The sequence below is a fragment of the Tiliqua scincoides genome, chromosome 3 (genome assembly GCF_035046505.1).
Source record: "Tiliqua scincoides isolate rTilSci1 chromosome 3, rTilSci1.hap2, whole genome shotgun sequence".
NCBI lineage: Eukaryota > Metazoa > Chordata > Lepidosauria > Squamata > Scincidae > Tiliqua > Tiliqua scincoides.
Window position 1 is genome coordinate 240,502,755 of NC_089823.1, and position 70,260 is coordinate 240,573,014.

A 70,260-nucleotide genomic window follows, 5' to 3' on the forward strand; every position below is an offset into this window, starting at 1 on the left:
AGCCTCTTGGGGGTACTGGAAGCAGAAAAGTGGATCCTTCAAGAATCTGGGCCCCTGGCCTTGATGGGTAAAGGAACGTTGTCCTGTAAGTAGATGTAAAATGTGAGAGAGCAGCCAGAGATTGCTTGGTTGTTGCAGTCCCCTTGCCATGAAAGGGCCTGAATTGGTCCCTTGGAGCATCACTGTTGAGTGGTGAGTGGGTGAGCCCTCAGCCTGTCTGTCTGCACCCTTCTCTCTCCTGCAGCTCCACTGGGGGCCCCAATCCTGACTTGCTAAGAGGATTGTGGCAGTGGCAGCTCCCCACCTCCAGTGCTGTGGAAGAAGAAAGGGAGAGGGAAGCTAAAGCTGCGCCAGCTCACCTCTCCTGCCTGCTTGGTGCTTGCGGAGCAGCAGTGGGCATGGAGGGTTGGTTTGGCGCCCTGGCCTGGAGCTACGCGGCCTCCCTGCCCCACACCGCTTCTGGTGGTGGCCACCGTGCTCTTGGCATGTGAAGGGTAAGGGATGGGGTGATCCTGCTCACCCACCTGCCCTCCCCCTCATCCATGGGAGGAGGGCATGCACAGGTGGCACTTGGAAGTGATGTTTGGGCAGCATGGTGGCAGTGGCTCCCAGTGGGCCCCAGGTGCCCTCTCCCCTCGGCAGCCATGCCCAGTTCCAGAAGGTTCTATCTGGCCAGCCCTCTGAGGGCTCGTGAATGATGCTGCTTGAGCCCCCATTGATTTGCTGAAAATGGTTTCAGCTGCTGCATTAGTAATCTTGTCTTGATTCAAGTCATTTTAAACACAGGTAGTTCCCCCCCCCCCCCGCCATTGTTAGCTGCCTTTTTGACTGCCTCACAGACAGAGCTTAGCAAGACAGATAAGCAAATGTGATACTGCTCCACAGGCCCTGATCCAGCTAAAGGCAGTTCTGACTGGGTCCCAGCAGAGGGTCAGTTTGTCCCACTCATTTCAGCAGAGCTAAGGCCAAACTGCACGCACAGCGATCTCTCCGTGGAAACCCCTGCACACATGTGGGCCTGCCTGTGGGCAAAAGAGAGCTGAAGGATGCCTGTGCCGCAGAGGGTTCACCCCTCCCCCCACACTGTTCCCCCAATGCAAAGTCCACGCACACACCCAGCTGGTATTTGCTCATCAGTAAAAACATATGGCTGTGTATGTGGGGGTGTGATTTCATCTGGAAAACACTGAGTGGAAGGCTTGTCCCCCATCTGGATCTCTCTCACACCCCACAGCTGCAGCTTAAAAATTGTTCTGAAGAGGAAGAGGTGCGTGAACGCTGCACCCCCACTGCTGTAACATGAAAGTGTCCCTGAGTTTGGACTTACTCTTTCTGGACTGGGGCAGCAGGGCTTCAGCTCAGCCCAGACTCAACTCCAGAGCCTGACATTAATGCACCACTTATGAATCAAAAGAGCAGATTACCTGTACATGTCCATCTGGAGAGGGGCAGTATGGAACTGCGCTCTTGCGTCTTAGCACTTGACAAGCAGCAGGTGTCATGTTCAACAGCCATTCTACACACACACACAGAGCCATGTACAGGTTCATGCGCTACCTGCTGGGCTGGAAACAGAGATCAGGTCCTCCCAAGTCCACACAGGGTAGTGGGAGGGACAATTTTCTCTCACAGTCAATAAGCCACAATTAAGAGGTATCAGGATATGCAGACTTAATCTGCAGTGGCACAAAACTGATCAGCAAACAACCAGCACTCATCAGGAGTATGAAGAAATGTTGTCTGACCTTCAGGGAAAAATATTAATTTGATAGGACAGCCCCCCCCCCCCAGTGATCACGAAGGTTTTACTGCGTAAAAGAGCAGCTAAGAAAGCTGAAGGTCTGCTAGGAACCAAATGCAGGGCTGATTTATCTTCATTTGGGCCTCTGCCCAACTGTCTGTTGCAGTGTCCGCCCACCCTGTGCAGATGTTGGACATGTGGATTTAAAAAAGGGGGGAGGAGCACAGCAAACCAAAAGGCAAACAAAAGAAAACTCTCAGGGGCAGGAAATCATTGGCTTAAAACGTGAGGACCTCAAAGTGTTTGGAGCTGTGTGTTCTCTGCGGGGGGGATTCAAAATACCCATAAAATACAACTGCACTCTCTGTCTTACCACAAACAACATCAAAGCATGTTTGTACAGTAGAAAATAAACAACCAATATAAACAACAAAAAAATACACCAAACCTAATCTAGCAAATGCCACAGAATCAGGCGCTCGTCCTCCTTGCAAACGCTGTCAGGCTAAGGCTGCTGTCTGACCACCCTTCACTAGTCGTCTTTCTTCCAAGCAGATCTGCACAGGACTGTACTGGACACCTTCTTACTGACAGATACACTGAAGCAAACAGCATTTCTCCCAAAATCGGGAAGGACTGCTGAACTTCCTCTCGGACAGCTGCCTGCGTCCAGGAGCACCAACCCTGCCAGGCAGCAGCACTGAGAGAAGATTCTGCTAGTCTTTGGTCTTGTCCAGCTATCCTCAGTGAGCAGAAATGGCTGCAAGGCCTTTGGTGAAAGAGGGGAAAGAGGAGAAGAGGAAAAAGAGAAACGGGAAAGAGGGGGGACCTGGGAAACTATAGTCCAGTCAGCCTAATATCTATACTGGGGAAGATGGTGGAATGCCTTATCAAAGATAGAATCTCAAAACACATAGACGAACAGGACTTGCTGAGGGAGAATCAGCATGGCTTCTGTAAGGGTAAGTCTTGCCTCACGAACCTTTTAGAAGTCTTTGAAAAGGTCAAGAGGCATGTGGATGCCGGAGAACCCATGGACATTATATATCTGGACTTTCAGAAGGCATTCGACATGGTCCCTCACCAAAAGCTACTGAGAAAACTCCACAGTCAGGGAATTAGAGGGCAGGTCCTCTCCTGAATTGAGACCTGGTTGAAGACCAGGAAACAGAGAGTGAGTGTCAATGGGCAATTTTCACAATGGAGAGAGGTGAAAAGCGGTGTGCCCCAAGGATCTGTCCTGGGACCAGTGCTCTTCAACCTCTTCATAAATGACCTGGAGACAGGGTTGAGCAGTCAGGTGGCTAAGTCTGCAGATGACACCAAACTTTTCCGAGTGGTGAAGACCAGAAGTGATTGTGAGGAGCTCCAGAAGGATCTCTCCAGACTGGCAGAATGGGTAGAAATTGCCATTGCAGATGTGTTTCAATGTAAGTAAGTGTAAAGTCATGCACACTGGAGCAAAAGATCAAAACTTCACATATATGCTAATGGATTCTGAGCTGTCTGTGACAGATCAGGAGAGAGATCTTGGGGTAGTGGTGGACAAGTTGATGAAAGTGTCCACCCAATGTGCGGCGGCAGTAAAGAAGGTCAATTCTATGCTTGGGATCATTAGGAAAGGTATTGAGAACAAAACGGCTAATATTATAATGCCGTTGTACAAATCGATGGTAAGGCCACACCTGGAGTATTGTGTCCAGTTCTGGTCGCCACATCTCAAAAAGGACATAGTGGAAATGGAAAAGGTGCAAAAGAGGGCAACTAAGATGATTGCTGGGTTGGGGCACCTTCCTTATGAGGAAAGGCTACGGCGTTTGGGCCTCTTCAGCCTAGAAAAGAGACACCTGAGGGGGGACATGATTGAGACATACAAAATTATGCAGGGGATGGACAGAGTGGATAGAGAGATGCTCTTCACACTCTGACATAACACCAGAACTAGGGGACATTCACTAAAATTGAGTGTTGGGAGAGTTAGAACAGACAAAAGAAAATATTTATTTACTCAGCATGTGGTTGGTCTGTGGATCTCCTTGCCACAGGATTTTAGTGATGGCATCTGGCCTGGATGCCTTTAAAAGGGGATGGGACAAGTTTCTGGAGGAAAAATCAATTACGGGTTATAAACCATGATGTGTATGCGCAACCTCCTGATTTTAGAAATGGGCTATGTCAGATGCAAGGGAGGGCACCAGGATGAGGTCTCTTATTATCTGGTGTGCTCCCTGGGGCATAAGAACATAAGAACATAAGAACATAAGAACAGCCCCACTGGATCAGGCCATAGGCCCATCTAGTCCAGCTTCTTGTATCTCACAGCGGCCCACCAAATGCCCCAGGGAGCACACCAGATAACAAGAGACCTCATCCTGGTGCTCTCCCCTACATCTGGCATTCTGACTTAACCCATTCCTAAAATCAGGAGGTTGCGCATACACATCATGGCTTGTACCCCATAATGGATTTTTCCTCCAGAAACTCGTCCAATCCCCTTTTAAAGGCGTCTAGGCTAGACGCCAGCACCACATCCTGTGGCAAGGAGTTCCACAGACCGACCACGCGCTGAGTAAAGAAATATTTTCTTTTGTCTGTCCTAACCCGCCCAACACTCAATTTTAGTGGATGTCCCCTGGTTCTGGTATTATGTGAGAGTGTAAAGAGCATCTCCCTATCCACTCTGTCCATCCCCTGCATAATTTTGTATGTCTCAATCATGTCCCCCCTCAAGCGTCTCTTTTCTAGGCTGAAGAGGCCCAAACGCCGTAGCCTTTCCTCATAAGGAAGGTGCCCCAGCCCCGTAATCATCTTAGTCGCTCTCTTTTGCACCTTTTCCATTTCCACTATGTCTTTTTTGAGATGCGGCGACCAGAACTGGACACAATACTCCAGGTGTGGCCTTACCATAGATTTGTACAACGGCATTATAATACTAACCGTTTTGTTCTCAATACCCTTCCTAATGATCCCAAGCATAGAATTGGCCTTCTTCACTGCCGCCGCACATTGTGTCGACACTTTCATCGACCTGTCCACCACCACCCCAAGATCTCTCTCCTGATCTGTCACAGACAGCTCAGAACCCATCAGCCTATATCTAAAGTTTTGATTTTTTGCCCCAATGTGCATGACTTTACACTTACTGACATTGAAGCGCATCTGCCATTTTGCTGCCCATTCTGCCAGTCTGGAGAGATCCTTCTGGAGCTCCTCACAATCACTTCTGGTCTTTACCACTCGGAAAAGTTTGGTGTCGTCTGCAAACTTAGCCACTTCACTGCTCAACCCTGTCTCCAGGTCATTTATGAAGAGGTTGAAAAGCACCGGTCCCAGGACAGATCCTTGGGGCACACCGCTTTTCACCTCTCTCCATTGTGAAAATTGCCCATTGACACCCACTCTCTGCTTCCTGGCCTCCAACCAGTTCTCAATCCACGAGAGGACCTGTCCTCTAATTCCCTGACTGTGGAGTTTTTTCAGTAGCCTTTGGTGAGGGACCGTGTCAAACGCCTTCTGAAAGTCCAGATATATAATGTCCACGGGTTCTCCCGCATCCACATGCCTGTTGACCTTTTCAAAGAATTCTATAAGGTTGGTGAGGCAAGACTTACCCTTACAGAAGCCATGCTGACTCTCCCTCAGCAAGGCCTGTTTGTCTATGTGTTTTGAGATCCTATCTTTGATGAGGCATTCCACCATCTTACCCGGTATGGATGTTAGGCTGACCGGCCTATAGTTTCCCGGGTCCCCCCTCTTTCCCTTTTTAAAAATAGGCGTGACATTTGCTATCCTCCAATCTTCTGGCACTGTGGCCGTTTTGAGGGACAAGTTGCATACCTTAGTCAAGAGATCTGCAACTTCATTCTTCAATTCCTTAATAACCCTTGGGTGTATGCCATCAGGGCCCGGTGACTTATTGATCTTTAATTTATCAATGAGGTCTGAAACATCTTCTCTTTTAACCTCTATCTGACTTAACTCCTCGGTCAGGAGGGGCCGTTCGGGCAGCGGTATCTGCCCGAGGTCTTCTGCCGTGAAGACAGATGCAAAGAACTCATTTAATTTCTCTGCCATCTCTAAGTCTCCTTTTATCTCCCCTTTCCCTCCCTCACCATCCAGAGGGCCAACCGCTTCTCTGGCGGGTTTCCTGCTTCTAACATATTTGAAGAAGCTTTTATTATTCCCCTTAATGTTGCTGGCCATGCGTTCCTCATAGTCTCGCTTGGCCTCCCCTATCACCTTCTTACATTTCTTTTGCCACAGTTTATGTTCCTTTTTATTCTCTTCATCAGGGCAAGACTTCCATTTACGGAAGGAAGCTTCCTTGCCCTTCACAGCCTCTCTGACTTGGCTGGTTAGCCATGCGGGCACTCTCCTGGATTTAGTGGAACCCTTCTTTCTTTGCGGTATACACCTCTGCTGGGCCTCTATTACTGTTGTTTTAAGCAGCCTCCATGCATTCTGGAGAGACTGGACTCTTTTTACCCTCCCTTTCAACCTCCTTCTAACCAGCCTCCTCATTTGAGGGAAGTCCGCCCGTCGGAAGTCAAGGGTTTTTGTTAGAGATTTGCCTGGTATTCTTCCCCCAACGTGCACGTCAAAACGGATCGCAGCATGATCACTGTTCCCCAATGGCTCAGTAACGTTTACATCTCTAACCAGGTCCTGCGTACCGCACAAAATTAAATCCAGAGTCACCTGTCCTCTGGTGGGCTCCGTGACTAGCTGATCTAAGCCACAGTCATTCAGCACGTCAAGAAATCCGGTTTCCTTATCGTGACCAGAACACAAATTGACCCAGTCAATATGAGGATAATTGAAGTCCCCCATGATTACAACCCTGTCCTTCCTTGTCACCTCCCTGATCTGTTTCCTCATTTCAAGGTCCCCATCAGATTTCTGGTCTGGAGGACGATAGCACACCCCCAGTATTACATTGCTGCACAAGCCTGGTAATTTAACCCACAGAGATTCTACGGTGGAGTCGGACCCACCTTCAATCTCTACTTTGCTGGATTCTATCCCTTCCTTAACATAAAGGGCCACCCCACCTCCAACACGCCCCTGCCTGTCCCTCCTGTAGAGTTTATAGCCCGGGATTGCGGTATCCCACTGATTCTCCGCATTCCACCAGGTTTCCGTTATGCCCACTATGTCAATATTTTCCCTTGTCACCAGACATTCCAGTTCTCCCACCTTTGCTCGTAGACTTCGGGCATTCGCATAAAAGCATTTATACACGGAATGCCCCAGGATGGGCTGCTTATTCGCTCCTTTGTCCCCGCATCCTCTCATTGTGCCAAACCGTCTATCACATCCCATCTCCCTAACTTTCCCAATTTCTTCTCCTACCCTGCCTTTGTCTTGTTGTTCTCTAACCTCCCCATCCTCGTCCCATAGGGATGAGGAGTCCCGAACCAGATGCCCCTCGGCTCCTGTCGGCCTTCCCCCAGGGATCAGTTTAAAAGCTGCTCTGCCACCTTTTTAATGTTATGCGCCAGCAGTCTGGTTCCATTCTGGTTCAAATGGAGCCCGTCCCTCTTGTACAGGCCCCGCTTGTCCCAAAACGTTCCCCAGTGCCTAACGAATCTAAACCCCTCCTCCCTACACCACCGTCTCATCCACGCATTGAGACCCCTGATCTCCGCCTGCCTAGCTGGCCCTGCGCGTGGAACAGGTAGCACTTCAGAGAACGCTACCTTTGAGGTCCTGGCTTTCAGCTTCCTGCCTAAAAGCCTAAATTTGGCCTCCAGGACCTCCCAGCTACACTTGCCCACATCGTTGGTGCCGACATGCACCACAGCCGCTACCTCTCCCCCAGCACTGTCTACCAGCCTGTCTAGACGAGAAGTGATGTCCGCAACCTTCGCACCAGGCAGGCAAGTCACCATGCGGTCCTCACATCCGTCGCAAACCCCCCTCTCTATGTTTCTAATAATCGAATCCCCCACTACAAGAAGCCCCCGACCCCCCTCCCGCCGAGGAGTATCCCGAGTGCGCTCGGATACGGGCCCATCCCCTGGAGAAGGGATCCCCCCTAGGGGATTGTTTCCCTCCTCTCCAGGATGACGTCCTCCAGTCCCGAGACTTCCCACCCGGGCAGCCGAGGAGCTGCACGCCTGAGGTTGGGACGAAGCCTGATCGTCCCCAGAAGTCTCCCCACGGTCCTCCTCTGGCTGCCTGCGCTTCTCCAGGTCGGCCACCAAGGCTTCAAGGGAGCAGACACGTTCCCTGAGAGCCTGGAGCTCCTTGCAGCGAGGACACACCCATGACTTATGCCCCAGAGGCATATAATCATACATGTGGCACTCGATGCAGAACACTGGATAGCCCCCACCCTGCTGCTGGCTGTCTGACTGCATAGCTTTTTTGTTGTTGTTGTTGTTTTATTTAGGGGTCCTTTAAAAAACCGTACACTGGATAGCAGCCCTCTTCTCAAGGGAAGAGGAAGGGCAGTGTATGGGGCCCTGGCCTCCTCGCCCTGCTGCTGAACTCGCCCAGATGCTAAACTCTTGTGCCTTACCTGGCACTTAGTTCCCAGAGGCACTGGGTTCCCAGAGGCCACACGCGTCTGCAGAGAGCCTCACGCGATGGCCTGCCTAGCTTTATACTCCTGGCTGGCTCCTCCCCCCTCCTTCCTTCCTGATTGAAAGGGGGCTGGCCTTCCCAGGTGAGTTTACAAAAGCTCAGGAAGGCAAATGGCTGCTGATGGGCGTGACCTACTCTGCAGGCTCCTGAATGGACTGCTTGGATTAGCCTACTGGGGCTCTTAATAGGTTGGGAATTGGCCCTTCCTAGGTCCTTTCCCTCCTAGTTCTGTTCTCTTAGGCTGGACTGTTTTTGTAACCTCAAGCTAGTTTTTATTTGGGTTTGTTTAATTATTTATTGCTCTCTAGATCCTGTGTCCCAATTTACTGACCTGTTTAGGTTATGTTCTAACTTAGATTAGGTTTAACCTGGGTTAAGTATAGGTTTAATTTAAACAAGTAGAAAACCTGCTTTTCACTTTATCCTCCTCCCTTCCTTCGATTAAGTGCTACCTTAGGTGCAGCTAACTTTCAATTTTGATTTAAATGCCTGACCCTTGGGCACTTACTCACGAGTAGGATGCTGCTCTTACTCACGAGTAGGACTCTGCTCCTGCTCAGAGTAGCCCTATGTACCTCCCTTAGGTGCTAACTTTCAATTTTGATTTAAGGTTGCTTTAAAGGTAAGGTTAAGGTTAGAAGACAGGGAGTTAGAAAGACAAAGCGTTAGAATGAGTACACTTACCTCCTCCTCCTCCTGCTCCTCCTCCTCTCCTTCATTTGGTGGGGCCGCTGTGAGATACAGGAAGCTGGACTAGATGGGCCTATGGCCTGATCCAGTGGGGCTGTTCTTATGTTCTTATGTTCTTATGGGTGGCTAGGATTTAAGAGAGAGACTCTTCCACGGGCTCCGACTGGCCTCCCATCATACCCGCTTTTGGTGCCAGGACTGTATCTGTAACGATCTTTTGCAATTGCTGGTTTTGTTTCTCCTGCATGTGTTTATTGCTTGCTTGTTTGTTGTTTCTTAATAGTGAGGTAATTACTGTACGCCTAGGTTCCTTTTTAATTAATTGTTGTTTTATAAGTATAATTGAATGATTTCATAGTTGTAATATTCCTGCATTATGGATTTCATGCTCTCTTGATGCTAATACAAATGTGTTTATGGAGTTGATTTTGGTTCTGTCTTTCTAATGGAGCCATTAGTTTTGAAGCACTGTTGTGGGTCCAGTAATTGTGCAACTGGTTTCCTTCACTGATACTATACCTCATTAAATTTGGATGAAAGGTTTGCATTGGATTGTTGTAATTCAGTGGCTTGATCTGTCTGTATTATTGCCATATTTATTTAGAATGTTTATATACCACTTTTCAAGAAGAAAATTCCCCAAGCAGTTCACACAGCAAAAGGAATAAGACTGGAGAGCTGCAGGCTCCACACACCAGAGGAGAGACCAACAACTTCTACTTTTAAACCAGCCGCAGGCCCAGGTGTACTCCAAATGTGTGGAACTGCTGTTTGCTTTCATTATGGCTTGTTCAGAAATCAGGATTTGAAACTCCAGTGCGATCCTGGTTTGACCAATTGCAATGGAAACTCATGTTCGAGAAACAGACTAATCAATTGTGGTTCATTTAAAACCACAGATAGCATATTTCACATTAATCCCCTCCAGTGCTTGGAGGAGGGGAGGGGAGATTGTCAGCCAGTGCCTCTCCTGGGCACATCTACAATCTCCCATGGCAGGTTATATTTATTTTAAAAGATTTGTACCCTGACTCTCTTTGATAATACAGGGTGGCTACCAAATCTCTATGGAGTGTGTACCTGTCAAATTGTTTGGTCTTGAGTGCTCATGCATGCAAATTCACTTACTGTACAATTAATATGGCCCATGGGATGCAGCAGAGGCTGTTTTGGCACTGCTGCACCCCACAGACCAGCCAAGGATAGAATTGGGGCAATAATTGGAGAGTGTAAAGTCCTGGGCCACAACCACCACTGTGTTTCTGGTGCACTGTGAAGCAGGTGAGAAGGGGAGAAAAATCCCTCCTTGCCACCCTGCCCTGGTCCCCACTCCAATCCACCCCCAATGCTGGCAGAATCCCAGCAGTGGTCAGTCTGCATGGAGCCACTGGCAGTTCTTGGCCATCTAGCCCTTGCACCAGAGGGAGCACTGCGCAAACAAACAGCTAGGCAAGGGCTATTCAGCCTATACCCAGTGCGCAGCTTGTAGGCTTCCCAGAAGGATATCCTCCGTTCAGCCAGACCACTCGTGGTAGAGAGTTGCAACCTCCTCAAGATGGTGGAGGTGATAGCTATGGTGTGATGATCCTGCCTAATTGTGAAGTCTGCTGTCTTTTCATCACCAAGGTCCCGAGTCAGTCAGGACCAGGCTCTTTGTGATGCCAGAGATTTTTTCCAAGGACAGTCTGGGTCTGATCCAGAAACTGCCAGAGCAGCTTTTGGTCTTTGGTCACAAGGAAGCATCATGTTTGTGCTGCTCGTGACAGACATGCCCAACTGTGATTTAGTTGGAGCAGCTTTTGTTCCCGTTTCTCTTCACCATCTGGGCTCTCAGGTTGGTTTACCATTTGGGGTAAGGTAGTAGCCTCGGTGTGGGAGGAAAGACGAGTCCTGGTCCCAGGGGCCTCCCTGCAGGGTCTGTCAATGCCTTGCCCAAGGAGGAGGAAACAAATCTGCTCACTAGTGTTCTGGATGTAAGGACTAGCTTTTGGGCCAAGACCTGAGGACTATGATGGAGGTTGCCAGAACTCCTCAGGTCCTGACCCTAGGACTGTTCACACACGTAAATGAACGGAGAAGGATCTGGCGCATGGAACACCTAGCAGTTAATGCCTAACACCTATCTCCCTGCTTCACCTTTTAACTGGGAGTGAAACTCCAAATGAAAAGCAGCCCCAAATTGGGGAATCCCCTAAGAAACAAGCAGCAGCAGAATGCTTGTGGCAGTAACTGAAAAGGAAAATAAAGAGGCAAAGACCAGGCAGCCTTTCTTCCCACACACCCTCAATGTTATATTCTTTACCTCCTTGTCCAACAGGCTTGTGGCCCCACAACCAGGTGCTCAGCAAAGAAGCAGCCGCTCTCAGTCAGAGACCTCATGGGAGGTGGGGGGCCCTCCAGACTCTTCGCTTTCTCACATCAGTTCCCATGGTCCTCTGCCTTGTCTTTACAGCAGGGTCGATCTACTCCATCCTGAACTACAGCAACATGTTCTGCAAGATATGCTGCAGGAAGAAGGCGGCGGCTGCAAGAGGCAAGTCAGTGGCAGTGTGTCCCCTCTCGCCACTACCCCAGTGGTTCCCAAACTGCTTGGACTGGCTGGTCCCTTAACAAGCAGGAGCACTGGCAGTGCCTCCCCATTAGGGCTACAATCCTATACATTGTATAGAGTGGCAGATTTTGCACAAGGATTTGGAGACTCGCCAGGCTGTTTTTCATGCCTCTCTGGGGAGCCCCGGCTCACCGTTTGGGAACCACTGCGCTTCCCCATAGCATCAATCTCAGACCAACAGCTTGTAGGTGTGGAGGATCTGTCATCATAGAAGAATCATGCCTGCTGTGTTTTGGCCCTTCTGAGGCTACATCAGCCCTGACACCCAAGATCTGCAGGAATGAACCCTACTTTGTGCCTTATGCAAGGTTACTTACACACACACATCCCCACGGACATGGAAACCGTGGATATGCGGGACACTCTGCAAATACTGAAGTGGCCCCTCCACATACCCCACTCCACGACCTTGTGTTTCTTCCTCAAAGAAGCGAAATCCTTGCTGAACTAAAGAGCGACAAGCAGCAAGCCTGCACACTACCTGCAGGATACCAGTTCAGAGGCATCACTCGGGTGGAGACTGAGGGGCAGCTGCTGCTAACCCTGACCGCTACACCTGGGCAGGTGGCTTCACACCCATTCCTTTTCCAGCGCAGAAGGAACGCAGGTGCAAAGCCACTGCAGCAAGTGCCTCTCCTCCAGGGAGAATCTGCAAGCGACTTCCTTGAACGGCAAGTGGAGCCCCCTGCCCCTTTTCCTGGGGAAGCTCCTCTCAAAGGGGGCGAGAGGCAGCTGCAGCAGGCAGCCCTGCTCCAGGGAGAACCCGGAAGGGACTGCCTCACACTGCAAGCAACACAAGGCAGTCCCTTCTGGGTTCTCCCCAGAGGAGGAGGTCCCGGCAGCTTCATGCCCCCTGTTCCTTCAGGGGTCAGAAGAAGCCCCAGGGAGCACCTCCTCCAGGGAAAACCTGGAAGTGATGTCACATGACCCTGTCAAGTAACATTGTCACATCATTGCCCTCGGTGCCAGGGCAACGCATGATGCCTCTGAGGGATACTAAGGGCCCCATCCTAAACAGCAGCAGCGCTGGGTGTGGCAAACGTGCCAAGCCAGTTGGTGCTGAGCCTCAGAGCCACTTGGAAGGCCAGCCAGTGCTTCAGCAGCACCGGCCAGCGGTAAGTACTATCAGGGTGGGGGGAGGTGGGGAGTGGGCGGAACAGGTCAAAGGAGGTGGGTGGAGGAGGAACCAGCGTGCGGGACCAGTGGATCTCTGAACTCCATGACGCCCAACACAACGTCCCTCCAGCCTGTGCCAGCAAAACAGCCGGCACAGCCTTGAGAAGCCCCATTGTGGGGCTTGGGGCTTTCCCTGGGGGGAGGGGATGAAATTCCCCTTTCCCCCAGGAGTCCTCCAGCAGCCTCAGTGGCACTGCTGGGGGCAGCGGAAGCCGTTTTGGTGCTGCTGCATTTGACAGAGCCGCCAGCTGTAGGATTGGGCTGTTACTCAATGGTAACAGGAAGCACTTCCTGTTAACATTCAGTTAGGCTCCATCTAGCATGCAGGTGTCAGTAGCTCTTCACTTCAGCAACAACTTCACCCTGTTTAAGAAACACAAGTGTGTTACCAAAAAGGCTGCTTTGTTTAGGGGAATTAGTATATTAGCCTTTTGGAAACTCTTAGGATCACAGGCTGGATAGCAAGACAGCGTAAAGCAAAGAACTCCCTTGTTTAGCTTAAAGAGGAGACTGGGAGAAAGGTAACTTTCAGTCAAAGGATTATATTTTTATTGCAAAACACACAAAGGTACACATAATACACATGGAGAAGTGATAAGTCTAGATTTCTAGTACTTGTGTCTAGTGTACCTAGCTTGTGGTGGCTGCATGTGCTATGTATTTGGGTGCATCCGAAAAGGAATCAGAAACGGATAGGGTGTAGGGAAGTATTTAGGGTTCCTTAATCTGCTAAACCCAGTTTGCTAACTAAAGATGGGGGAGAAGGGAGGAATAGATAGGGAAGAAGGGAGAGGGTTTAGACGCAAGATATATTTACCTGTCCGGGGGGGGGGAGTTGGGGGAAGAGTCCCGTGTAGGACCACTCCTGCAGGAGGGCAGTCAGAGAGAGAGAGACATGTGCTCGGAGCTTCCTCTTAAGGGATTGTGTGTGACCTGGAAGCTGACCTAGAATGACCAGAAGTATCCCAGAGCTGTGCACATGCTCAGTATACTCACAATGGTAGGTGGAGTATGTGATGAACCGGAAGGAAGTCAGCCAGGCTGACCTTCTGGGGGAGGGAGGCAATTTGCATAAGGTGCTTAAGAGTGATAAAGCTACAGCAAAAGAACAATAGACTGCATGCTTGTTTTGCATAATCAGGAGACATTCCTTGACTGGAGGAGGGGATGTAATCACCACTTTGCAAACTTGTGACTTCTACCAGGGCCTTGGACTGGGGAAGGGTGCCCTGTATTCTGAGGTTTGACCTGCATGAGTTTTTAGTCCATAATACATACAAAATCACAACTTGGAAGGGAAAAGGAGATTTTCACGTAACAAGTGCTTCCCACGCTAGAATACAAAAACTAAGGTAAGAAATCCTCACAGGGCCCCGATCCACGATAACTGAATCCGCGGATACCCGACCCACAGATGCAGAGGTCCACCTGTGTGTTTGGTGTGTGTGTTTTATCTATTTGGTTGTGTCCGACTCTTCACGACTATATCGGCAAGGACTCTCCATGCTGCTGTTTCAAGCACGGCTTCTTCCAACTGTTGGATGCTCATCTTTGTATGTTTTGATGGTATCCAGCGAGTGCATCCTTTCTTTTTTTCCACTGACAGTTCCTAACATCATTGAGTTCTCTAGTGCAGTGTTTCTCAAACTGTGGGTCGGGACCCACTAGGTGGGTCACGAGCCAATTTCAGGTGAGTTCCCATTCATTTCAATATTTTATTTTTAATATATTAAACTTGATGCTACCATGGTATGTGACTGCATTTGGGGAAATGTTACAGACCTGTACTTTTAATAGCTACTATGTCTATTCTTTTAACAATGATAGTAAATGGGACTTACTCCTGGGTAAGTGTGGGTAGGACTGCAGCCTAGGATTGTTAAAAATGTTCCTGCTTGATGATGTCACTTCCGATCATGACATCACTTCCGGTGGGTCCTGACAGATTCTCATTCTAAAAAGTGGGTCCCCGGTATGAGAACCACTGCTCTAGTGAATTCACACACATGACATGTTTTATGTATGTTGTGGTTTTGATCTTAAAATTTAAAAAAAATTATTGCATTTTTGCAGTTGTGTTGATTGCAGTTGCATTTTTTACATGGGTCACACACAAGGGACACACACAAAAGACTGCAGGGCACAATTGACTCATGAGAAGGAAGACAGCCTGGGGCAGATAATCACAGGAGCCCATTAATCCCTTCCCTCTTGACTTACTCCAGTTATCAGATTGGAGCTGTTGATGATCTTTGGCATTATTATTCTGGCATTTTTTTATTTTTAGTTATTTATTATTATTAATTATTAATTATTATTATTATTATTATTATTATTATTATTATTATTAACAGTATTTTTTGATGACTAAACTGATTTGAATAAGAGCACAATACTTACCTGCTCTTCAGTTGGCAGCCCAGGAGTGTCACAAATGTACTGTAAAGCATTTTTGCACCTCCTTGGGAGCTTTCTGGGCTGATGCAGAGGCCTGCACCAGCTCAGAAGAGCTGAATCCAGCACTGAATACAGTAGGTTTGTGCCAGCCCAGTCAGTGGCATTCTGAGTGTCTTTGCTGGGTGATGAGAAGCACAGTGAGAGGAGACCTTCCAAACTGCCCACAGCAGGGAGGTCCACATCTGGAGGGCTCTCACAGAGGTCACTCTGTCCTGTGTACAAACCGGTCAAGCACCATTCAATGACAGAGCCTCCTTAGCATATCTTCCCATCCGTGGGACAGAGGGCACCCCCCAAGGGTCAATATCAAGTCCTAAAGGTAACGACCAGCTCCAGGAATTGGACCCTGAAACGGATGGGAAGCCAGCATGGTTCCTGCAGCCTGGGTGTGATACACTCCCCTCCTTGCCCCCACCAGCAATCTGGCTGCAGTTTCCAAGCAGTCTTCAATGGCCTCCTTACACAAAGTGTATTGCTGTGATATGTTCAATTCCCTAACTCCATGTCTCAAGTCCTTACTCAAGTTCTTGAGTCTGAGTATCTCGAGTTTGAAGTCTTGAGACTCTGAGTCAAGGAGCTTGCCTGCTGCGCTTTGATCACTGCCAATCAGCTGGGTGGTGAGAAGCCTGCCCCCAGAAGTGTCTGCTCCTCACCACCCAGCTGATTGGCAGTGACTGAAAAAAAAAGCACACAAGAACACACAGACACACACACAGTGACTTGGACCCAACAATGGCTTAGAGTCCTGAGTAAAGTTATTAATCCAAACCTCTCGGTCCCATGCTGAGTCCAAGTCTTTGATGGATGGGACTGAAGTGTGACTTAGAACTGAGTCATGAGTCTTGAAGTCTCCAACCCTAGTGTGTTGTGATAATCCTACCAAGATGTGACCCAGCCTGACTGACTGCAGCCAGGCCTGTTCTGTCAATGAAGAGCTACAGCAGGTGCTCCGGATGAAGACGGCAAACACTTGCCTGGGCACTGGTGCCAGCTGCCCTCTCTGTAACCCACACCCCAGACAATCTTGCCCAGGGAAATGGTGGTATATCAAGAGTAGAAAGCTGTGCCAGTAGAGCTCCCTTTGGGGGGCTTTGGAGGAGACCTTAGGCCATGTGCAGGACTTGTCCTGGTCTCTGTAGTGGGTGCTGGCCTGTCCTCACCCCCACCCATCACTGAACTTGGATATTCAGAATAAAAGTCTGTGGAACGCCTTGCCACAGGAAGTAGTTATAACATCTTGCCTAGATGCCTTTAAAAGGGGATTGGACAAATTTCTGAAGGAAAAGTTTTGATTTTTCTCTGTAAACCGCTTTGTGAACTTTTAGTTGAAAAGCGGTATATAAATACTGTTAATAATAATAATAATAATTAATAAAAGTTCATCAAGGGTTACAAGTCAGGTAGATACGTGCAAGGGAGAGGTAGGCTGCCTCTGACTGCCAGATGCAGGGAGGGCACCAGGACGCAGGTTGTGTCGTCTTGTGTGCTTCCTGTGGCATTTGGTGGGCCGCTGTGAGATGCAGGAAGCTGGGCTAGATGGGCCTTGGGCCTGATCCAGGGGGGCTCTTCTCAGCCTTGCCACCGAATTTGCTCCCCACATCCCCCCTCACCACCCCCTCCCGGACTGGCTTGTGCAATGGGAGTGCAGGCTGCTGCCAAGCAGAGACCTGGAGGGCAGCGGGGCCGCCAGCCCCTCTTGGTGGTGGGTCCCTGGCGGGAGAAGGGCACCGCCTTGGCACGCACCCCTCTGGCCCGGTCCGGCGCGCAGCTGGCCAAGCCCTGCTGGGCTGCCGCCTGGCCGCCCGGGCTTCCGAGGAGCGGCCTCGGGAAGAGCCTCCTGTCATTTGCAGACCGCGGGTCGCGCCCGGGCAGGGCTGACTGCGGGCTGGCGAAGCGGGCAGAGCCGCAGCGGAGTCCTGGCCGCGCTCGCTTCACACCCGGCTCAGGCAGGGCACGTCGGGCGTCCGCAGCCGCCTGGCTGGAGGGAGGCGGGGGCAGCGACGCGCTCCAGCGCCTCCCACGGCGGCGGCGGCGCTTTGCCAAGGACCCCGGCGGGGAGGCTCTGCCTCCCCTGAGACGGTTAGGGCTGAAGGACTCCGGCGGGGAGGCACTGCCTGCCCTGCCTCTGCTGGCTCAGAGGGACGCCCCACGGACAGAGTTCAGCCTGCCTCGGGGGGGGGGGGACGGGACCTACAGCTGGCACCTTCTGGGGGGTCCCCAAGCCAGGTGCCTCGCCTGATCTCTTCCCACGTGCTCCTGCCCGGCCAGGTCAGCTCAGGCCGGGCGCTCGTGGCAGCAGCAGCCCCCACCCTCGGCCAGGCACGGGAACCCCCCCGCACGCCTAGGGGGAGGCGCCGGGACTACAGTTCCCAGAGTTCCGCGCAGGGGGGCGGGCGGGGGAGGGAGGAGAGCTGCCTTGGGTTCAGCCGTGCCTGTGTGCGGGGAGGGGTCCCAGGGTCGGTCCCTGCAGGCGAGCTTCCCCGGAGTCCCCCCGGATCGGGGCCCCGGAGCACCCCAGGATCGTGCCCCCCGAGCGCCAGCAGCTGCAGGAGGCAGGGAGGCTGGACCGGCGCCGGGAAAGCCCCCTGCCCGCCGTGCTGCGCTCCTCCTCCGGCGGCAGACATGGCTGAGCTGGGCATCGACCAGTCCAAGCTGCCCGGCGTCAAGGAAGGTAAGGCGGCCGCCTCCGCCTCCGCCTCGCGGGGCGCGGCTGCCCAGGCAGGTGTCGGGGTGGTCGGAGCTGCATCGCCCGCCCCCTCCGGCAGCCCAGCCCAGCCCCGCGGTGCCTGCCCGGAGCCCGCAGGGGCGCCGCCTTCCGCGGGACCGGCGGACGGGACGAGCAGCGGGGCTCCCTTTGTCTCCGCGGAAGAGGCTTCCCGCCCGCCCGGGGGAGAGGCAGCTGCCCTTCTTTGCCGGGGGGCGCACAGGCACCGTTGGGCTTTGAGCCCCAGCCTAGCCGTGTCTGCTCGGAAGCAAATCCCATTGTAGTCAGTGGGGCTTACTCCCAGGAAATTGTCAATGGGTTTGCAGTCTTTGGCCGGCAGCAAAGAAGACTCGGCGGGCGGGCAGGTTGGGCGCGGAAGGGAGCGCCCCCTTTTGCATCTTCGTCGCCATTCCGGGCGCTCACCCTGCAGTGTTGGCCTCTCCGGGTCAGACAATCCAGGATGCCTCCCCCCCCCCCCCCAGCGTTGTCTTTCGTGTCATGGTGGAGAGGGGTCTGGAAACGGTGGTATGTGTCTTGCTCCAAAGGAAGCCCATCGTGTTCAGAAAGTCTTGGGCTTAATCCAGGACCTGCGTGGCTGGGGAGGCAGGTGAGGCAGAGCCTCCCCACCGGAGTCCTTCCAAAATCACTGCCGCTGTGGGAGGTGCCCACACACACTCAACCCACGCGGCGCTCTGCACTCCCCCTGTCCTCACTCTGCGCTGGCTTGAATGTGGTGGGCACCTCCCAAGGACTCTGTCGGGGAGGCTCTGCCTCCCCTCCCTCCCCAGCCACTGCACATCCCTGCATATAATCCTGCCTTAAACAGACTGCTCCAGCTATGGATTCCTGCCACATCTCGAAGCCCTACACAGGGTGGTTTCTGGGCTCAGTCTTCCTTTTGATGAGCCAGCATTTATCTTTCTCTTCTGCCCTCTTTGGCTGTACCCGCTTCATAGCCAAAAAAGGCAGCTGAAAATTGAATGCAGAACAATAAGAGTGGGTGAGAAATGACAAGGAAAGCTCCCTCCTGCCCTCCCCCCACAATCCAGGTGGAGCTGGACCACTTCCTTATGTTGCATGCTTGGCTGACCACTGCAATGTCCTCTGCTGCCCCTTGGCAGGGTGTCCTGCTCCTGGAAAGGTGGCAACAGGTGGGAGGAGCAGAGGCAAAGGCCACTCCTTCCTGCTCCTGTGGTGCTGCTTCCAGGGGGGCATGCGCTGGAGCCCCCCCCTCCCATGACACGCGTTTGTTAAGCTGCAGGGCTCCTTCACCTTCCTGGTGGATTTCAGCACCTGAGATCATCAGGGTGGCCAGAGGGTGGGAGGTTCCTCTCCCCATCCTCTCAGGGCCTGCTTCTTGATGCCTGGGAGCAATTTTGGGTGTAGAATTGGCTGAGCACTGATGAGTTTGGGTATGCTGCTGTGGAGTACAGGGGTGAGTGGGATTGCACTTGTTTTGGGACAGGACAAATTCACTCAGCCCTTTTAAGGCCCTAGCATGTGGTCACTGGACCAAAATGGTGAGAACCAAATCTGTAGTGAATTGGTTCAGCTGGTAGAAGGGCAAACTCAGTCTGGCTGCTGCATACATGTGCCACCAAATGAGTCCCTTGATGAAGGACCCACACAGTGCACTTGTTGGCCACATCCTCACTTTCTGATTTTCTGGTGTATGTCAAAACACATAATAGATGCATGAAGCGGAAGGCAGCATGATTGCCCTTGCAAAATGGGGAGCAGGAGATGGAAAAAAGGTATTTTCCTGCTCTGTAGAATTCCCTCCCCCTGTTGTGGTAGTTGCATTTGCTGTGCAATAACCAACATGGTTATGGTGGTTAAAACATTAAGAGGCTGCTTGGATTTGCAACAGGGTACAGCCTTAAACTGTGTGGTTGTCAGAAGGATTGTTGCTCATGTGTCACCTTTCGGCAGCCCTGCAGGGTAACAGTAGGAGTGAGGAGTGACATTTGTATGGCGGTTTTCTGCGCACTTGTCCAAAGGGTTCTGCGCCTTTTCTTCTGCACTCCCGGCATTGATCTTCTAAGCTGTACTTTTTGCCCCTCTGTTGTTGCAAACCCTGATGTGATTTGCACTTGGGCCATGTTCCTCCAGCAGACTGCATTCCAAGGTCTCTCTTGTGCTTTTGCAGCCGGGATGGACAACGAAGCCTGCTCTCACGAGTGACTGTGAAGGCAGCTTTGTGTGTTATCAGAAGAGGCAGCAGGAAGAACATCCTGTTCTGTCCTTCCTCTGCCAGGTCATATCTGAAGTGCAGTTCCCATCTCGCTCTCGCTGTCATGATGCCTTGCTTGGGTTCCCCCCTTGGACGTGATGCAGGAAGCCTCAGCAGAGAGGGTCCCCTTGGGCATCTCTGCTCTCTTCTTCCTGTCGTCTGTGACCCTGCACTAAGAAGGGCTTAGTTTTTAGAGCTGGTCTGAGCTGTGACCTCACTTCAGAAGCAGCTGTAGGCAGAACTCAGTGAGCTGAGCCTCAGCATCATATTGTGATAATCTGATTGACCTACACTGCAGGCTTGTTGTAAAGATTCTGGAGTTTATTGCCAAAAAAAACCTTGAGATAGAAATGCTCTAAAATTCTATTTTTGTTTGTTTTTGGTTGTTTTAATGAGTGAGTTGTTAAGATTTATATTTTGCCCTTCAGCTAGCAAGCTGTGTGCTTTATTAGTGTCATTGTGGATCAAATACAAGCAAGCCATCATTTAATAGTTAAAAATTGGAATACACATTTTTAACAGATGAATGGTATATTGCGGCTCCAACCCATCTTTTCAGGATACTTTAGCAAAGTTTATACAATGTACAATAAAATATGGGGTGGGAATGGGAGTCAGGGAGGGAGACCCAACAAATATTGCTCTGAAAGTCATTCAGAGAGAGAGAGAGAGAGAGAGAGAGAGAGAGAGAGTGCCAGCGAAGTGGAGAGACAAGTGTTTGCTGTATTTTGTACCTTCTGCCATTTGACTTTTTTCCAGCCAGATGCCCGAGAGAGGCTTTCTGGCCAATATTCAGTATCATTTTGTTTTCTTCTTTTCATGCACATCCAGGAGGCTGAGTGGGGAGGGGTCTGGTCTATTGTCTTCTGGGCTGCTCTCTCCATAGCCTGCTGTTGTCTGCTCTGAAAGAGGGGTGGGCAGGGACTCCTGGGACTGCCACAAAGGAGTTGCCCACAAAGCTTTGGCTGCTCCTTGATCTTAACCTCAGGCTCACAATCCAGCCCTGCTACAAAAAGGCCAGGAACCCCCTTTCATGTGGTGATGTCCTGATGTCAGCTGGCTGTTGCTGAGCTGTGGGAAAAGATGGAGAAAGTGTCATTGAGCAGGGAAAGCTGGAAGTCCCTTTTCTGCTGCCAATTAGAAAAGCACAAAGCATATGCAGGGGCCATATGGAGCCCCCCCCCCGGCTGAAACAGACGAGGGGAGGGTGGTGATGGGGCAAGCAGAATGGAGGTGGGGAAGGACAAAATAGGGTAGGGGCTGAAAACAGCTGAAAAAGTCTTTGGAGCCCAAGTCTACCCACCTGCATGGCATCGGCAACTGCATACAGTAATATGGAAAACTAAACACATTCCTAAGTCTCTCTAAAATCTTTTAAATATAGAAAATCCTGCAGAAAATTAGCATCATCGTATTTAGGCTCACACTAGAATGGAAAATGCCCTGTGTGCACCAAAACATATTTCTGTAGCAGCTGTAGTCCCACAGCTGTGTCCCTGAACTCCTATACGCTCATTCATGGTAGCAGATCCACAAGCTACAGAGCTACTCGAGCAGGCCAGTTCCCTGTCTGACATTGTGTCAAGGCCTTGGCCCAGCGCATACGGCTTGTGGCAGTAGCGGCAGCTGCATGCCCGCGGTAGTGCCCCCAGCATCCTGTGCAGGCAAGTTGCCTGAGTGAGATGGGAAAATGTAAGATCCCAGGAAATTTCTGGGCCCCCTCCTTGGGCTTCCGAGCCCCCTTTGACCATGAACCCGGGTACAAATTACTCCCTTTAACTCCCTTTACCTAGGCTCTGAATGTGGGGCCTTCTGCATGCAAGGGACAGGGGCTGACCCACAGAATGACAGCCCCAGTTTGAGAACAGCCCCACTGGATCAAGCCATAGGCCCATCTAGTCCAGCTTCCTGTACATCACAGCAGCCCACCAAATGCCCCAGGGAGCACACCAGATAACAAGAGACCTCATCCTGGTGCCCTCCCTTGCATATGGCATTCTTGTGGAAGTCATTTGCACCTTCAGTCTTGCACGGCACTGTCAGCCCAAGTGGCCTTGTTGCTCGGTCTGTGTATGTATGAGAGAGAGAGAGAGGAGGCCTGCACACATGCAGGCCAAAGCAGAGGAATACCTTGTTACTCTCTGGTTGGTCCTAATAAAGGCATCCAGCAGCAAGCTTTCAAGCCCTGTAGAATTCTTCATCAGACTAGATGGTGAGCAAAAGGAGGTGGGAACCGTGGGTATGTGCAAGGAGTTCCCCAGCCACCTGCAGCTTGTAAAGGCAAAAGTGACAGTCAGGTGCAAAAGAGAGTGACTAAAATGATTACGGGGCTGGGGCACCTTCCTTACGAGGAAAGGCTACGGCATTTGGGCCTCTTCAGCCTAGAAAAGAGACGCCTGAGGGGGGACATGATTGAGACATACAAAATTATGCAGGGGAAGGATAAAGTGGATCTTTACACTCTCACATAACACCAGAACCAGGGACAGCCACTCAAATTGAGTGTTGGGAGAGTTAGAACAGACAAAAGAAAATATTTCTTTACTCAGCATGTGGTTGGTCTGTGGAACTCCTTGCCGCAGGATGTGGTGATGGCGTCTGGCCTGGACACCTTTAAAAGGAGATTGGACAAGTTTCTGGAGGAAAAATCCATTATGGGGTACAAGCCATGAAGTGTATGTGCATCCTCCTGATTTTAGAAATGGGCTATGTCAGAAGGCCAGATGCAAGGAAGGGCACCAGGATGAGGTCTCTTGTTATCTGGTGTGCTCCCCGGGGCATTTGGTGGGCCGCTGTGATGTACAGGAAGCTGGACTAGATGGGCCTATGGCCTGATCCAGTGGGGCTGTTCTTATGTAGGAGGCTTTCTTACCCCTGAAGGCATGCGACTCTTTCAGTGTGCACTTGTGCCTGGGTGCTTAGATAGTGGAAGCAAAAAATAATTGAACCTCCCCATTCCCTGTTTGGAAATGTAAGCTCTCTGATGCTTGGTGGGTTGTCATTCCCTCCCCCCCCCCCACCAGCAATATGCTGCCCCCCAATAACTCAACTCCTGTGTCTCTGTCAGTTTTGGAGAAGGCCCTCATTTTCCGAACTCTGTGCCTGTGTCCCGGACTGGCTACATGAACTCCTGACACATTCTGCCTTCGACCTCATGCACACTCCATGTTTACTCAGCCACTCCCAGCAGCAGTTTGCTCTGTTTGTGGAAAGTCAACCCCACTCCTCTCTGTTTGGAAATGCTCAGGAGAGAGTCCCAGAGAGAGTGTGCTCACTTCAAGAAGAGGAGTTCACTGTTTCCACCAAGATTTGCAGGGCGGCCTACTGCAGCTGTGTCTGAGTGGGGGGCCTGCACCCTCCGCTGTTCCGCTCCCTGTAGGGGCACCTTGTCTTAGGGTAGGTGTAATCTGATATCTACACTTGGTGTGGAGGTGTTGGGTCAGTCACCCTTCACCAGTCAACAGAAGAGCAACCTTTTCTCAAGGACGTTTGCACTCCCTGAATTCTTAAGCCTGAACTGAGCCTTGGTATTTATTGTCCTGAAGATCCAGCCTGCCTTTAAACCCTCCAGGCTTCTGAACCAGTGGAGATGCCCTCGTAGACGCTTCTCCCATCTGGCTTATTTAAGAGCTGTCTCCACCCTCTTAGCCAGTTCTGACTTGGAAAAACGAAAAAGATGTGAGTCTTTGCGGTGGTGTTCTGTGGCTTTAAATCCAGACTTTGCATGAAACCTGCACAACTCTGCAGTGAGTCAGGAGGCATGACCCGGCCTGTGCGGTGACTTGGCACTGACTGTGCAGCTGCATCTGTTGCCAGACAAAGGGCCAACAAGCCAGCGTGTGTGGAACAGTGTCCGTCATCACCAGGGCAACCCCCTTGCGCCTGCCTGCGATAGCCAGTGCTGCTTCAGAGACAAGTGCCTGGCCTGCCTCCTTCCCTCCCTCCTTCTTGTGGGTAAAGGTCACTTTCCTCACTCCTGATGGAGCTGGAAAGCTGCCTGCAAAGGCTGCTTCCTTCCATTTAGGCCCTTGATTCCTTCTTCACCTTCTCCTTGGCCTGTGAGGGTCCTTGGAGCCCTGAAGCTGTGTCTGTGAAAACTTTGGCAGCTCCTGCTGGGCTCTGTCCAGATGGGTGGGGGCAGGCAGGCAGATGTTTGCAGCTTTCCTTAGTAAAGGAAAGCCTCTGATGCCTTCTCCAGTACTGACCTTTTCCTACTTCCTGAGGTCCATCACTAGAACCTTGTTGCAGGCTCTTCTGCCATTGGGAGTACAGTTGTTCTCCCCCATTAATACAGGTGTGCGTCACTTATATGACGGTCTCTCATTGGTTTACTGTACTGTAGCTGAAAACTACTCATGAGTCTCTACCCCTTTAACTCGACTCAAAAACGATTCCTAACGGGCAGACTTTCCAAGTCACCCAGAGCATTTTGGAGACTCTAAAAGACTTGAGTTCTGTAAAAAAAAGTCAACCATGGCTCTGCAGAAAAAACTAGAGCTGCTGCTAGGGTGTGTGTGTGTCGAAGTTCTCATTTAATACTTCCCTGCTGTCCCTGTCCCATCTGTAAACAAGGTGGGAGGGGGTGGGATGAAGTGTGGGGACAGAAGCAGCAAGAGGTAGGAGGGTCATGTGCAGCAGCTGGGAGGCTTACCAGGATGACCCAATCCTTTGCAGCTCTACTCAGAAGTAGTTCCATTGTAGCTGGTCATTCAACGAGCCTGCTGGAGCCATGCCGTTTCTCCTGGATGGCTAGGAACCGCCTCCCCCCACCTTCTCCCCTCACTCTTCCAGGGAAAAAAACCTTCATCCAATGACCATCGGCTCCTTCAGAGATGGACAAGAGAGCCCACTCCCACCTCCCCCCCCCCTGCCTCCTGCTCAATGCAAAACCAAAACATCAACTTTTTCCTGCATTCCAGGTCTCTTGTTATCTGGTGTGCTCCCTGGGGCATTTGGTGGGCCGCAGTGAGATACAGGAAGCTGGACTAGGTGGGCCTATGGCCTGATCCAGTGGGGCTGTTCTTAACTGCAATTCCCAGGAAGCCTTGCAGGTCTCTTGTTATCTGGTGTGCTCCCTGGGGCATTTGGTGGGCCGCTGTGAGATACAGGAAGCTGGACTAGATGGGCCATGGCCTGATCCAGTGGGGCTGTTCTTATGTTCTTAAACTACAATTCCCAGGAGGCCTTGCAGGTCTCTTGTTATCTGGTGTGCTCCCTGGGGCATTTGGTGGGCCGCTGTGAGATACAGGAAGCTGGACTAGGTGGGCCTATGGCCTGATCCAGTGGGGCTGTTCTTATGTTCTTAAGTGCTCCTGGTTGTCTTTCCCAGAGATGAGCACACATCTCTTGTCACAGAGAGTCAGCAGTCCCTGTGAAGGCTTCATGGCAGGGGAGGAGAGCATCATCCCCTCTCTGTCGAATGACAAGGGGCGAGGGTGCGCATGGGTTCTGTTTTTCCAGACACTTCACCCCCCCCCCCCCGTGCCTGTCTGGCTATCAGATGGCTGAGAACAAGGGTGAGGATTGCTGATTTTCCACAGCAGTGAATTTCTTCCATGACTTATCTTATTCTATGTCTGTTTTACTTTTGAGAGCCTCAGCTGGGAATATTGCAGAAACTGGTCGGTCCTGGCAGTGGACGGCACCTGGATGGGGATTCTGAAGTGACGCTTGCAGCCTCCCCGGGGTGCAGGACTTCAGACATATGTCTTCAGACAGCGACTGTGGAAACAGTCCTGATGGTTGCCAGATCCCCAGACGTGTGGGTGGCTTCGCTTGCAAGCTGTCTTTGGATCTGCCTTTTGCTCAAGCTGTTCTTCTTCCGCTTGGTTTTGGGTTTTATAATTGCAGCACCAGGAGGTAGGAGAGGTGGCCTGACCTTTTGAAGGCTCCTTGTGCAGTGAATTCTGGCTACCTGTTTTTTAAATAACCATGGATTAATGGATGGAATAGAGCCAAGGGTCAAATGGCCTCTATTTGGCACCACAAATTGTGCTCCAAAGTAGGATGTCTGTTTCTATTCCTTCCTGAAGCTTGGGGAGTGGGACAGACCGAAAGATGGACAGAATCAGAACGCCTCAGACAAGCCTACAAAGAACAGCCGATCAAAAGAAGTGCTTCAGACAGGAGATGGTCACCAGTTGCATAGCTGGGTCACAGGGATGCTGTGATTCCAGGTAGCACTCCGTGGGTAGTGGCAATGCTGCTCCTGTTATGGTTTCCAGGGTCCTGCTCCCCCACTTGCAACTGAGCTACTTGGAGTGAGGCCACTTGCTTCAGGCAGCCTCTGACAAGCGCAGGGAGGGTGTTCTGAGGCCTAGGGAGGCCACCTCCGGAAGACCTTAGAATGTCACTTTCGGTTTTTTGGGCAAAACCAGAAGCTATGTTTAAGACCTTAAAAAGCTTTAGAAGACTTTCTAAGGCCCAGGGAGGCCATCCCAGTCCTCGGAACACCTTCCAGATGCCCCTGAAGTGCAACTCCAGTTGTGTACAGATCAGGGGGAGGCCCAGGTCAGGGCGTGATCCTGGAAGGTGTGTCCCAGGGCGGCACTTCTTCCAGCTATGCCACTGCTCCTCATGCAGAGCTCAAGCCCACATCAGCCACAGGAGGCTGCCTGGAAGCAAAAAGCTGGGCTCGCTGTCTGGGTGATTTCATTTAGTTAGTCTGCCAATTGCCATTAATGGGGCCAATTAAAAGCGTAATGGTGATGCCTCCAGCTGCTTAAGTGTTGTGAATCACCTCTCTTACTGCTGTGCTGTTCTGGGGGGGAGGGAAGGGCAGCACTCCCACCAACACCCCAGATACTTGGGTTCAGAATAAATCAGGCAAAATTAGAGAGATGCACAAAATATTCCATCTTTGTAATTTGGAGACAGAAGACACCTTGTGCAACGTTCTGCCTTGACTCTCCTTCGTATCCAAACGCCGTACTCACCTTCAGTTCTCAGATTGGAGAGATGCACATTTTATTTATCTTTTTAGCTCTTACAGAAAGAGGGAATTGGCCCTCCTTCATGTAAGTAGTTCGAACCTCCCATTCACTCTACGGGGCAAATGCCTCAGGCGCAGAGCCTCTTGCACCTTGAGGACCCCACGGAAGGCTCTCTGAGGCTCCTGACGGGGTTGGAAGCTGTGCTTCTGGTTTTCTGGAAGCACCGTTTAAAGCAGGGGCAAACCTACAGGAGGCTTCCTTTGGGCATCCTGGAGCTGTGTGAGGCACTGTGTGCTCCAGGTAAGTGGGGGAGCCCCAGGGCTCCTCGGAGTACACGTTGAGGAATTCTGGTATAAGCCTTTTACGTTTCAGAAAGCCACCCAGTTTAAGAACATCAGGTGAGCCCCACTGGATCAGGACAAGGCCCATCTAGTCCAGCTTCCTGTGTCTCACTGTGACCCACCAGGTGCCTCAGGGAACATACAAGACGACAAGAAACTTGAATCCTGTTGCCAATCCCTTGTACCTGACATTCTGAGGTAGCCTCCTTCTAAAATCAGGTTGCACAAAACCATCGCAGTTTGTAACCTGTGATGGACTAGAAATCTGTCCAGTCGCCTTTTAAAGGCATTTAGGGCAGATACCACCACCACATCCTGTGGCAAGGAGTTCCACAGGCTAATTACATGCTGGGTAAAGATATATTTTTTTTTGTCTGTTCTGAGTCTCCCGACACTCTGTTTTAGTGGATGTCCCCTGGTTCTGGTGTTGTGTGAGAGGGAGATGAACATCCCTCTAGCCACTCTATTCACCCTCTGCATAATTCTGTATGTCTCAGTCATGTCTCTCCAGTTGGTGCTTTCCAGGTCTTGAGCCAGGAGTATGCTCTGCTTTAGGGTGTTCTTGCAGCATCTGTGGGGAGGTAGTGTTTGTGCCTATAATGTGCATCACATCCCTTGTTTCCTCCACTTGGTCAGGCAGCAGCCTTGGGACAGTTGGGGGGAAAAGGTTCTGTGCTCTAGAATGACCATCCTGGCTTTTGTCAGCTGGGCTCCTGGCTTACCTTTCTCCTCACCGAGCTCTCCTCCCCCCCCCCCCCCCGTTTTGTCTCCTCAGTGTGCCGAGACTTTGCTGTCCTGGAAGACCACACTTTGGCCCACAGCTTGCAAGAACAGGAAAGTAAGTCTCCTTGGACCACCAAAGCGGGTTTTACCACATGAAATGCCACATGGAAATGCCCCACGCAAATCCAGCCCGTGAACATCATAAAGTCTCTGACTTTGCTGGGCTTTGTCTCTCTCGCTGCTTTGCCTAATGATAGTTTTGCATGGGGGGGGGGGGAGTTGGGAGCTACACAGGGCCTCATGGCCCCCAAGCTCCTGGAAGACTTAGGCAGCTCACCCTCTGGCTTCTGACATCTGGCACTGCCCTCCTTGTACACTCAATCTTAAGGGCTAGAAACCTGCTAGTTCTTAAGACACAGAGGAGTGAAAGCCAAGGCGCGCAGGAAGGTGAATTCTGCACACAGTGCGGTGTTCCGTGATCCTGCAGAATTGCAGTGCAGCTGCAGCCCAGCAGAGCTGTGCCTGTGCGCCATTTTGTGGGATCGCAGAATGTTGTGTTGTGCTCAGAATTCACCTTCCTGAGCATCTTACTTACGATTTTGTTTGTCTCAAGGTTGTGAGGAGAGCCCAGCCCGCCTCTTCTTCAAACTCTTTTCATGAGGTTGGAGGCCTTTGATCAAAGAGTGCTGTGAACTTTTGCTTGCTGTGGGAGCTGTAAAGAGAAGGGCAGTATTGGGGGATAGCCTGGCACAGCTGTCTGAACTGGATGTGCAGGTGGAATTGTGGGGGTGGGGGTACCATCGGTCTGCCTTGGAAAAGGCAGCAAGACCAGGCAGAACAGACAACCCCTACAGCATGTTGGGCCTCAGATGCCCCTTGCCCACATCACACATGCCTCGGGGTGGAGAGTTGAACTTGCCTTAAGGATTGTGGGTCTGGAGCTGGCTGGGTGGTAATGGTTGTTGAGGAGAGGTGTGGTGTGGTCTTCTGTAGTGTTGCGCATTAACTCAGGGGAGCTCTCTGGCACTACTGGTGCTACTGTCCAAAGAGCATGGATTGTGGGACAGGCACATTTTCCTCCTGGTGGCAATTCCCCCCCTCCCCCCTGCAGGTGGATGGCAAATATCTTGGCTGCCCCTCCCTGTCCTCCTTGTACTTCTCAAGCACTATTTGTACAGTATTAGAGTTCATGCAAGCTGTTTTAAAAGAAGATGGCAGTCAGGGAAAAGTGGGCGCCTGGATGTTGTTCTGATTTTGACCCCCTCCCAATCTAGACATCTGTCCAGAGTCTTCTAGTTTACCTGGAAAGGCATAATGGGGAGTTTAACCAAGGACTCACTGGCTCTCTGGGACTCACAGACTAACAGTGTGCATTCATGTCTCCATGCAGTTGAGCACCACTTGGCAACAAATGTCCAGCGCAACCGTTTGGTGCAACATGACTTGCAAATGGCCAAGCTGCTACAGGAGGAAGAGGACCGCAAGGCACACGCCTGTATTCAGGAGCGCCGCAAAGACATGTGAGTGCACCGAGTGCCATGGTTTTTTTAATCCTGTGGCTGCTCCTCTCAGGTGTAGGTGAACAGAATCATGGAGTCAGCTGTCTGTCTTACCCTTTACTGCAGAGCCTATAAACACGTGAAAGTGGCCAGTAGTCCATCTAGCCCAGCCCTGGCAGGAAGTGCCTCACCAAGTGGTTGGGTAAAGAGGTGTCCTTCCCAGCCTGGGACTGGGCTTTAGCCTTCTTTGAGCATAGCAGGTGCTCAGTCCTCAGCATACAGCTCTTGCACACATCCCCAACTGCCTTGTGCTGAGGCTCTTTGCGCATTATGCTGTGCCCACGTGCACATATCTGTGGGATTTGGCTGTACCAGGTTCATTTATACAGAGCAATAATCTATGTACACTATATCCGGATTGTATCTCCACTGAACGGAACACGTGAATATTCGTACCTGGGTGCAGCTTACCTTCGTGTGTGAACAGCCATCTAATCCTGTGCTGCTCTCCAGAGTCCCAGGCAAAAGTGTTTTCCAGCCCTTTCCCCTGAGGGTCTTTGCACTGAAGAAGCAGCCAGGAATTAAGTCGGCGGAGAAGGGGAGCGGCTGCGGGTGGGTGGCCAAAGCACTTTGCCTCTTCTGTGTGCTGATGGGGTTTGCTTTTGAAGATGTGCTGGAGGCAAATAGCTTCAGTGCTGCTATGTGGCCCTCACACAGGAGCACAAAAGCAGGGGAGGTCAGGGCGTGTGAGTGGTGGGTGTGTGGAAGGAAGCCAGCTGGCCGTGGATGAAGCAGCCTGGGCACAGGGGACCTCCTCGGCTTTTCAAGGACAGGATCTGGAATGAGGCCACAATCCGGGGCCTTGTGTTTGGATCCATCTGAAAATCCCTGTGGCATAAGGGGTTGCTTCCCTCTGTCACTGCTGTATCCACCAAAAGCGCAGGAAATCCTGAGCAGGCAGATGTGCTGGGGGGCAGCAGAGAGTTTGCCTGGGAAGGGGACTGCTCTTCCACTGAAGGATAGGGTAGGGCTCCTGGATCTGGCTCTGTTCCTGGAAAGTGGCCTGGGGAGGGGGGCTGTGGCCTTGTGTGGCTTTGTGCAGTTCCAGCTGGTGCTCCAGCTGCAGCCCTGCCTTTAGAAAGTAACTTTGTGCCCCAGCAAGTCCTGGTCGGGTTGTCGCCATGTGCTCTGCATGGGGACTGCCCTTGGAAGTACTTGGAATCTACAGCTGGGACCAAATGCTGCAGCCCGACTCCCTGGGTTCAATTCAGGGTGCCAGTTGCCACCTTTAGAGTCCTCCATGGTTGGATGCTGCTTGGTGCCTTAAGACCATCTACTGCCATATGGCTCTGCCTCCCTGTGTCCCAAGTTAAACGATGGGTCCTGGAAGAGCCTTTGCCCATCAGTGGTGGAGCTTTTCTGTTTTTGGTGACAAGCCAAGTGCAGGAGATTTTGGAATGGTGTCTGTGAATGCAGCAGGTACATCAGAATGCAGCACTCTTTCGTGGGGCTGTTTGTCTCCAACTGCGTGGCCGGCAGCCAAGTCCCAGGGCCTCCTTGCTTTCTCCCTCTGTCTGCCCATGTGTGTCACCTGACGTGTCCCTTCTCTCCCTTCCTGCCTGCCCACCCTTTCTGTGCCATTCAGAGAGCGACAGGACTGTGAGATTGCTCAGGAAATACAAGTCAAGCTGGTCATTGAAGCAGAGCAGCGGCGTCGGCAGGAAGAGGATGATGAGGTAAGGCAGCCTTCAGGCCGTGGGTGTGCCTTGGAGCAGGTTTTTCAAACATTTCCCTAGCAGCAGGCTGGCCGCTTGCCTGGAAGGACAAGAGGGGGGGCTTCCAGGGGGGGGAAGGCGACTGCCTGCTGCAGATCCCATTGCATGGAGAGGCTTTCCAGCCCCTCCGTGGGCACCTGCCTCAACTGGGGAGCCTGCAGTCTCTGAAATGGCCATTACAGGAGGCTTGGGCAACCTGAGAGCTGGCTCCTGTCTCTGCCTGTTATTTCTTTAGGACATTGCCCGAATTCTACAACAGAAGGAGCTCCAGGAAGAGAAGAGACGGAAGAAACCCCCCGCAGAGCCTTTGCAGCCTGGCTCTTACGAAAAGGGCCTCCATCCAGAAAGCAGAGGTAATGGTTGCCCTGGCCCGTGAGTGCTGCGCAATGCAAGGCAGTGTGAGTTGCAGGGTGTGGCTTCCAGCGGGATGGTGTTGTCCACCTCTGATCCGGAAGCTCAGCATTACAGGCCTCTGGCGCTAGGCTGCAATCCAGAAGACTGAATTGTGCTGTGGAAACTGTGTGAATGTGCGCTGTTTGTGAGCCAGAGTTTCTTACCGGTTTTGCTTTCTCTGGCTCTCCTGCTGGACTCCTGAGCTGCTTTTGAACTTGGAGGAGTTTAAGAATCAGACTGATTGGGAGTTGCTGCTCAAAGGGAACTTGTAAGAAACACTCTGGCACTTGTCCTCTTTTTGATCTGACTCCTTCTGATCTGCATGTTGTGGGTAAAGGTGCAGTTGGTATCCAGTTGTCAGTGGAAGCTACTGCTCTGCTTGTGGGATTCAGGTCCTCTTCCTCGGGTCATCATGTGGCAGTTGTGGTGGGAACTAGTTGTTGATTTCAGGCACTGGTGGGGCTTCTTCCTATGTGGTCTACAAGAGCACTTGTGGCCAGTGGGTGGTGGTGTGATGAGAAGTGAAGTGCTGCTCTCAGGATGTTGCTTATGAGGATGGATGCATCCAGCACAGGACCCACAGAGTCGGGGTGGTGTAGTGGTTTGGGAGGTGGACTCAGACCTGGAAGATCCAGGTTCAAATCCCCCCTCATCCGTGAAGCTTCCTGGGTGATCTTGGGCCAGTCACTTTCTCTCAGCCTCACCTACCTCACAGGGTTGTTGTGAGGACAAAAGGAGGGGAGCAGCCGTGTACATAGCCCTGAGCTCTTTGGAGGAAGGGGGATATAAAAATGTGAATAAATAAATAAACAAACTTTCTGTTCACTGTCAGACATCACTTCTTGGCAAGACTTTTGCTCCTGCAAAATATTACAGGAAGCTGAGCTCCTTGCTGAATCTTCCTTTCTACTTTGAATTGCTCTTGCAGTCAAATGAGCCACAAGCCTAAGGATTGTTAATGCCTGGGTAGTTACCTTGCAGTTTCTGATGGGGTGGTTCTGGCATCCCCTGGTATCCCACGTGCATGTGCGCTCTTGCTCTGCTATGGTTTTGGGGGGAAAGGTGCAGGTTTCTGCTGCAGTCTCTTCCTGCTTCTCAACCCACTGCCTTTGGCTTTCTCATGAAAATGGGTTCCAAAGAGAAGCCCGCCTGCTTCCAGTTTTTCCTCAAGAGTTATGCCTCTTCTTAGTATGTGGCTACAATGCGCCCCAAGCCTTATCACAATGGGATGTGCCCTTGCAAAAGTCTCCTTGCATGTGAACCTGTGAAGCTGCCTTTACAGAACCACAGCGGAGCGGGGGCGTCCTGCTGCCACCACCGCCGGACCCACAGAGGGCAGGGAGCGAGCGGGGAGCATCCTGCACTGCCCACTCCCAAGTGCATGGCTGCAGCGGGCAGGGAGGGAGGTGCACGGTCCCTGCACCGGGGAGCACCTGTCAGGGATTGGGCAGCTCAGGACGCTCTCCGTGCACTCCCTGCCCTTCGTTGGTCCGGTGGCGGAGGTGGCTGCAACCAGGAAGACCTCGCTCTGCTCCCTGCCCAATCCTAGGCTTGTCTACTCTGAAGTAAGTCCCATTTAAGTCAATGATGCTTACTCCTAGGAAAGTATGGATGGGATTGTGACCTTACTTTGATAGTGTTTACAAAAAAGTTGTGAAGAATACAATTTTAAAAGCTAATGAATAAAAATATATCTTACGATCTGTGACAGAGGTGTCCAAACTTTTTGGCAGGAGGGCCACATCATCTCTCTGACACTGTGTCAGGGGCTGGGGAAAAAAATAATTAATTTACATTTCAAATTTGAATAAATTTACATAAATGAATATATTAGAGATGGAACTTATATGAATGAATAAAGGTCTTGCAATAGCTCAAAGCCTATAAAAGGCCTTGCACAAAGCAAGGCCATCCTTTCCTTCACAGCCACTGTTGCATCACAGATGTGAAACAGCAAGCGGTGGAGGGAGCTCTTGTACCACAGCTCACACAAGAGGTCAAACAATCGCCCTCATGCTGTGAGCAGTTGTGCCGGCCAGTGTGGGCTCCAGCAAGACTCCGAAGGGCCAGAGTCTCATTGGAGACTTGAGGCTTCCTGCAGGCTGGAGTCCCCGAGGGCCGCAAATGACCCCGGGACTAGGGTTTGGGCACCCCTGATCTATTATTAACAGTATTTATATACCGCTTTTCAACGGAAAGTTCCCAAAACGGTTTACAGAGAAAAATCAAATAACTAATGACACCCTGTCCCAAAAGGGCTGACAATCTAAAAGGATGCAAAAGAACAACAGCAGACAGCCACTAGAAAAGCCAGTGCTGGGGTGAGGAGGGCCAGTTACTCTCCACCCCCCCTCCACACTAAATAAAAGAAGAGCACCCACTTAAAAAGTGCCTCGTCCCAGTTAGCAGGGGTTATGATCTATGACAGGGGTCTCCAAACTTTTTGGCCAGAGGGCCGCATCAAATATCTGGCATGGTTTCGAGGGCCGGGGGAAAAATTTAAATATAAAATTTAAATAAATAAATTAGAGATGGAACTTAGATGAGTGAATAAATGAATGAATGGGCTCATTCATTCAACCTCTCTGGCCCTCAGAACACCCTCCAGACGCAATCAGAGCACAGTTCTGATCATGTTCAGTTGAGTGGGCCAGAGGCTTTCAGGGGACAAGAAGTTGGCTGCGGGCTGGAAAGAGGCCACATCTGGCCCCCGGGCCTGGGTTTGGAGACCCTGATCTATGAGATAGATCAGGGGTGTCCAAAGTTTTCAGCAGGAGGACCACATCATCTCTCTGACACTGTGTCGGGGGCTGGGGGAAAAGAATTAATTTACATTTAAAATTTGAATAAATTTACATAAGTTTACATAAACTAATATACTAGAGGTGGAACTTATATGAATGAATGAAGGTCTTGCGATAGCTCCAGGCCTATAAAAGGCCTTGCACAAAGCAAGGCTGGCCTTTTCTTTGCTGCTGCTACTGCATCACAGACGTGAAACAGCAAGCAGTGGAGGGAGCCCTCATCCCGCAGCTAATGCGAGAGGTCAAACAGTCGCCCTCATGCTGAGAGCGGTTGCGTTGGGCCAGTGCGGGCTCCAGCAATTTTCCGGAAGGCCAGAGGCTCATTGGAGGCTGGGGTCTCCATGAGGGCTGCATTGGGGGCCCTCACTGGCCACAAGTGGCCCCAGGGCCGGGTTTTGGGCACCCCTGAGATAGATCATAGTTTTTAATAAATTATAGACTGTTTTTAATAGTATTTTTGCTATGATTTATATACATACTATATATGTATACATGTACATGTATGTACATATACATGCTTGTATGTATACTATGTATGTATTCAGGTGTGCGCCACTTCATGACCGGGATAAGTTCTCCAATCCCCGTTGTTATGCAATTAAGGTTATTAAGTGAACATTCAGTCCAATCTATTGCCTTTGTTGTGTAAACAGGTACTCCCTGCCAGACACTAGCTGGCTGCACAGGCTACTGGAGATAGATTGCCTCTTCTTTGTATTAAGAGCCTCTCTGTTGTGTAAACAGACTCTCTGCTGCAAGCTGTGGGAGATGCCATTGCCTCATTAAGAATATATTTATTATGCTTTGACCACCGTCACATATGCGATCCATTGTTAAGCAAACAGTTGTTAAGTGGCACACACCTGTACTGTGTTTTTAATACTTATATACTATTTTTAATAAATTAGAGACTGTACAGTTCTTAGGTAACAGTTACTGGTAGGTTATTTTTCAGGATCTGGCCTCGGGTAAAATCAGACAAAATTGGTCAAACTCAGACACCCCCTAAGTTTAAGCCCCAGCTTATCCGGGGGTCATAGAAAATTCCTTGATTGTTGGCTCAAGACCTGCCCTCGACATCTGTGAGATCGACTTATGGGCGGGTGTCTGTGGTGCTTGGGCCTTGCTTCCAGGCAAGTACACTTGTGTCTCTGTGCCCTTGATGGGCAGAAACAGAGCATCTGATGCAAAGCAGCTAAATATGATGCTTATTATCCTAATTTGTCTGATACGTGGAGACTTTAGAGTTTGCTTTTATCCAATACCAGGGAGTAGGTCCGTTTAAGCACAGTGGAGCTTTCAGCTGAGTAGACATGCATGTGACTGTGCTGGCAGTGGCCAGAGGATGGGACTGGTGCAGGTTGTCGCTTGCGGCTGGAGCTGTGAGGTGGTGGTCGGGATGCTGGAATGTCTGTGCGTGACCTGGCCGTGTCTTAGCAGCCCCTGCAGAGTAGCGGAGAACGTGGGCTGCTCTGCGTTCGGAGTTCGGGGGGAGACTCTGCTGGGTCAGAAATGCCACAGAGCCTGGCCTTCCTTGCATGCTGCTTGTGTCTGTGACGGGAGGTTCCTGCCCCCGCTGCTCACTCCGCTCCTTGCTTGGGTTTCTTTCCTGCCACTGCCGCCTGCAGTCCTGGTTCCCCATCTCCTGCTCTTCTTTACGCCTGTGTCCTGCCCACCCCGCACTTCCTCTGTTTTCCTCATTTAATCCCTGTGTTTCATTGCATCCCATGATATGTCAGCCTGTGCCTGCCATTTTCCCTGTGTCACTAACCCACCTTCATTGTTTGTCTCATCCATTCGTTGCTCAGACCACTCATGCGATAGCCTTGGGGAACAGACTTCTGCATGTACGCACTCTCCCCATCCTCGGAGTGGCGATAGGCATCCTCAACGGCCCAGGGAGCACCGCAGAGGGCCCCCCCTGGTCTCTGAGGGCCTCGACTTGGAGGTGTTTGGGAGTTCCTCTGAAGTGGGGAAGGCCAAGGGTGGCCGGAGGCACCACAGAGAGAATCGGGACAGAAAACTGGAAAGCTGGGAGCCTGCTGTGTATCCAGAGGACAACAACTTGGCCCAAGGCAGCCATGGGCACAAGGACTGCTGGGAAAGAGAACCAGTGAGCCAGGAGAGGCTGCGGGGCCCACCTGCCTTTATTCTAGGCGGGGAGCTGGAATGTGCTGGCGGAGGTAGCAGGGAGCGGCAAGAGAGGAAGCCGCGGAGTCGAGAGAGAACTCGGGGGCTGCCCCCTCTCGCCCAGGACAGGGAAGATGAGGGACCAAATCTGTCCTGTGACCGCAAGTACCAGAAGCATCAGGAACGGCAGTTGCTCCGTCTAGAGACATCCCGGAGGCCCCCAAGTCCAAACACCGTTATGGAGGAAAGGTGCCCCAACCGGCATTGCAGCAACAGCCACTCACCAGATGCAACCCACCGTAGGCTGCCCCGTGAGGGTCACCTGGCACCAAAGGCCTCCCATCAGGCCAGACTCCAGGACTCAGAAGTGCTGAGTTGGCAGGGTCCCAGGAAGGATGTAGAAAGAGAACAAGAGAGAGCAGGTCATGGGGCGAGAGCCTTTCCGCATCGACGGGAGGACAGGGAAATGGACCTGGGGTGCCAACGGAGTGCTGGTGAGTAGGGTACCCGCGTGCCTGGTTCTTGGGCAAGTCTCTGCGTTCATTCTAGACCTGCTGTAAGCGTTGCAGGTTTATTTTCTTCCAGCTCTGCTAAGACGGCCCCTGTTAGGCCCAACCTGCATCTGAGTGTGTGTGGGGAGGGGAGAGGCTACAGCTGAGCAGGGCAGGTGGGCTGCATAAAAAATGCCTCTGTGAAGGTTGTTCCAGGGGAGGGGTCTAGACGCAGCCGCATCAGTTTCCAGCTTTGCTGAGCACATTTCATATGTGCTAGAAAACAGTTGAGTTTCAGCCAAGAGACTTTTGCTGTGGGTGAATGCCTTGGTTTGGGGAGCAGTCCGTCTTGGCTTTTCTGTCTCAGTTTCCCTCCAAGTTGGAACGTGGTCAGTCTGAGCAGGAGAACAAAGAAGTGTGTGTCAAGCAAGCCTGGCAGTTCCAGCAGGCCCAACTGTACCAGAAGAGAAGCAAACCGAAGCTCTTGGAGTTCTTCAGTGCTTCCGGTGGGCTTTTGGCCTCCAAACTGCATGAGAACTCTGAAGGATGCGCTCAGGAGAATCGCGTTTGTGCTGTGCACTTTCCTGGGAGTGACTGTGTCATTTACTGGGGAAAAGGCTCCTCAGCACCAGGCAGTTGGGTGCTCAGCTCTATGGCCCCTGCTGCTCTACACTAGCAGGACAGCACACCACCTCCTGTCCGGGCAGCTTGCAGCCTGTTCTTGGCATGCAGTGCTGCTCCAGGAGTGTGTGTGGAGCGCACGGGGCAAACTTGACTGCACCCGCAGTCTCTTGGGGCAGCTTCAGCTACAAAGCGCAGAACTGGGACCAAGATGTGATTCCCCTCCCTCCGGCATGTGTGGCAGGTGATGCACTGCAAGAGGTCAACCCTGGTGCTTGGGCACGGCCCCTTCCCTGGGTCGACAATGCATCACAAAAGTGGGATTTCAGGAGAAGAGGCTGGCCAAGGCAGACTCTGTTGTTTGGGACAGACTTTGCTGAATACGTAGGTTTTGGAGAGGAGAGCAGCTCGACAGGCTGAGGTCTCCGGGCATTGCAGGACCCTGTGGAACCAGCTCCCCATTGTTCCCAGCATGTATTGGGACTGTGTGAGGCACCAGGAGGGGCCAGTGGCCCCATACAGTCCACTTGCCTCCTCCTGATAGGGAATGGCAAGACTTTCACCCACACGGGTCCTGCCTGCTTGCCAGATGGGGGTGCAGTGTGGCTGTGCCTGATTTCTGAGAGATGCCAAAGCAGACCCAGAGCTTTTTGTTTCCCCAGGCCCTGCAGAGCCCAGCCTGAGAGCGGTCCCTCAGGGCTCCTTATAGGGTTGTGAACTGCCCCTCTTGGAGTGTGCAAAGCTGGGGTGGAGAGAGACTGAGCAGTTTGTACTCTGCTTAGCACCCAGACTGTCTCCATCCAGTTTACTGTGCATGCTCCTCTCTCCTGGGGGTGTAAACCGACCCTCCGTGTGCTCCATGACAGGCCGCTGAGGGCAATCATTAGACATGTTTGTTTCTGGTGAGTATGAAAGGATTGCAGCCCAAGTCTTACTGAACACAGTGGGCTTAATTCAGGAAGGTAAAGAACACCATTTTCAAACATCTCATGTGATCATGTATTTGGTGCTTGTGTTGTGCTTTTCTCAGTGCTCAGAAAGTGGTTTCCGTACAGTACCCTACCACAACTCTGTGAGGTCGATCACTGTCATTATTCCCATCTTGCACAGGGTGGAGACTGAGGGAGGGCGACTAACTGAGTCCGTGGCAGAGGCAAGATTTGTGGGACTTCTGGCTGCCCCCTCTGAAGCTGCTGCTGGTGACCTGGAATTCAGGCAGAACATCCCAGCACCTCTGAAGCAAGACAGCAGCTTCACACCCTCACTCTCTTCTCCTAGATAAGCTTTTGGGAGCCTTGAGGGATTAGTCAGATTTCTACAAAATCCCATCTTCTAATATTTTTTCTTCGGTTTAGTTTTGTTTGCCATTTTGAACCAAAAATAGCTCCAGCATCTACGGCAGGGTCCTGCATCCTCCACCGTGGGTGCTAATCATAGGTGGATCGGTGGCTCACCATCGCGACAAACATGCTCTTGCTAAGTGCATGTATGAGTTGCATTGAAGTTCCGTGAAGGCCTGCAAATTTCCCCTCCAAGAGAGCTTACTTCATGGAAGCCAGGCCCTGGTGCTCTCCCGATGGGCACAGATGCTCCTATGTGCCCAGATTCTGTGTGATGTGGAAGCAAACCCATAAGAACATAAGAACATAAGAACAGCCCCACTGGATCAGGCCATAGGCCCATCTAGTCCAGCTTCCTGTATCTCACAGCGGCCCACCAAATGCCCCAGGGAGCACACCAGATAACAAGAGACCTCATCCTGGTGCTCTCCCCTACATCTGGCATTCTGACTTAACCCATTCCTAAAATCAGGAGGTTGCGCATACACATCATGGCTTGTATCCCATAATGGATTTTTCCTCCAGAAACTCGTCCAATCCCCTTTTAAAGGCGTCTAGGCTAGACGCCAGCACCACATCCTGTGGCAAGGAGTTCCACAGACCGACCACGCGCTGAGTAAAGAAATATTTTCTTTTGTCTGTCCTAACCCGCCCAACACTCAATTTTAGTGGATGTCCCCTGGTTCTGGTATTATGTGAGAGTGTAAAGAGCATCTCCCTATCCACTCTGTCCATCCCCTGCATAATTTTGTATGTCTCAATCATGTCCCCCCTCAAGCGTCTCTTTTCTAGGCTGAAGAGGCCCAAACGCCGTAGCCTTTCCTCATAAGGAAGGTGCCCCAGCCCCGTAATCATCTTAGTCGCTCTCTTTTGCACCTTTTCCATTTCCACTATGTCTTTTTTGAGATGCGGCGACCAGAACTGGACACAATACTCCAGGTGTGGCCTTACCATAGATTTGTACAACGGCATTATAATACTAACCGTTTTGTTCTCAATACCCTTCCTAATGATCCCAAGCATAGAATTGGCCTTCTTCACTGCTGCCGCACATTGGGTCGACACTTTCATCGACCTGTCCACCACCACCCCAAGATCTCTCTCCTGATCTGTCACAGACAGCTCAGAACCCATCAGCCTATATCTAAAGTTTTGATTTTTTGCCCCAATGTGCATGACTTTACACTTACTGACATTGAAGCGCATCTGCCATTTTGCTGCCCATTCTGCCAGTCTGGAGAGATCCTTCTGGAGCTCCTCACAATCACTTCTGGTCTTTACCACTCGGAAAAGTTTGGTGTCGTCTGCAAACTTAGCCACTTCACTGCTCAACCCTGTCTCCAGGTCATTTATGAAGAGGTTGAAAAGCACCGGTCCCAGGACAGATCCTTGGGGCACACCGCTTTTCACTGGCCCACCTCACCCCAGCACTGTCTGTTCTAGTGGCTGTCTGCTGGTATTTATTTGCATCTTTTTAGATTGTGAGCCCTTTTGGGACAGGGAGCCATTTAGTTATTTGATTTTTCTCTGTAAACCGCTTTGTGAACTTTTAGTTGAAAAGCGGTATATAAATACTGTTGATTGATTGATTGATTTTCACCTCCCTCCATTGTGAAAATTGCCCATTGACACCCACTCTCTGCTTCCTGGCCTCCAACCAGTTCTCAATCCAGGAGAGGACCTGTCCTCTAATTCCCTGACTGTGGAGTTTTTTCAGTAACCTTTGGTGAGGGACCGTGTCAAACGCCTTCTGAAAGTCCAGATATATAATGTCCACGGGTTCTCCCGCATCCACATGCCTGTTGACCTTTTCAAAGAATTCTATAAGGTTTGTGAGGCAAGACTTACCCTTACAGAAGCCATGCTGACTCTCCCTCAGCAAGGCCTGTTCGTCTATGTGTTTTGAGATCCTATCTTTGATGAGGCATTCCACCATCTTACCCGGTATGGATGTTAGGCTGACCGGCCTATAGTTTCCCGGGTCCCCCCTCTTTCCCTTTTTAAAAATAGGCGTGACATTTGCTATCCTCCAATCTTCTGGCACCGTGGCCGTTTTGAGGGACAAGTTGCATACCTTAGTCAAGAGATCTGCAACTTCATTCTTCAATTCCTTAATAACCCTTGGGTGTATGTCATCAGGGCCCGGTGACTTATTGATCTTTAATTTATCAATGAGGTCTGAAACATCTTCTCTTTTAACCTCTATCTGACTTAACTCCTCGGTTAGGAGGGGCCGTTCGGGCAGCGGTATCTGCCCGAGGTCTTCTGCCGTGAAGACAGATGCAAAGAACTCATTTAATTTCTCTGCCATCTCTAAGTCTCCTTTTATCTCCCCTTTCCCTCCCTCACCATCCAGAGGGCCAACCGCTTCTCTGGCGGGTTTCCTGCTTCTAACATATTTGAAGAAGCTTTTATTATTCCCCTTAATGTTGCTGGCCATGCGTTCCTCATAGTCTCGCTTGGCCTCCCCTATCACCTTCTTACATTTCTTTTGCCACAGTTTATGTTCCTTTTTATTCTCTTCATTAGGGCAAGACTTCCATTTACGGAAGGAAGCTTCCTTGCCCTTCACAGCCTCTCTAACTTGGCTGGTTAGCCATGCGGGCACTCTCCTGGATTTAGTGGAACCCTTCTTTCTTTGCGGTATACACCTCTGCTGGGCCTCTATTACTGTTGTTTTAAGCAGCCTCCATGCACTCTGGAGAGACTGGACTCTTTTTACCCTCCCTTTCAGCCTCCTTCTAACCAGCCTCCTCATTTGAGGGAAGTCCGCCCGTCGGAAGTCAAGGGTTTTTGTTAGAGATTTGCCTGGTATTCCTCCCCCAACGTGCACGTCAAAACGGATCGCAGCATGATCACTGTTCCCCAATGGCTCAGTAACGTTTACATCTCTAACCAGGTCCTGCGTACTGCACAAAATTAAATCCAGAGTCACCTGTCCTCTGGTGGGCTCCGTGACTAGCTGATCTAAGCCACAGTCATTTAGCACGTCAAGAAATCCGGTTTCCTTATCGTGACCAGAACACAAATTGACCCAGTCAATATGAGGATAATTGAAGTCCCCCATGATTACAACCCTGTCCTTCCTTGTCACCTCCCTGATCTGTTTCCTCATTTCAAGGTCCCCATCAGATTTCTGGTCTGGAGGACGATAGCACACCCCCAGTATTACATCGCTGCTCAAGCCTGGTAATTTAACCCACAGAGATTCTACGGTGGAGTCGGACCCACCTTCAATCTCTACTTTGCTGGATTCTATCCCTTCCTTAACATAAAGGGCCACCCCACCTCCAACACGCCCCTGCCTGTCCCTCCTGTAGAGTTTATAGCCCGGGATTGCGGTATCCCACTGATTCTCCGCATTCCACCAGGTTTCCGTTATGCCCACTATGTCAATATTTTCCCTTGTCACCAGACATTCCAGTTCTCCCACCTTTGCTCGTAGACTTCGGGCATTCGCATAAAAGCAATTATACACGGAATGCCCCAGGATGGGCTGCTTATTCGCTCCTTTGTCCCCGCATCCTCTCATTGTGCCAAACTGTCTATCACATCCCATCTCCCTACCTTTCCCAATTTCTTCTCCTACCCTGCCTTTGTCTTGTTGTTCTCTAACCTCCCCATCCTCATCCCATAGGGATGAGGAGTCCCGAACCGGATGCCCCTCGGCTCCTGTCGGCCTTCCCCCAGGGATCAGTTTAAAAGCTGCTCTGCCACCTTTTTAATGTTATGCGCCAGCAGTCTGGTTCCATTCTGGTTCAAATGGAGCCCGTCCCTCTTGTACAGGCCCCGCTTGTCCCAAAACGTTCCCCAGTGCCTAACGAATCTAAACCCCTCCTCCCTACACCACCGTCTCATCCACGCATTGAGACCCCTGATCTCCGCCTGCCTAGCTGGCCCTGCGCGTGGAACAGGTAGCACTTCAGAGAACGCTACCTTTGAGGTCCTGGCTTTCAGCTTCCTGCCTAAAAGCCTAAATTTGGCCTCCAGGACCTCCCAGCTACACTTGCCCACATCGTTGGTGCCGACATGCACCACAGCCGCTACCTCTCCCCCAGCACTGTCTACTAGCCTGTCTAGACGAGAAGTGATGTCCGCAACCTTCGCACCAGGCAGGCAAGTCACCATGCGGTCCTCACATCCGTCGCAAACCCCCCTCTCTATGTTTCTAATAATCGAATCCCCCACTACAAGAAGCCCCCGACCCCCCTCCCGCCGAGGAGTATCCCGAGTGCGCTCGGATACGGGCCCATCCCCTGGAGAAGGGATCCCCCCTAGGGGATTGTTTCCCTCCTCTCCAGGATGACGTCCTCCAGTCCCGAGACTTCCCACCTGGGCAGCCGAGGAGCTGCACGCCTGAGGTTGGGACGAAGCCTGATCGTCCCCAGAAGTCTCCCCACGGTCCTCCTCTGGCTGCCTGCGCTTCTCCAGGTCGGCCACCAAGGCTTCAAGGGAGCGAACGCGTTCCCTGAGAGCCTGGAGCTCCTTGCACCGAGGACACACCCATGACTTATACCCCAGAGGCATATAATCATACATGTGGCACTCAATGCAGAACACTGGATAGCCCCCACCCTGCTGCTGGCTGTCTGACTGCATAGCTTTTTTGTTGTTGTTGTTTTATTTAGGGGTCCTTTTAAAAACCGTACACTGGATAGCAGCCCTCTTCTCAAGGGAAGAGGAAGGGCAGCGTATGGGGCCCTGGCCTCCTCGCCCTGCTGCTGAACTCGCCCAGATGCTAAACTCTTGTGCCTTACCTGGCACTTAGTTCTGTTCTCTTAGGCTGGACTGTTTTTGTGACCTCAAGCTAGTTTTTATTTGGGTTTGTTTAATTATTTATTGCTCTCTAGATCCTGTGTCCCAATTTACTGACCTGTTTAGGTTATGTTCTAACTTAGATTAGGTTTAACCTGGGTTAAGTATAGGTTTAATTTAAACAAGTAGAAAAACCTGCTTTCCACTTTATCCTCCTCCCTTCCTTCGATTAAGTGCTACCTTAGGTGCAGCTAACTTTCAACTTTGATTTAAATGCCTGACCCTTGGGCTCTTACTCACGAGTAGGACTCTGCTCCTGCTCACAAGTAGCCCTATGTACCTCCCTTAGGTGCTAACTTTCAATTTTGATTTAAGGTTGCTTTAAAGGTAAGGTTAAGGTTAGAAGACAGGGAGTTAGAAAGACAAAGCGTTAGAATGAGTACACTTACCTCCTCCTCCTGCTCCTCCTCCTCTCCTTCTCCAAAACTCAGAGGTCTCCTTGCCTTCTCCTCGCCCAGATGCTAAACTCTTGTGCCTTACCCGGCACTTAGTTCCCAGAGGCACTTGGTTCCCAGAGGCCACACGCGTCTGCAGAGTGTGCAGACCCCACACATTTCATTCCTCCAAGCAGCTATTCAGACCAAACACCCCCCCCCCCCCGGTTCCCTTGCTGCAGGCTCTGGGCCACCTCTCAGATTGTGTGGGGCTAGGGCTACATTCAAAGCTAGGTTGGCCAAGAGCACAGGAGGACAGCAGTCTCCCCTTACTCTAGTACCTGGACAGAAGAGGGAGACTTGGCTGGGGCCAAGAAACTCACTCTACCAGACTGGCCTGTGCTGGTGGAGGTGGGCTTGTGGGGGGTGGGGTTCTCTTCCAGCCGTGGAATGCGCTTCCGTGGAGCTGCCACCTGGTAGCTTCTGCCCACTCATCTTTCTAGGGTAGGTTAAAGACCCTTCCCTTTGCTCAGCCTCTGGTAAGTGGAAGGTTTCTGTCCTCCTGCTTAGTTGCATTAAATTGTTCTATGTGATGATCTGGGGGAGGATGTGTCTTCCTCTTTGGGGGTTGTATTTTAATAAAATGGGGTTAAACAGTACTAAATCAAACTAAAAAATGATTGTGCCACTTTAGAGAGAGATCAGATCCTGCTTTTCTTTTGCCAGAGAACTAGCCCAGAGAATTCAACACAGTCAACATAAAGTCAAGGAACAAAGCAAGGGCATTAGAACATAGTACAGCCCTCCCTTGCTTTATGGGGCTTCCTGGAGACTCACCCACTGCTGGCAACTGGGTGTTGGGACAGTTGGCTCCTGCTCTGGCCCACAGGACTCTTTGTACACTGCTCTTCTGAAGGGTAGAGAGCAGGTCACCATGGCTTTTTTTGCCTGTTTTTTTCTACTGTGTGGTTTGAAGACAGAGGATGTGACGGCCACAACTTGTTTATTGTCTGGTGACCCGCCTTTGCTTTCTGCAGCTCTGCAGCCTGAAGCTGGGAGGCACAGGCAAGACAGCCCTGACACAAGGCATGACCGTCATCCTCTTCTTGGCGGGGCGGGGGGGGGAGCCTCCTAGCTCTGAGCTGCTTTGCAGCTGGCACTGTTTGCATGAACTTGCAAACGGCCTTGAGTGAGGCTGCTGTCCAAGCAGGAATACTTTGGATGGCGTGCTTGGGCTCCTCTAGTCTGCTGTCTGCAGGGCTTATAGGCACTTATGCCAGGAGAAGCAAGGCAGTAAGGAGGCAAGCAGGAGTAGGGAAAGGGTGGCTCCCCAGAGTTACAAAGTGCCGGCACACTGTTCTGGGACAGTCGTCACATCAGAGTTTGGTCCCAGCATCCCCTGCAGAATTGCAGGCAGTCCAGAAGGTGCCCCCCTCCAATGCCATTGGAATGCTTCCGTGTACGAATCCTGCCACCCTGAGAAACTGCTTTTCAGCTGAACTCATCATGGATTTAAAACCCATTAAAACAGGAACCGCTTCTGAGAGGATGGAATCAGCCCACTGGGCTGTAGGCAGCTGGTGCTGCCACAAGGTCCACCCCATCTCCGGCCTTGAGCATCCAATTTTAGCTCCCAGCAAGTTTCTAGCCCTTCTTACTGCAGGCGTGACCACGTGTGCAGTGTCTGGGCAGCACACTTGGCTGGCTCTGCAGCCTCCAACGTCCAGCTGCAGTCCTTGGGCACAGTTCTAGGGCAGCAGTACGGCTCGGAAAGACCTCTCCCTGCCTGCAGACACTACTAGTTGGTGTGGCTGGTGCTGTTCTCTCCACAGCTCTTTGTTGCAACCACAGGACAAAGAGAAGAAGTTGTGCAGCCTGTAGGCATGTGTAGGGATGTGTGCAAAATGTCAGTCAGTGTGTGTCACTCTGAAACTTTTCCTTGGAATATGAAAGGAAATTCTGTTTTTTCTGTAGGAACAAAATCCAGGGGGACAAAAGAAGCCATTTACCAGAAGCCCCGCCCGGCTGCCCAGGAACAGGAGTTTTATGATGCCGAGATTGCCCGAAAGTTGCAAGAGGAGGAACTGCTGGTGAGCAGAACAGGCAAAGAAAGGGAAAATAGACGGGGTGGGGCAAAGGGTGTGATTCTGCTTCTGAAGTGCTAAACAGCACCCAGTCATCCTACAGGATGGTTCCAGCTGGCCTCCACTACTGGTGCCAGTGTCATTTCCCCCCCCCCCCCAACTATGCAGCTTAGAGATTGGACCAGAGTGTTGCTTCTAGTCCTGGAACTGGTCTTTTTGATTGAGTGTTTTGGAAACCAGGGCTGGCATGCTGGCACAGGTGAGCTTCTAAACAAGAAGGCCATTGTAGTCTGAAGCATCAGGCAAGCAAAAGCACCCGAGGAGCGGAGAAGCTGGTGTCAGCTGGCTCTGCCGTGTGCTGGACATTCTCTTGGGCCTTTTAGTATCTCCCTTTTAGCTTAGGGAAGTTGCTATTCCCCCCCCCGCCGCCGCATGACTACTCTCAGCCCTTCATGTTGGCAGCCTTCAGTCTCGAAAGACTCTGGTATCGAGCTCTGAATGGTGGTTCTGGCACAGCGTCTAGTGTGGCTGAAAAGGCCGGTCTTGTGGTACTTGGATATTCTGTGGCAGAAAATTAGGACCAAATGTCAAGAACTCACGAGGGTTTGGCGTCTAAACGTGTCTTGTTTTGACCTTTGTTCTGGGCAGAAGTGTCCCTGCCAGCTGCTTCTCCCAGCATCCAGCATTTGTACGTGGTGCGCCAGCAGGAGCAGGGGACTGGAAAGGGGCCCCTCACTGTCTGTTTATAAAAATTCCAACCCAGCTGTGGTGTGTGGAAGTGGAGGGCCATTTTGGTTGCACAAAAAAATATGGGGCACCCCCTGAGATAGCTGGTCACTGTTCCTCTAGCTGGCTTGTTCCAACTTCTCTGTTCCTTTTCAGGCTAGCCAGGTGGACAGGAGGGCAGCACAGGTGGCCCAGGATGAGGTAAGGGGATGTGTGCATGTGCGCATTGGTAAGAAGAGTGCAGTGAAAAGGGAATGGAATATGATAGGGGGAAAAATGTTGGGTTACAGAAGGAATAAAAATGATCAGATGCAATAAAGCTAATGCCAGGGAGTTCTTTCTGAATTCCAAAGTCAGCCCTGCCTTTCAGATGCCAGCCCACTTGGCACGGATGTCTCCAGCAGGTTCAGGCTTGGGCATTTGGAGTGGATGTGCCAAGTGGGGCAAGCTAGAGTGAAGGTTTCATCACTTGAGTCAAGGAAGAAGTTGTGTTACCCTCAGCCCCAAATCTAAAGTGCCGTGACCCAAATGCAGCCATTTCTGGCCCCAGTTTGGTCCTGTTTATTAAGTTTGAGCGTGAACCAGTCGGGCAGCTCACTGACAGCCAGGGACTGCAATCTGGTTGCTTCACGCCAGTCAGGCAGGGGGAGCTCATGGAGGGCAGTGTTCTGAGCATGGTGGTGAACAGGCTCTTCTTCGTGTCCAGTGGCATTTGCTGTGGTCCTCCTGGAAGTGCCAGAATGCCACAAGTCCTGGTTGTGTCTTTTTCCGGCCAGGAAATCGCTCGGCTGCTGATGGCAGAGGAGAAGAAGAAAGCGTACAAAAAGGCAAAGGATCGGGAAAAGGAGTCTTCTGACAAGAAGAGGAAGGACCAAGACTGGAAGGTGGGTGAGGATCCCATTGGGGTGAATGAGTGGCTGGATCGTCCCCCCGGGCCTGATCCATCAGCCAGGCTCCTCTTCTGTTCTGATGGTGTGGAAAGAGTGGATGTGGTGGCAGTGGCAGCAGACCTCTAGTGGCAGCAGGCAACATTCCCCCCCCCCCAAAGTCGGCCCTGTGAATTAGGGCATTAAGGGGGGAAAAAACTGTCCATCCCTCCCCAGGCCAGTTTAAACTCCAGAAGATAAAAGCAGCCACTGTTGGCTGCTGGGACCCCCAGCGACTGTCACCCCATGAGACTGGAACAGCAGGCTGCTTTCCCCTCCACCCTCCAAAATGAAATTAGTGAATATACGTTTGGGCTTGAGAAGTGGTCTTTATAGCCCTTTGTCTATTTTAAACTTGCCGAGTGGCTTTCTGCAGCTGTGTTTCACTGGGTTGAATTTTTCATTTCCTGTTTCAAATGCTTGGGGTTTTAATGCCAAGACTTATAAGCTGCTGGCTGGCCAAAAAGGACCCTCCATGCGGGGGACAGCCCAGCAATAAAACTATAACACAAAGGGAGAACAAACCCCTTTTGAAGGCCAGTTTGAACTAAGAGGGTCTATACTGAAGACAGTCATCTGAACATCTGACATCTAAACATCTTGTCCACTTTTTTCTCTGCAGCATGATACAAATGAACTGATGCGCCCAAAGTCAAGAGAAGGGCATGAACCTCATCGACCCCGGAGTGACAAACCCACACGGTAAGAAGTACAGAGGGTCCCACAGGTCTGGGCGGGGGGTGTCACCTCCTGTGACCCCAGAGAAAAACATTCACTAGCTGAAGAGCAGGATGTGATGTTGCCAAGCAGGGCTGAGCGGGGGGGGGGGGGCACTTCTGTGCTTACATCTTTGTACTGGCACACCTGCTTGTGAGCTGCCAGCCATGCTCAGGGCAGCACACTGTGGAGGATTTGTGGTCAGCAGATGGGAACAGGGAGGCTTCGCTTCCCCGTTTCATTACAAGTAGCTGCAGTGCTCAGAGGTGGTCCCAGTCCAGTTGCGTTGCTGTCACAGAGGCTCTTCTTGGCCGACCGGCTCTCCTCACTTTGGGACTTTTGGTAGAGGAGCTTGATAGCAACCAAGCCTCTTGCTGGCTGGGACACGAGGAGGCTGTGTCTGTAAGTGATACGAACACCCAGCAGGGAGCTTCCTCCAGCCATTCCTGGAAGAGAGGGGGCATTGCCAGCAGGATCCTTCTTTCTGTCCTCCGCTGACATTCTCCCCCCCCCCCCAATTAGGCCACCACCACCTTTCACAGAGGACCCAAATCATCCACCTAGTCCTGCCAGCCGGCATCACTCAGTGCATGAAGCAGCCAAGCCAGACCCTTCTCACAAAGGTGAGGTGCGCTTTCCAGGTGCTGTGTGAGGCCGTCTGAATCTTTCACTTCTTTTCCTTTGGGAGGACCGTTTCCAGTGAGCTGCTGGTACTAGACAGTGCCTGTCCCTATGGGCCCAGCAGTGGGGTTGGCTGCAGACGGGGTGTGAAGTGGCCGTGAATGTCCTACAACTCCTCAGGAGGGGAGCTCCGTCTGGAATGTGGGTATCTGAGCAGCTGGGGGCAAGAGTACTTGGGGGAAGGAAAGGGGGGAAGGAGTGCTGGGAAGGAGGGGTGGAGTCGAGAACTGGCACACTGGAATGAGATTTGGGGAGCAGAAAAGTCTGAGGAGGGGGAGTGGAGGGGGGGGCTGGAGTTCAGGCGTGGTGTCTGCCAGCGCAGGCTTCTCTCCATTCCTCCACCTGAGCCATCTCAGTGGGGAAGACAAGACAGGGGCCCACAAGCTGAGCGAGAGGGAAGGGGACAGGCATTCTCTCTGGAAAGTGTGGCCTCTCGCCTGGAGAGGAGCAGCTCCCCACAGTCCTCACATCCCCTGAAGAGCAGCATCAGGAAAGCCAGTCTGGATGCAGAGCTGAGGCCCTGGCGACGTTGGCAGTCCGTTCCACCCCCACCCCCAACAATCGCAGCCTTTCCAGCAAAAAGACTGCAGAGATGGAGGGGGCAGCGTCTGCTGCATTTCTTCTGATTATGCACAGGAGCCCCCCTTCTCTCTCACCCCCCCCCCACACAAAATCAGTACTGACCCCAGAGGCGGCAAGCAACAAAAGGGAAAGACAAAAGGGTGCCCCAAACCCAGCTGACTGCAGGGGGAGAGGTTTCTGTACTGCTTGGCTGGTGGCCACGAGGTTCATTTCATGCTGGCTTCACACTGACTCCAAGGAAGCCATCACAATGCCTGTGTGTGCACAAGCCCAGGTGCTGTTAGGGTGAAAACATGCATCGTCCAGAAAGCTGCTGCACACAAACAGGGATGTGCCTGACACTGGTCTGTTTCAGCGGGTGGGCAGCGAGCAGGCGGAGAGGCCAACAACTGCTCATGTCTAGGGGGGAGGAAGAGAGGCCCCCCTCCCACCTCTGTACTTGCCAGAGGTCCATGTGCAGCCGCTCTCGCCCTCCTCTGCGCCGCTTCTGTTTGACGCGAACAGGAACAGCAGGTGGTGTTCCTGCTGCAGAGGCCACGAGGGGGCAGGCGAGGCTGCATTCAGAGTTCCTGAACTCCAAGGAGCTGGGAGCTTGCCCTCCCTTCTAGTCCCAGAGCTGTATGTGCAGCCTCCCCTCCATACAGCTTCTGCCTCAAGCGTCCAGGAGCAGCAGGTGCTTCCCAGCGCATGATGGAAGCGTGTAGAGGAGGGAGTCAGGCTGCACACAGCACTGCAGGAAGGGAAGGGGGAGGCTCCCAGCTGCTCTGTCCTGCCTGCCTGGTGCTTCAGAAGCACCTCCTGGGCAGAAGGGTTTGGAGCTGGGGCAGGTTTTTCCTGTTCTCCTCCTTCCAGAAGCACTGCCATGGCCACGATCCTCTTTTGGCTTACTCTCAGCAAGTCAGAAAAGGATCCAAGTCCCCAGCTGAGCAGCAGGCAGAGGGGCTGGGGGCTCACCCTGCAAGAAGGGTGCTGCTGCACGCACGGCTGGCCCTGAGAGTAGCACATGTGCAGTTTTTCTGGAGTCAGTGCTGGGAGTGGGAGGGGATCGCGTCTGAGAAAGGACAAAAGCTTTGGGTGGGGTTTGCACTTGCTCACCCCAACATGGAGCCCTGGAGCTGAGAGGGACCAGCAAGAATGTGGCTGACCCCAGCACCAGCGCAGGCTGTCCACAGCTGCCGCACCCCAAAGAGGGGACTCCCCAGCCTCCGCTTCAGCATCTCCCTTTCCTTTTTGCAGGTTTCCGCTATAAGCAGTAGGAAGACCAGACTTCAGACTGATCCCGACTCTCTTCTGTAGCACACGTTTTGGGAATCCTGGGAGACCTTCCTTCCAGCCGCGGAGAGTTTTGGTCCCAGGACTGCTACCTTCCAGAGCAGTGCTCTGTCCATGAACAGTGCCTCTTCTCCTCCTCCTCCTCCAGTCTGGGGTTTTTCTCGTTGTGTCTGAGCTCTTGGGCAGGGCAGTTAAATCTGGCTTCTGTGGAGCTCCCCAGATCCACCTCCCACCCTCCTCCAAGGGTCTCTTCTGTTACTGCAGTGGTTCCCAAACTGTAAACCGTGGCTCCCTGGGGAGCTGTGGAATCCTTGCAAAAAACCAGCCACCCCCTACAGTGTATAGGATTGTAGCCCTAATGGGGAGCTGCAGCCAATGGCCCAGTAGGTCAAGGGAGCCGCCATTCAAAAAGGTTTGGGAACCACTGCATTACCAAGTTGGTTTTTGGCCTTGTTGCACCTTGTGGTGCTACCTTGTGAATAACCTCCAGATTAGCCAGTGATTCTTTCATTAGTTCTTTTGCACACAGGAGAGAATGTGGGTGGGCGGAGACACCAGGTCAACCAATTGGCCTTTTGCGTTGGATGCTTTGGCTGGATTCAGACAGACAAGCCCCTGGGGAAGTGACCACATGCTGTGACATGTGGCAGCTGAGTGAAGAGGTGGCTGCTGCCATTTCCTGGCACTCTCCACGTTTTGAAAGCATTCCAGAAGTTGCCATCTCCTCACTAGGCCTCCCCCACCTGAGCTGTGCTATCTGAATTGTGTTCTGGGACTGACTGAGACGTAAATGTACCTCACTCAATCACTCATCCAGTGATGAGACCCTTACTCAGGGTTGCCTCGCACATGACATTTTTTAGAGTTACACCGAAGATGCTCTGGAACAAACAGTGCTCCGTTTGTTTCCCAAACGATGGGTCAGGACCCACCAATAGGTCACGAGCCGATTTTGGGCGGGTCACAAAAAGTTTGGAACTTTGCAAGCATTCTTGCCTAGTTTGCAGAAGAAAATCATTAGCTGGAATGCTAACCTATGGTATGAGATAATACCCCCAAATTAAAATGTCACATTTTCTGATTTTCTCTAGTAATTGGACTGCTATAGATCACGTCTGAACCCAGTTGCAGCCTTTTGTCTGGCCTGAATATCCCTCACTGCACATCTTGCTCTCCAGTTCAGCTTTCTGGATACTCTGGAATGACTTAAAGGTTTGGAGAAACAGGGAGTTTTGAGGGACTCCAGCTCTGGGGAGAGTCTAGCAAATGTCTACATACACACACCCAGAAGCACAGGACCCCAATTAATAATTTTTAATTATTAATATTTCTTTCTAGATTTCTCTTTTTTAATCTAGTGTCTTGTGATAGGTTGGCGTTTTAAAAAGTGGGTCCTGGTGCTAAAAAGTTTAGGAAGCACTCGCTAAGTGTACATGTAGCATGAGGTGGAACAACACACATGTCTGTCATTCAGGAACACTCACCAGGATTGACTGTGCTCAGCGGCAGACCCAGGCCTGCTGTTTTGTAATGTGTGAAATGGCCTCCGTGGTCTTGGGAGCGGCATTAACATCCTTCTGAAGTGGTGGGCCTGGACTGGTTTACTTAAAGAAACAAATGGGTGGCCTTGGGAAGATTCATGGATGTTCACTCTTGGTTTTGACTTTCTGCCTTACATACAGTTCTTTGAAGCTTCAGTATTTCAGTTCTGTTTTGGAAACAGTGAGGTCTAGGAAGTTTTTTTTAAAATCAAGGCTAGAGCCTATGAAGATTCTGCAGGCTAGTCAAAAAGTGCCTTGGGTGAGGCGAGGCACCTCCTCCTTGCTCTCAGCTCTGCTGTGGGGGGACACCCCTCTGCTGCCCCCCGGAAGGACACTGCAAACATCCCCCCTCCATTTCTCTCTCGGACTTCAAACTGGGCTCCGGCTGTGCCTGGATGTCACTTCCTTCCCCCCCCCCCGACTCCTGCCCTTTGTTGTTCAGAAGCCTGTGCTCTTTTTCCGGTGTGCATCCTGTGCCCACAGTGTACTTGTCACCTTCTCCTTCTGTTTTGTGTGTTACTCTTTCAGTGCCATGTCAAACGGTTTGGTTTTATATATCTTTTATTTTTATATGACGCAGACTTGTCCAAGGTTGTTAATTATTTTTTACTAATGAAGCTGCCACCTCCACCTCCTCGGTGTTGCTGTATTGTGTCAAGGCTGTGTTTCTTTATCATTAAATGCTGTGCTGTACCTGTGGGTGTGGAAGGCTTGCCTGTGCAGTGGGAGACCCTTCTCTGTACAGTGTGGCCAGGCGGGCTCATGCAGTATTCATGGGAATTTTGCCTGGGGACAGTCTAGGCACTTTCTACACTTTATCTCTGTCTGTGGACGCTTATGAAGGGGGAAACTGCAGAAGAAGGGGAGCAGAAGATAAAAGTATGGACAGTTTCTCTCCCTTGAACATGTGAATCCAGACAGAGAGAGAGAAAGCTCAAAGGGGGTCAGGATCAGGGCTTTGGAACTTTGCTCTTTTCTTTCTTTGCTAAGGTGCTGATGCCCTTAGACTGATCAGGAGACTCTTGTGTTTGGTGGACCAGGTTGAGGACAAAACATCTTCCTTGTTAGAACCATGTCATATGCTTAGCTTGTAAGCATGTGTGGATCTAAGGCATCTCCTGGAGATTATTTGTAGGTGAGTGCAGGGAGGAAGCAGAGTCCCCAAAGACACTTTCCTATGTGAGCCCCACTGAAATGTGAATCTGCACAAAAGGACGCAGTTCCTGGGCCATTCTCATTCCTTTTAATGGGGCACAGTCAGGAGACCTTCACCAGGGGGGTTGTGGCCAAGTAGTTTCACCAACAGACACTGCCTCTTGGCCCAAACCTATGCAGTCCTCATGCTGCCAGGGTGGCTCAGCTGAACTACGTCCTGTGAGTTAAGAACATTGAGGCCAAGGGGTTCTCTCACAGCAGAATCAGCCCATTCGTCATTGCTTGCAAGATGTGTTCTCTGCTTCTCCAGGAGGAAAAACTCGCTCAAATGATGCAAGTTATAGGAAAGCAAGAAACTCTCCTAAATGGTTAGAAAAATTCAAGAATGGAACCAATTACCAGGGGAGGGGAGTGTTCTCCATGTTCCTTGGATAAATTCAGCTGGAGACTCTTGCACTCGGTTTCCTTCATGGGGCAGCGACACCCCCCTCCCACTCTGGTTCTCTGACTGGCAAGGGAAGTCACTGACCCTCAAGGCCCAGGTCCCATTTCTGGCCCAGACCTCCTTGCCCCATGATTAACTTTAGGGAAACTGATGGCTGACTTCCACATACTACTGAAGGTGAAAGTTCTTGCTCATAGTATTTTATTTTATTTTGGGCACAGAGTGCGTGGGTTGTGTGTGCTTGCACACCTTCCACGGCAGCAGTGCTTTTCAAAGGACTCTGGTGGGGAAGCTCTGCCTCCTCTGCCTACCCACTGCCTGTCCCTGAGCTGCACCCCATTCTTTGGTTGTTCTTGCTTGAGCTTCGTCTTCATGTGAAAGTTTTGCATCTCTGTCACTCTCGATCTGAATATTTTTCAGCTTGTCAACATCCCTCTTGAACTCTGGAGCTCAGAAGCAAATATGGGGAACTGTTTGGGATACCTCCCTATGGCAATTCACTGCTAGTTTGTTTCTGGAACAACCTCCCTATGGAGGCGCAGTTGTTGCTGTAGCACACCTTTGCCTGGTAGCCACTGAGAATTATGGTAGTTAGCAGAGAATTATGACTCTTTCCCCAGGATTTTGCCTCTACAGAGAATTATGGCTCTTTCCCCAGGATGTTGCCTCTACCTCTGTTCTCCGCGGAAGAAATACTGGACTAGGGAGTGGCTGCCTCCTTCCTGCCCTAGGGCAGGGGTGTCCAAACTTTTTGGCAGGAGGGCCACATGATCTCTCTGACACTCTCTCACACTGAGAGCCCATGGGCCAGATTGGGGGGTCCTCAAGGGCTGCAAAAGGCCCCTGGGCCAAGGTTTGGGCACCCTGTTCTAGGGTGAAGACTTCTGTGCGGCAGAGCAGGGAGGAGGAGCAGCAGCAGTTCATACAGGAGTGCAGGAGAGTTTGCTGGAAAAAGGTGGTGCAAACACAACTGATGAGGCCCTTAAGGCAGTTTGGTTCTGGTCCACCTTGATTGATGGCTGTTCTTAGGTGCTGAGTAGCACTTGGGTCTTCCTGTTGCCTGGTCAACATGAGATGCTTGGCATGGAGAGAGTTGCTGACTCTTCCATCCAAGTGCCTTTCCAAACCTATCTTCCAGCTCGGGACTCTGCTCAAGGCTTTCTTCAGCAATGGTGCTCACTTTCAGCCTTTGACTTTCCAGCCAACACGGCTTGCTTATTGTCACTACCTCACTAGCGTTCTGAGAACAATAGCGGGGTCATCACAAGTTGGTCTGATGCTGCTGGAGCAAGAGTCTCCTAGTCCTTGTGCTGCTCCTTTTAGGTTGCTTCTCACAAACTGTTCACTTCTGGGCTAGAAGAGAGTGGGACTCCATTTCCCAACGCTCAGTTCTGCCTGTACAAGACTTCTCATGTTTTCTCTTGGAAACATTATCTTGCAGAATGATGGTTTTCCACACTTATTGGGGAGACACCCCCCAATCTTCCAGTTTTGATCAGTTGATCTCAAATGCTGCAGCTTCCCGCTAGTGTGCTCCATTATACATTGTGTTTTTATGAAGGTGGTGTTTGTCCTGTGAAGGTTTCTGTGTGTGTTTGAGTTAATTTGGGTTGCAAACACCATCCCTGTGGTGCATGATGCATGTGGGGTTGTAGTATGAAATAAAATGCTGTAGTTGGAGTGAGGGAACTAGGGGTGTGGTCCACCCCTCTCCTCTACACTTCTTCAAAGCCAGCGTGGAAGAGGAGCAGCAGTGGTGGCTGGTGCACCGCGGGGGCAGTGTTTGACATGCCATCTCAAGTGCTCCACATCTGACAAGCAGAAGAGCCTGCGTCACTCAGCAAAAGGCACTTGCCACTTGATAGTATAGATGGACTCCTGCTGCACTGAGTAGATTTTGCAGTCCGCAAAGGGTGTTCCTGCAACTTAAAATCGGGTAGGTTTGGAGGGGAGGGGGTTTGCTTGTAGTTCCACCTGGGTGCCTCCCCCTCCAGTTCCTGTGACAGACTGCCACCTTAGAGGAATGGTTAGATGTCGACTTCAGGGATTGTTGTTCAATGTAGCATGTGGGGTTTTAGCTTCCAAGATTGAAACTGTCAAATAGCTCAATCCCCCTTCAAGAGCTAGAAGCTCACTTTAAGGTTGCTTCCCGCCCCAAAGGCTCTTCAGCATCGCTGAAGCATTGCTTTTCCACCGTTTGCTGGAAGCAGAATTGGTTTTACCCAGCAATAACACTACTCTGCATCTATTGCCCTATAAAAACCCAGCAGTGCATGTTTCTGTGGAAGATTGGAATGTATATTTATGCAGCTGCAAGTCGCGTTCAGCAACGGCCCCCCTCGGCTCTTGCAAAGGCCACGTTCCTTGGTGGTGTCTTCCTTGCTGCTGGCCTGTCCGCAGGCTCTGCTTCTTGGCTTCTGCCTCTTTGATTATTTGCTTCCTCTTTACTTGGCTGGCTGCAGCATCCCTGAATCAGCCCTGAAGCGGGCAGTTCTGGTTCCCTGAAGCCAGAAGGGCTTTAATTACCAGTTGACTCTTGGAACATTTACTGTTGTATAGAAAAGCAATAAGCAAAGTTCTGGCTACAAAGTGGGAACCAGTAATTAAATGCCCCTCCCAACTTGAGTTACAGATGGAGCAGAAATAAAATGACTGTGAAGGTGAACAGGAAGCAATTAATTAATGGACGAGGGAGGAAACCTCCTTGGGTGCCCTTGCCACCTTGGGTGCGGAGAAGGCGGAATACAAATCTAATAAATAAATAAACCACTAATTAAAGGGCCAGCATTGTGTTGAAGACTCAGGGCCCAATCCTATCCAACTTTCCTGCAGTGCAGCCCTGAGATAAGGGAACAAACATTCCCTTACCTTGAGGAGGCCTCCATGATTGCCCTGCCCTCACAGAATGCAGTGCATGTACTGTTGACACAGCTGCATCAGCACTGGAGAGTTGGATAGGGTTGGGCCCTCAGCAGCTTGGCCAGATCCTGCTGCAAAGGAAAAAGCCACAAATCAGTTCTGAAAAAGACTGGAAAACAGTGTCCATGTTCTCTGTGCAAATGGAGTGAAGAGGTGATGGTTTTTTTAGAGGAAACGTGCTGCATCCTTTAGCAATGTCAGCTGGACTTCTTAGCTTGGACCAACATTTGCCATTGCTTGGATTATTCCCCTTGGTTGCTTCTCTTTTCCAAGGATGTGTGGTGGGTGGTGAGGCAGAGCCTCCCCACTGGGGTCTTTCGAAAAGCACCGCTGCCGTGTAAGGAGCTCAAGCAAATTCAACCCACATGCTCTATGGGGTTCAGCTCGTGGGTTGAGTGTGCTTGAGCTCCTCATATAGCAGCAGTGCTTTTTCAAAGGACCCCAGTGGGGAGACTCTGTCTCACCTGCCTCCCCCCCCCACCCCACATCCCTGCTCTTTTCTAAGGATTTCTTCTTTTCAGAGCAGACATTGAGATCTTTTAATGCGTACGTGCCTTTTTTCTATGTGGGGGGAGGGGGTTACCTGTGGAAATAGAAAAAAATGCATTGCAAAATATGCTTCTCTCAGAATGGAGAGACTCAGCATGCCTGTGCAGCTCAGATTCAAAAGGTGGGATCTTCCAGATAGACTAATGTCAACAAGAATTAAGTAACAGTTTCTGACATAGCCCAGTTCTAAACTCAGGAGTTTTTGCACGTACACATCATGGCTTGTAACCCGGAATGGATTTTTCCTCCAGAAAATAAAGGTTAACAGTGAGATGCTCCATGTGTGTCCAGTGGGACGCTCCATAGAGGCCATAATCCAGAGGGGTGTTTATATGCAAAAGATCTGGATACTGGTGGCCATCTTGCCTTTTCCCAACTTTTTGTTGTGCATCCCGTCGCTTAACAGCTTCCTCCCCAAGATTAAAACCATTGTGTGGCTTAGCAGGGGGTTCTGGGAGGGTAAAAGTAGTGGCTTAGTTAGCAGGGGTGCAAGGAACTGAGTTTTGCAGGGAGCCTCATTGCAGCGTGCAAGTCGACCCTCCCCTTCCCCTCAGAGCCATTCGGAGGCAAATGGAGGTATTTGCCTCCGAAGGGGAGGGACCACTTGCAAGGTGCATTTAAGCACCTGCAAAACTTAGTGCTTTGACCCCTTCCAGCTATGCCACTGGGAACAAGACCCCATTTGTTTTTCCTCATGATCGTGATGATTTCATTTATTTGAAAGCAAAGTCTGTACAACCCTGAAAGAGTCTTACAGGGACCAACGTGAACACACACTGCAGTCACTGGTGGGTTGTTTTGTCGTGCATTGTCCACCCCCCAAGTATCAGGATGTTGACTACCCACCACAAAGATGTCTTGAGATTTCACATGGTCAGCTCTCTGAGCAGTTTGGTAAAAACCAGAATCTACATACAACAAAGCAGTCACCATATTCCCACCATATTCCCCAACCTGCTCCCATGCTGTCAATCACGTCTCATTGAGTTCTCAAGTTGTCTGAATGAGCTCAGTTTCAATTTCCACAAACTAAGACCAGTCTCAGATTTTGATGGTTCTCTCTGAAACATCCCCCCAAACAAGAATGTCTCTTTGGGTTTAATGCACTGGTTGTTCTCTATGCAAGAATCAGCTCGGCAGGGCCTTCCATGACACCCTGGTTTGGTTCTTATGCTTTGCTTCCTGTACCAATGATCAATGTTCTTCCAATAGCCTAGATTAGTAGTAGCCAAACAGTATTATCAGCTGTAGCTTGACAGCAGTGTTGTACTGCAAAACCCACAAGAACAGTGTCATGTTCGGACAGGACTCTAGGCCGTTTTTCTTACGGAGATGGCAGTATTGGAACAAAATAAAGTATTGTCATTTATTTACATAAGTGTGGATGTAGTTGGGTGTGTGCAGTGTCTTTTTGCTCTTGGTAATTTGCAAATATGCCAGTTTATGACTGTACATTTTCACTCCTGGAGAAGGCTGGCAGGGGCAAGAAGTGTTGACAAATGTCACTACTGCTAAAGAGCCTCTTTGAAATTCTTCAGGGCTTGGTTTGCAGCGGGGTAGTCTGAAATCCTGCTTTGACTGTCAAAATTGTAAAATGCCTAGTAATTTTAGGTACTTTAGAAACACAAAAATGATTTACTTCAACCAGTTTGGAATGGGTTCAAAGAAGGGTATACAGAGGATGGTCAGGGCTTTGGAGGATGAGCCCTGTGAGGGTGTGTTGATATAACTGGCTATGTTGAGCTGGGAGAAGAAAAACTGGGATGGCCACAAAAGCGGTTTTCAAATACCCGCAGGACCATCATGCAGAAGAAAGCAAAGACTTGTTCTTTGCTGCCCAGGAGGCACAACTCACTCCAGTGGGTTAAGCTACAGCGGGGAGATTTCAATTGTATATTAGGAGACACCAAGGGGAAAAAGCTGTCCTACAGGGAATCTAATTCACAGAGGAAGGGGGCTCTCCCTTGCTGATTAGATAGTCATCTAGATTTCCTACTACAGTGAGCAGGGGTTGTACCAGATGGTTTCCAATGCCCCCTCCAAGGATATGATTCTGTGTTTCTAAAACATCCATGCCAAACCTTCAAAGGCATTCCTGATATTTGCATTTCTCATAAGTGTTCAGAAAATCCTAGAGCAGTAATTTTTGACATAAGAAGAGCCCCACCGGATCAGGCCATAGGCCCATCTAGTCCAGCTTCCTATATCTCAAAGCGGCCCACCAAATGCCACAGGAAGCACACCTGATAACAAGAGACCTGCATCCTGGTGCCCTCCCTTGCACTGGCATTCTGACATAGCCCATTTCCAAACTCAGGAGGTTGCACATACATATCATGGCTTGTTACCCCTAATGGATTTTTCCTCCAGAAACTTGCCCCATCCCCTAGAGATGGATGAGTTTCCCTGTGATCCTGCTCCCCAAAATGGAAATAATTTGGCTTATTTTCTGAACCAGCCCAAATTCAGAGGTCAGAAGCCTGCACCCCCTCCCCAGGTCCCTCCCCACTCTCTTTGAACTGCACATGGACCAGCACTGCTGGTCCACAGAAGGAAGGAGGGAGGCCTGTCCCCGTCCCATTCTGCCTGGTACCTGACATACCACTGTGTAAGCACAAGCAACAGGAGAGGGAGGGAGCTGGACCTCTTCCCTCCCTCCCTCAGGGCTTCAGCCCCTCGGCTTGCAAATGCAGTTTAAGCAGTCCTCAGAAAAATGACATTTTCTGAAGACCCCCCCCCCCCCGCACACCAACCTTAGGACAGACCCCCTCCCAGCCACCATGCTGCTGAAGGTTGCAGAAGCTGCTGTGTGTTTGGCCTGCCACTGGGGGGCAGTCCAGCTTTCTTACATATGTGTTAATTATATAATAAACCATACAAATATGAACTTTAGCTGGTAGTTGACTTCTCAAAACTTGAAGAACAGCGCCTGGGCGCCCCAATTTCAAGCCCTGGAGCCAGCAGCTTCCTGGTGCCCCACCATGAAAGACAGAGTGTCTGTAGGAGTGTGGAAGAACTGCCTTCCGCAGGATGAAGAGAACCCCATCAACACTTTTGAAGAGCTCTGTTTCTGCCAAGGTGCTCCTGCTGCCCAGGCACCCTGGCCTGGGTCAGCTGCTGGGCCACCTTGCTCAGCCTGGTTGGTGCTGACAGGCAGACGCTCTCCAGGCCAGGTCTCAGGCAGGCAGGCAGGGGTCCTTCCCAGCTCCACTGGGAGATACTGCCCAACCAGGACAACTTGGGAGGGAGCCTTTGCATGCCAAGCAGAGACTGCCGGGGACCCTGCCCTCCTTCCCTCAGACCCATTGCTTCCCTCAAGAGCACTTGCAGCACGCGGCCCGCTGCTGCCTCCAGGGATCTTAGCTGAGTGCTCTTGACCTTCACTACCCACCCTGGGGAGCCTCAAAGTCTTCTGGGCCTTGCCCTCCCTGCCCCAGACCTCTGTATGAAGAACCCCATACACTGCTTCAGCTGACAAAACTGGAGAGATGGGAAGAGGTCATGGCTGAGAACTTCTCACAAGAGATGCAACGGTTATTGGCATTCCAGAACCCCAAAGCAACTCAGAAAACAAAAGCCAGGGCTCAAGACATTTTCATTCGCAACGGGGGGGGGGGGGCTTCCTTTCCCAGAGTTTGTTGGTACCTGTGTTCATTGCATTGCAGGCTACTGCAGCCCTAAAGGCTGCTGCCTGCTTTATGAATGCCAAGGGGTGTTGCTATAATGCTGATTGAGCAGCAGTGCCCCCCACCAAGCAGCAGCTTGTTTAACCCTTGAGCCCTGTCAGTTTTGTGACCCACCCAAAATTGGACAGTGACACACTGCTGGGTCCCGACCCACAGTTGGGAGCCACTGTTCTTACTGATGATAAGACTGCAAAGAGGCAGTCTGATTCTGACTATGGAGAATAGTCCCAACATCTTCATAGTGATTTTGTGCACGTAACAGAATGGACAGGAAAGCTGGATTCAGTCCTGGCAGGCGCTGACTCCATGTCCTGAGGTCACTTCTCCCTCCCCCCCCCCCCCAGCCCAGGAAGAGATATGGCATTTGTAGGCTGTAAATCAATAGCAGCCTCTCCTCACCTCTTGCAATATCTCAGATGTATTCAGGACGATTCATCACTTCACCACAGAACTTACTACAGGAGACAAATGATTCTTTTTCTGGGATGAAGTTGCCACAAAGTCGTCCCCAGAGCGCTCTCTCTCTCTCTCTCTCTCTCTCTCTCTGAGTCTATATGGGGGGGAAGTGTCGGCATGGAATGTCATCAGTATGCCCAGCTTGACATCTCTTTGCCATCTCCACCTGGAGAAGCTGTGGATGTTCTGAATCAGCCTCTAGAACTGGTGAAGGGCAAGATGTGGAAGAACAGACTGACTCAAAAACCAAGCAAGAGGCTGTCCTGGTCAGGAGACCAACTGGCTAGATAAGGGTGTGCCAGTCGTTTCTGATGGAACTGCGCTCCCCTTGAAGGGCCAGGCTTGCAGTTCCCTTGGACCCAGCTTTGCTCCTGGATGTCCAGGTGACCTCTGAGGCCCAGGGTGCTTTTGCCTGGCTCTGCACCTGTTTCTGTCTCTGCAGCTACCTGTTCCTTCATTGCTTCCCCTGTGGGTGACTGCAGCATGATTTGTGTGTGGCCGCCTCAAAGATCCTCCAAAAGTTTCTGCTGGTGCAGAATGTCCTTGCAAGGGTGCTGCCAGGGGCTCACTTTGAGACTTATGCCACACCTCCACTGCCCCAGCTACCTTTGTGGCCACGTCCTCTCCAGGCACATGTCAAGGTGCTGGTTCTGACCTTTAAGGTCTGAAATAGCTTGAGCCAAAGGAATGGCAGCATTGCCCACATCTCAATGTAGAAGCAAACAGAGGCCCCGGGCTTGACTTACAATTAAGCCCGGCAACTGCAAACAGCCTGCTGTCATTGAATCCAGATTGGCATTGTCACAGCATTTTTTATTATTGTTGGCAACCTTCAGTCTCGAAAGACTCTGGTATCGCGCTCTGAAAGGTGGTTCTGGAACAGCGTCTAATGTGGCTGAAAAGGCCGATTCGGGAGTGACAATCCCTCCCACACTGGGAGCAAGTGCAGTCTGTCCCTGGTCTGTCTCCCTGGCTATGGGCCTTCCTTCTTTGCCTCTTTGCCTCAGTCTGTTGGCCAAGTGTCTCTTCAAACTGGGAAAGGCCATGCTGCACAGCCTGCCTCCAAGTGGGCTGCTCAGAGGCCAGGGTTTCCCACTTACAAGAGCCTAAATTAGAATAGGAATAACTGATAAGCAGATAGTCTCATAACAAAGTGATGCCCACATATCTCATGCTTTTAAGGGCTGCCCCACAAAGTTTTCAGACTCAGCCCCCCCCCCATCTGTAAGGTGGGAGTCATGAAGACCTTCTCACACCACCGTGGTTGGAAGGGAAATGTGATCCTTGGCTTGACAGCTCCTCACATCTCCTATGCCGGACAATTCACCAGTCGCTTCTAGGAGGCTTCCATCCTTCTGTTACGCAAAAGCCCTTCAGTGCTTTGTCCTTTGGTCCCCATTTCTTCTCCCACATCAGACTCCATCGGTAAAACTACAGTTGCTCTGTGACAGCAAACAAACTCTTCCCTCTGGAGCAGCCATCCTTGGCCCACCCTCTTCTTCCACCTCACCCTGTGCATCCGCAGCAGTGGAATGTGAGCCTGCTGGGCACAGATGACATCAATTTGGTGTTCTGTTCAGAGCTAACTCTCTGATTGTTCATTTACGATTTATCCAATTTTTATAGCCAGTTTGATCCCAGAGGCAGGCAGCAATGCACTGAAACATACATTAAATGGCAAGTCAAAGACATAAAACCCATCAAGTTTAAAAATCCACCACTACTCCAGGCACGCTTTTAAATTAGATAAAAATCTGACCACATTTTGGGAGGGTGTTCAGTGTACCCCTCTGGCTGCTCACCAGGGGAAGGGAGCTTCTCAGGGGTGAGGCAGCCAAAGCGTGCTTCTCCTCGTGCACTTGGGTGGCACACAGGCAGGACTGGGGAAGCAGGTGCCCCTGCTGATGGATCCTGATGGGTTGTGAGGGAAAGATCAGTCTCTGGTGCGGATGCAGACAGACACACAATCACTGCTGGAAAAGGAAGAAGGAGTTGGACCAAAGGCATCAAAGTGTTGACACCATGGAAATAACTAGGTGGCATTTTCAGATCTTCACTTGGGACGCCTCTGCCGCGGAAAAGGTGCCAGCCCCTCCATTCCTCTGTGCCACAGCAAATGTGACGGCAGAGGGGCCACTCTGCCACCAGTCCTTCAGGAAGTCAATCTTTTCAGGTCATGGGACTCTTGGCTATTTCAAAGGCTTCCTGCAGTGCTGGGATTCACTGGTGCTGAAAGAGCCACACGTCGGAGGCATCTGTAACCAGCTGGGTTCATTCAATTAGCTGGGAATCTCTGGCTGTCAAACCTCCACGGGGGGGGGGGGCAGAGCGAGGGCCGGGGTAGGGGGCTTAATAGCATAGTCTGCTCATTGCCTCCATTTGCAATAACCAACTTAGGGACTCTGTGGAGCAGCAATTTGTCAAGCTGCTGATTTGACAGTTCCTTCCAGTTCAGGAATGACACCATGAAAAATCTCCTTATTAGTTTCGACAGCAACAGTGCACACTCTTGCTAACAGTAAGGAATCAGGATCCCTCTGACAGCCTCTGGGTCTCCAGCCCAGTCAGAGTCCTCTTCCTGTGGCTGCCCAGCCCTGGGTGGAGTCGGGGCTAGTCCAAGGTCTTCTCTTGGCGGCTGCTGCAGAGACCCATTGCAAGCAGCGGTGCTGGTCCAGAACACACGGCTGCCCCCACCTATGTCAGTTTTGCCCCTCTTCTGTCATGCTCTGATGCACTCATCGTGCCCTCTTTCCCCAGCAGTGAGAGAAGTTCCAGGAGGGCAGCTTGGATTCTGGAGTCTGGTTCCTTTGGGAGGAGAGATCACTGCAGGTTTGTGGTGCCTGCACTGTTTGCAAAAGCACAGGCTGAGTGCTTGGAGGAAGCTGGAGAGCAGAGCTACTCAGCAGTGACAACAGGCAGGGCTGGCCTTCCCATGGAGCCGCCTGAAATGCTTGTGTTGAGTCGGGGGGGGGGGGTGGCAAATTGATAAGGGGTGCCTTGCACCCCACAGCTCTCCAATGCCCTCTCTAGCCCACCAATACAGCCACTTCAGTTGTTATGATATGTGCCCCAGGCCTATAGTCAATTTACAGGCTGGACAGGACAAGGCTAGGCCCTGATGTCTTGGCCTGCATACATGCAGTGTAGCACTGATGCATCATGGGACTGGCTGATGCAACGGCACAGCAGGGATGATGCAACATGTCACAAGACCATGAGTCAAACTGTCACCAGATCGTGCCCTGCTTCCCATTGGCCACTACCGATATATATCGCAGCCTGTGCAAGCTGCTGTGTGGGAGATGTTATGTGGAGTGTCTGCGGGAAGCTGCGTCAGTGGAGCTGGTGATCGGAGAGTTGAGAAAAGGGCTGCCTTTGCTGTCTGCTTGCTGAGCTGCCTTTGCACTGTAAATGTTGTGCATACTTCAAGTACAGGACACCTGGGGGTGGAGCACTGCCGTGTCTGTGCCTCGTTATTCACCAGGGGTATCTGCCTGACCGTGAGTCTCTGAAGCTGCGGTGTCGGCTGCGTCCTGCAACAATGCTCCAATCCACTTCCTGCTCACTGGAGAGAGCAGAGAATCCTCTGCTACTTCTTCATCTTCCTACCCAGCTGGCTGCTTAGCAGCCACATGGACCAGGACAAGTTGGACATGGACTCGGTTCCTAAACTTATTAGCAGTGGGACCTGCTTTTTAAAACACTCTGTAGGGACCCACCAAGCTTTATGAGACTAAGAAAAGTTTCCCTTTTCCAGTCGCTCAAGCCAGTTTTTTTCTTTTTTACTTTGGGGGATGACCATCTTCTGGAGCATTTGTTGAACTCCACCTGCATTGGACTGAGACCATCCTGGCAGCCTTGCGTTCCCCTTTGAAACTCCGTTTCGGTTTCCATGGGGCTCAATACATTTTCCTTATCAGTTATCAGCTATCAACTTGTCAGGTTTGTGACACACCAAAAATCAGGTCGCAACCCACTGGTGGGTCCTGACCCACTGTTTGGGAACCACTGGACTAAGAGTTGTCAAGGCAGAGCCCCTTTCCTGGCTTTCCCTTGTGCTGCTGCTCCCACTTCAGGAAGGCCAGGACGCCCCACTCCTCCTCTTTCATTTGAATCAGGACCAGCATAGCAGAAGGAGGTTGCACTGAGGACACCACAAGGGGGGGGGGCTTTAGCACCCTCAGGGGGTGGGCAGGTGTGAGATCTGAGGGTGTGGCAATTCCAGGCTGGCTTCCATGGTGCCAGCTCAGAGAACAGGTTCCATCCCTCCCTGGCAGCTTTGAAGCCCACAGGGCCCTGGGTTCTGGCTCACCCCGGTTCCTTCATTCCAGTCCGTTGTCTCTGTACTCTGCCCCCCCCTTTGAAAATGCACTCCTAGCCAAAAAGTGTTCCTTTGTTCTCTTTCAGTGTGCAAGGAGAAATGAGCCACTTGACCAACTTTCATCTCAGCCCCCCCCCCCCACCTACTTGACTCATGTTAGCTTTTGAATGGGGGCTTCCCATTCTTGCTTCTTACTTGAACACCAGCCTGGGCTCCTGGAATCCCTGGGGGTTGTTGAGAACCCCCTCCTGAATTTCACCCCGGGAGTTTGACACTGAATGAAAGACCAGTTGATTGACATAGTAAAGACAGGACCCAGGTCCTGACTGGAGAAGCAGGTTCTGAAGAAGCAGAAGGACATTGATTCAACTGCACATCCATCTTCAACTCAGCAAAAATACAGCTGGAAAACCATTCCGAGGCTTGGTGGGGCTGTGCCGTGGGGATGCTCCTAGTGCTGGCACAAGAGCCCACCCCCTCCACAGCCAGTTGTGTCCACAGTTCTTACAAATCCACATGAAAACATGAAGAATCTTTTTTCTTCCTTCTTGAGGTCAGGAAGAAAAGCCTTTTGTATTGACTGCAGTGAAGACGCAAAGTTCTGCCATGGCCTTCGCCCTAATTGAGCCGGATGGAGCCTGTGCAGGGGAAGAGAGCAAGGTTGCGTGGGCGTCTGTGGCAGTGGAGAACATTTTAATCACCACATCTCTGTTGATCATGAAGGGGACGTAATTAAAACGGGGCTTCAGTAAATGAGGTGGCTGCTCCTGGCTCTTCCCAGAGTCCAGAGGGCAGCTCCAGTCAATAATTCGTAGTGAGGACTTCATTCCCCATGAAGTGCCAGCAGGGAAGCCCCATCACAGCCTCAAGTGTCCCCGACTCCAGGCTTCCGAGATAAGGGCCTGATGCCTGCCAAGTGGGTGTCTCTCCCCACTTCCCTGCTGAACGTGAGAGAAGATTCTGCAGCAAGGCCAATTCAAGAGGAAGACAGTGAGGCAGCTGCCCAGGGCTCAGAGATCATTCCAGCCAGAACGAGAGGCCCCCTAACCAAAATGTTCCACAATGCTTTCAGATGTTCAGAGTTCAGAAAAGCCCTATTGGAGGAGAAGCCAAGCTGAGGATGGGGGGGAGAGATCTCATGAGTCTAGGATACGTTTCCCAGCAGGACCAGCCAGAGACTGTGGGAAGCTCCCCAGAAGGCCCAGAGTGTGCTGCTGGCCCAGCCAAGAGGCTCCCTGATGTGGCTCATGTCAACCACGGATGGCGGGAGGAGGAGGCTAAGGGGTGGCAGATCGAAGGTGACCTCCACCCCCATATAGGGGCAGTGGCCTATGCAGTTCCTCCAGGGCTGCGCCCACCTGGCTCATCTCCTCGCGACTGTCCCTCTCTTCCTCCCCTGGGCTCAGAGTGGAGACAGGGAGGGGTTTACAGCACCAACCTCCCTTTCATTAATTCATTTATAAAACTAATTTTTTCTGGTCCACAAAAATGTGTAAAATATACAATGTGGCCCTTGTACTGAAAAGTCTGGAGACCCCTGGTCTAGTTCAAGGAGGCATCAAAGACGCAACTGGAGGTAACAAGGAGAGAGAGGTGGAGGTGAGGCCTCAGCAGGGGGGAGGCAAGGGGGATAAAGATGGACCAGAAATGAAGTGGGGCTCCAGGGAAGAGGAATGCAGGGCTTCGACCCAGCCAGGCTCTGGAAACTCAGTGAGGAAGGCTCCCCTGCCCCTTTGTGAGCAAAAGCCAGGGCTGCGATAGACAGACAGGGGGTTGAGGAAGATCCAGGAAGTATCCCTGAACTTCTTGGGATCGCCAACCCCAGTCAACCCTGAGCCCCAAGTAGTCAGCCTTCTTTCACTGACTGGACAGCAGTACCACTCCTGCCCTGACAAGGCTTGCTCTTGGCAAAGGATCAAGGCTAGGAGAAGGCACCAGCTGATGCACAGCTCCAGGTTCCAGAGGGAACTATAAAGTGTGATAGAAACCTCCTAATACACCTGTGAGCATCCTCCACCTGGACTCTCTGCTGGGTAGAGAACCCCTTGATCAGTGAGGAAATGTGCTAACCCTGATGACATGGACTTGCCCCCTTAGAATGGCCCCACAGATACAGAGGCAACAGCACCCTGCTTGGGGTTGGCTAGGATGGATCACAGACCAAGCCAGCAGGGCTCCCAGCCAAGGCAAGACCCTTAGAGGTGGGCGTTTTGGCTTCCTTGCCTGCCTGGCTGCCAGGGTAGGGACCGGCTGGGTTGGTGGGCAGCTGCAGATCAACTTAAGCTCTAGGAAACCTGCTTATGGGCCTTTTTCAGTCCAAATAGGGTTGCTTTATGATTTATTGGGGGGTGGAAAGACAGGCTGTATCCAAGATTGCAGAGTGCTGTAGTTGCCAACTGCTAGAACATCTCACATCCAGGAGCCAGCCTTGTCAGGTGGCTTCAAATGTTAGAGTCACACCATGATAGACAAGTCCTCTTTTTTTCACAGATTTTTGTCCCTGAGGGAAGGGCAATGGCTAGACACAACACATCAGACGGTCTAAACCTCTCTTTGACATCAGAAGCTGGCAGGTATAGTATGCACACAGAAGCTTTCTCAATGAAAACCTTCCTTCAGGACGAGGAATGCAATTCTGTAGATTAAAAGAAGTATTTAAACTCCATTTCCAGTTGATTTTCTTGGCTGGAGTCCCTCATAGCTCAGAGCAGCAGCTCTGCACAGCTGCACAAGAAACACAGGGGGAGAACCTCATCTGAGGGGATACTCCAGAGCAGAATGCCTGGAAGAATCAGGGTCGGGCCTGGTTGTCTTTTTTTAATGTCAGCATTTCCAGCCCAGTGTTAATTCCATATTGTCTGACTGGGACAATGCCTCCGTTCGGAAATGCTAAAAGCCTTCTCAAAATACATTCCGCTCAAACAATTAAGAGGCTGTTAACGTTTTATAAGGGATATAAATAATTAAAGTCTATTCACTGTCATGGTTTTAAAAATGACAGCTGCAAATGGAGAGCTTGCGCAGGCGGAAGACACTGCACACTTCAAAATGAAAGGCAAAGTATGGGAGCCTTCAGCCAAAAAGAGGTGCCAAACGCTAGGAAGGAGAGAGCATGCTGAGCCAAGATCATCTGGGAAGGAATCTGCAGACTTCGAAGTTACACACAGCTTTTCATCAAAGAGCATAAGATACTGTTGTGGGGCACAACCAATCTACTGAAAAGTTCCCCTGCACAACTCTCGCTCATTTCAATGGGTTCGGTAGAAGAGAGCATCCTGGAGACTGTGCCCTTGGTTACGTCAGTGTCTCATTTCCCCCTTTCTGGAGTGAGCATTCAGTCTGAAAATAGCTCCCTTTCAGCTTTTTATCAGGCATTAACAGGGGCACAAGTTGGAGCCAGGCTTAAGGGGGCTTTTGAGTCCTGTCTGTGCTCTTCAGAATCTGCGTGAAGAGCAAATGTCTTCACTGATGAAGCAAATTAGCAGCATGAGCAGCCCAATACTATCCTTTCCAGTGCCCAGAGGAACGGTGGTGCCAAAGTGGCAACTGCAGTATCCCGCTGGCGTTGGGAAGCTGCAGGAGGTCTCCTTGGAGGAAGGGGACTTTTGTCCCCCTTCGCCCAAAGAAAGCCCCAGGCCCCACAATGGGGATTCGCACATCTGCCCTGGCTGTTTTGCTTTTCAACCTGACATGGAGGATAGGAGCCAGCAGAGGCCTCCTCCAGCAGTCCAACCCTGTCCTAGGCTGGTTCTTCCCTCCAGC

The 70,260-nt window shown here is 51.2% G+C and overlaps 1 protein-coding gene across 2 annotated transcripts; it reads left to right on the top strand.

Moving 5' to 3' along the window:
- The first annotated feature begins 17,692 nt into the window (after positions 1–17,692).
- On the top strand, positions 17,693–57,868 carry CCDC50 (coiled-coil domain containing 50). Of its 2 annotated transcripts, XM_066620786.1 has the most exons (11): positions 17,693–17,934; positions 28,249–28,311; positions 29,587–29,716; positions 31,341–31,431; positions 31,706–31,823; positions 46,413–46,528; positions 47,405–47,449; positions 48,025–48,132; positions 48,797–48,876; positions 49,414–49,514; positions 51,391–57,867. In XM_066620786.1, exons 1-11 carry the CDS (start codon positions 17,886–17,888, stop codon positions 51,408–51,410), a joined length of 921 nt encoding a protein of 306 aa, XP_066476883.1. In that variant the 5' UTR covers positions 17,693–17,885; the 3' UTR covers positions 51,411–57,867. The 2 variants fall into 2 exon arrangements, with proteins under 2 accessions (XP_066476883.1, XP_066476884.1); XM_066620787.1 differs by lacking the exon at positions 49,414–49,514 and having other exon boundaries at positions 51,391–57,868.
- Positions 57,869–70,260: the final 12,392 nt, after the last annotated feature.

What these genes read in the sequence shown, in the direction of transcription:
- CCDC50 (XM_066620786.1), top strand. Translation starts at nt 17,886, where the DNA reads ATGGCTGAGCTGGGCATCGACCAGTCCAAGCTGCCCGGCGTCAAGGAA. An exon ending in GGCAGGAAGAGGATGATGAG is followed by an intron (nt 31,432 to 31,705) that starts GTAAGGCAGCCT and finishes TTATTTCTTTAG; the next exon opens with GACATTGCCCGAATTCTACA. An exon ending in CCTCCATCCAGAAAGCAGAG is followed by an intron (nt 31,824 to 46,412) that starts GTAATGGTTGCC and finishes TTTTTTCTGTAG; the next exon opens with GAACAAAATCCAGGGGGACA.